This window comes from Lathyrus oleraceus, chromosome 1, assembly GCF_024323335.1.
Source record: "Lathyrus oleraceus cultivar Zhongwan6 chromosome 1, CAAS_Psat_ZW6_1.0, whole genome shotgun sequence".
In the NCBI taxonomy this organism is placed as follows: domain Eukaryota; kingdom Viridiplantae; phylum Streptophyta; class Magnoliopsida; order Fabales; family Fabaceae; genus Lathyrus; species Lathyrus oleraceus.
This window is the reverse complement of record NC_066579.1, coordinates 457145615-457217703: the sequence shown is the minus strand read 5'-3', so window position 1 is coordinate 457217703 and position 72089 is coordinate 457145615. Positions and strand designations below refer to the sequence as shown.

At 38.9% G+C, this 72089-nt stretch overlaps 1 protein-coding gene across 1 annotated transcript in view; it reads right to left on the bottom strand.

Moving 5' to 3' along the window:
• LOC127084799 (non-specific lipid transfer protein GPI-anchored 31) overlaps positions 1-1482 on the bottom strand; it is a 1651-nt gene extending 169 nt beyond the window's left edge. The window contains exons 1-3 of the mRNA XM_051025317.1: positions 835-1482; positions 494-520; positions 1-273 (exon numbers count right to left, since the gene is read on the bottom strand). The exon at positions 1-273 is cut by the window's left edge and continues 169 nt beyond it. Of these exons, the coding sequence (XP_050881274.1) occupies positions 95-273; positions 494-520; positions 835-1180 (552 nt within the window). The 5' untranslated portion in view covers positions 1181-1482 and the 3' untranslated portion in view covers positions 1-94. The remainder of the gene's footprint in view (positions 274-493; positions 521-834) is intronic.
• Positions 1483-72089: the final 70607 nt, after the last annotated feature.

Sequence of the window (72089 nt, the reverse complement as noted above, 5' to 3'; positions counted from 1 at the left end):
TAATGGTAATAATACTCCAAAAAAAACCTTCAAAACTCAAAATAATCCCTCATGACATAACCTTCCTACTCTCAATGAAACTAAACATGGCTACTCAAATGCTTGAGAATGGAAATAAGAGACAAACAAGAATGGATCCTGCTGAAATAGGGAGCAATGCTGATGCTGCCGCACTCTTGACGCCCGGCGCGGCTGCCGGTACTCTAGATGGAAGCACAGGAGTGGCCACACCTGGTGCTTCAGTAGGAGAAGATGCTGGAGAGAGACTTACACCTAGAAATTTATTTTTACGACATGATGATTCAAATTAGAAAAACCAATCATATGAAAATATAACATGTATGAAAAAAGTAATTAAACACATAACCCTATCTTCAATTTGGAAATGAATTCAAGATAAAACTTCAAAACCAGTCTTATGTAAATTGCATAAACTATTCAGATTTCAACAGGAAACAAGAAAGATCAAAATGTGTTACATAAAGAAACATACCAGGAGCAGCAGCAGGGGTTACAGACACTGCAAAAACAACAATGTTTCATTAATATCATGTCACAAACTTGAGATTAAATTTTAAAAAAAAATTATAAAAAAAAAACTTTTTTCATCCTCACAAAAATAAAAATAAAAAACAAACTTGATGTTTACAAAAACAACCTTAATCTGAGTTATACAGAAAAGTGAATAAAAATCAATTAGTGAATCAAACACAAACCTAGGATTAAGAAAAACAGAAACTTTTCTTAAACATAAAGTTTAAAAAACCAAACTTTATGGTAAAACACAAATACCCTCATCTGGGTTATGCAGAAAATCCAAAAAGAAGAACTCACATCCACAGTTAGAGAGAGAGGGAGCAGAGACTTTGCAAGCAGAAGGAAGAGTCAGCGCCTTTGAAACATTCAAAACAACGCCAAACTGAGCACTGCTTTTGAAAGCTTCACAAAGACAAGAAGGAGCACTTTTCAAGACAGTTTTCAAGCCAGAACAGCATGTTCCTTCTGGTTTGGTTGTGGTACTGTCATTTGTAACAAATGACAAACAATCAGCCATGGTTAGAACAAGAGTTGAACAATCAACAGAGGGTGATGGAGCATGGTGTGATGATGAAGCTGCGTTGGTGAAATGAATGGCCCAGATGGTGAAAATGCAGAGAATGAGTGAAAACTTTGGTGCCATGGCGAAGAGGGAATGGATAAAGGAATGAGTAATGGGGAGTTAGTTAAATATAGGGATGTAGTGAAGATTGATGAGGGTTTTTTTTGTGTGTTATTTTGTTTTTTTAGTTTGAATGGAAAATGCAAGTTTTGAAAAGTTTTGTTTTTGAAATTTGAATGGAAATTGCAAAGTTTTGAAAAAATTTGCAAGAAAAAGAGGATTTTTATGAAGAGGATGAATCTGTGTATCTGTTTGTGTGATGACTGATGTGTAACAGTCTACGGTATTTATGTGTAATAAGAGAAAATAAGATGTCTTTATTTTTCTTTTATTGTTTATATCTACCCTATTTATTTATGTGTAACAGTCTACGGTATTTATGAGTAATTATTAATTTGTATACAAAAGGTATTTATGGGTAATTATTAATTTGTATACAAAAGGTATTCTTTTATTGTTTATAGCTACCCTATTTATTTATGTTTCTTTCAAAATTTATGCAGTTATATAATTCGGAGGTCAAAAAATTTCTTTTGATTTTAGAGATGCATCTTTGAATGCATCAAAAGACAACTTAACTTTAAAATATTTTGCAGATATATTTCTGGAATAATTTGAAAGTTAAGTTGCGTTAGACCTTTCTTCTTTCTCATTTTATAGTGTACTCAACTCAACTCAAAATAATTCTCTTAAATTTCTTCTCTACACCAAATCAAATTTCACTCAACAAGGCTCAAGGGAACATCAATCTTCATCTCTAACATCATCTAACTTTATCAAAAATATCAATTTCTGGTAAGTTTTCGATAAATATTTGAGTTTTAGTGTAAATGAGTAGAAATCAATAATTAGGGTTAGAAATGAGTAGAAATCACATTAAAGGTAGATTAGCCATAATGTATTAGTTGTTTGTTGGCTGAAATTGATTATCAAAATAATTTTTTTGAGCTTAATTATGGTACATTACATCATTGTCGCCACCTATAAGTTGTAGAAAATTTTGGAGATGCGTCTCCAGAATTTTTCAGCGTTTTAGTTTCCCATGAACAGGAGATGCATCTTCATAAATTTTCAGCGGTTTCCCAGAAATCGGAGATGCGTCTCCGAAAATTTCTCAAGTTTTTTTTCTTACTTGTGTTGTTTGCCTGCACTAATGATCTGTCTTACTATAACTTACAGGCTTAATGGCTGATAAACATGATAGATTGAGGCATGACAAGGTTGCTTAGCACGCACCCGTTCAGCGGGAGAAGAGTCAACAGGTTTTGGATGCTCCTGATCTGCACACGTTTGTTCGGCGGGAGAAGAGTCAACAAATTTCAGTAGCGTGATCCGCAGAAGTTTGTTAACCATGGGAGAAAGATTATTGTGTTGCCTCAGCTGGATGAGCATTGGTTTCAGTCGGTTTTGTCCTTATCTAACCTGAAGGACTTGTGCATGACTGGTCACACTACGGTCAACGACTGAATGCTTAACGCATTCGTGGATAGATGACACTCTGATACCTCGTCGGGCGAGTGTACCTGATTACACTGAGGATATGCTGTGTGTTACTACTTTTATCTCGTTCAGAGGGAACCAGGCGACCGAGCCTTATAGAGTTTATCTTGATAGTTTGGTTGCTAAGGACATGCACTTCAACAACTATATTGATAACCGTGAGACGCGACTATTTGACGAGATAGTTATATACTTTAAATGGTTGGCTTGCAGATCACATCTCATTGCTCATCATCTTCCCGAGCGCGTCATGCGCAAATTCGGGTACACTCAGACCATTCTCAAACACCCTGTTGTCTCTGCTCCTCCTGGCTTGACACTTATACTGATAGATGACATGTTTGATGATTATGAGACTCGTTTGATATTGGAGGAGACACGGACTACCATGGATAAGAGCGATTGGAGCTACGTCAAAGGGTACATCAGATGGTTCTTCAAGGTGTCACATTCGTACATGATGCAGGCTGCTAGATCATGCTAGAGGATGAGCAAGCACGGTTAGATCATGCTAGAGGGGGAGACCCGCCGAGACCAGCTCATTAGGAGATACTATAGGAGGAGCAGGAACAACTAGATCATGTTGAAGATGTCTTGCCTAGGTGTCGTCGCATATTAGAGATTGCGCAAGCAGGCATTGACAAAGGTATCTTCCCTGATGGGTTTGATGTGAGGCAAGTCCTAGATACCATCACGACGGAGGCATAAGGGCATTTATGTACCAGAGATAGCATCGGGGGACGAGTGGGATTGATGTCCGATGAATCAGAGCTGGCAGAGGAGGTATATGAGAGGTTGTCAGACACACACAATAGTTTCTTATCATATAGTAGTAGTAGTATTGTATGTATTTTATTTTGACCATCTTGCTAATTTATTGATCTCGATTGTAGGAATTTTTAACATTTATTGGTATTTTATTTTTGTATGGCTTTTTTGGTCCATATGGAATTATGTACGTCTATTTTTTTTAGTTTTGATTGTACGGTATATTTTAAATCTTCATTAGAATACAGATAAACAACATATAACATGAAATGCCTGTTCTGAGACGTATCATAGATGTATCTCTAGAATATTAATGGAGATGCATCTTCGGTACAATTAAAATGTAAATGGCTTCTGAGTGGGATGTATTGATTATTTTAAATTATTACGGAGATGCATCTTCGGAATATTATAACGTTCATTCAGAATTTGGTGTGTTCGGAGATGCATCTCCGAAAATTATGGGCGTTTAAATAATTTCACGTGGTGGCTAAGAAGTCTTAAGGGTGCATTAAGAAATTCTCACAATTTGTTATGAATCACCCATAAGGCGCATGCGAAGTTTTGGAATCGAAGTAAGGAAGTGCATGCAAGAAACAAATGTTCCTTTATTCTCAATTTTGTCTATGAAGCATCATCAATCGTCCAGATCAATTGGACGACTTACTACAATTTATATTGCATTCTCCGCTTTCAGTTTAAACTGCTTCCACTATGCAAGAGAATAAATGTGTTATTCTCGTGTATTCAAATTTATTCACACTCTCACATCGTTTTTCATTCTCTCACTGACTTGGGCATTAGAGTTATAACCATTCAGATCAGTCCCCTCTCCATCATATCAAAAACTCAAGTCCATCGTAGAGAAACACCCTTCATCATATCACCAAACAACTCTGGTTCCCAAACGGAACAGTGGCATCGTCTATGGGAACTGAAATTTGAGTCTCGCATATTTCCATATTCATATCTCTTCTGATCCGAATCTCATTTTCTAAAAGGTTCAAATCTTCGTTTCTTGATCTTTATCCTTGAAGTTTCTTGATCTTCTTTAACCTCTAACATATCCTTTCTTATATTCATCAACAATGGTGACATCCAATGCCACTTGATTTGTCCTTCAACGCAAGCCACAATAGCATCTACTGGAGTTGTTAAAGATCTGTCTCCTCGTCCTCCTCCTCAAATAAGGGAATATTCAGTTTTAGTAGCATTTCCTTACAATTCTTCACAACAAGATCCTACTCCACTAAGATTCACGCAATAAGCATTCCAAGTTATTATGTTCTTCGAATCTAGACAACAGTTCCACAAAAGTGAAACATCACATCGACCTCCACCACTACTGTTTGTGGTACCTGTACAGAAAATATTCTCTGGCCTTCAACTGTTACATCCCAACCTTTGAATACAGGGAGCTACTGACCTGCTGAATAGTGTTTATGATACGGTACAATGGTAGAATTCACATTTCTTGGCAAATAGGCTTTATAAGATTGAAGAGAGGATGCAGTATGTCACACTAATAAATATTATTATGCGAGAGACGGCCTCCCTTGGAAATAAATTCGTCGTTTATGAATTGGCCTCAGTTGAGTAGCAACATCACCGCGAGGAGAGATCATGAGGTCTCATACTCGCATATGTCACCAAAGAGATAAGACTTATCCCGGTTGATCCTAAAGAGAGGAGTGGTAGCCATATTTCCCCAAAGGTCAGCCATTCTTGAAGGAGTTAGAGGTATGACCAAGACGCTTCATTTCTAGAGCAAAAAAGGAACCCTTTATTTGATCTCATATTTGATAGCGGGATCCTAATGTCTTTAGAAAATCCTTTGAAATTGTAGATCTAAGACGATTCCATAGACCCAAATTAACACGTCGAATATGTAGACAACTAGCTAGACTATCATCACATCTTGGGGTAGAAAAATGTGTGTTCTTTGCACTAACTTTGACCGGATCTGCAATGACATGGTTCAAGACCTTCCTAGATGGGAGCATATATTCTTGCAAAGACCTTTGTGAAGCTTTCACAACCCAATTCACCGCTGGAAAGTGGTAACCCATGACAATGGTCGTACTCAATCGGGTCACTCAACGTAGGAAAGAAATCCTACGCAAATACATTAACTACTTCAACAATGTGGTAGTAGTCGTGGGGGGAACAAATGATAGTTTGAAATAATGGATATTTGAGAATGGATTGAGACTAGAGGCATGTTTCGAAAAAAGCTAGGACTCAAGGGAGCCTGAAGCTTAAGTGATTTGGTGAGTAGGGCACAATCCTACATCAACAATGAAGAAACAATTATGATCGAGGGAGGCGAAAAAGGTCAAAGAGCAGGGAACTCAGACCAAGTTGGGCACAAGAAAGGGACGGTGGCCATCATAGAGAAGAATGAGAATGGGGTCTCAGGTCCAGATTCAATGCTTACACCCCTACTTAACACTTTGAGAGAGAAAATTTGGAAGGCTTATGCAAATACTGAGTTCAAAGAGGTCGAGATTAGGAACCCCTGCTTGGTCAAGGAATCGTCTCGAACAGATAAGTCCAAATATTATCATTTTCATAAGAGTCACAACTATAATACAAATGATTGCATCCAGCTGAAAGATACAATAGATACAAATAATAGATATGTTGAATATTTCCCACACGTGCAACATCAAGACTTAATTTTAGCATAATACAAGCTGATGAACGTAAATTCAACATAATATTAGTTGGCAAAAACGATTTGGAGCCTAGGTGGACTTCTAGCACACAATATGTTAAGATTAACTCATGAAAATAATTGTCTTAATCATGATTCGTCATTGAAGTGACAATTACGGTGACACAAAAGGCCTTTTGATTGATTCATCTTGGGTGGTTAACAACAACAAAAAAACATCTATTTGGTGGAGGGAACTTATGCAATCTATGGGAGTTTTGGGAGAAAAATAAAGTTGGTTCGGAGATAACATTTCTTGTAAATTGGTCAACGGTTTATCCATTGATTTCTGGAGGCACAAATGGTTGGGATCAACACCTTTTATCCTATTATTTCCAAATTTGTTTGAGCCTTTTCAGGATTCAAGACTTATGGTGAAAGATGTGGGGCGTTAGACCAATGGTGTGTGGTCTTGGCACCTTTATTCCTTGTTTGTCCATGCATTAGAAAGTGAAAGAAATTCATACTGGAAAGACTTGGAAAACTTGCTTACTCACACGAGCCCTTTTCCAAAAAATTACAGACTCGATCATGTGGTGGCGTGATAACTTCAATTTTTTGGTAAAATCTGCCTATGCCTTTCTTTTATCTGAATATCTCTTAGGCCCTCCTTGTGATGCAAGTACAACCAAAGCTTTCAAGATTCTTTGGGCTCAAAATGTCCCTACTAACATACAAGTAATCGCTTAGAGATTAATTTGGAACAGGCTTCAAACAAGGGATGAACTAGCGAAGCGTGGAGTGTTATCCGAATCTCACAACTTGGTTTGCTCTCTTTGCTTGGGACCTGAGGAAACTTGTCATCATCTTTTCATTAGTTATAGTGTGGATATAGCAGTGTGGCATCATTTGAAGGACTAATTAGATTTAAGTTATGATCTTCCTGCCAACTCTATAACGAATCATTTTTTGGCAATCAAAGCTTTGTATAGATGGAGGTGTTAATATGCGTAGGTGCATTCTATTCTAGCTAGCTTCTGTCTGGTCCATTTGCTAGGAATGATGTTCTCTTCAACGGAGGACATAAGAGAGCGGTGCAAATCACAATTATGGCTAAGTCTTTTTCTTGGGAGTGGTTCGACACTAGATCCACTACAATTAACTATGTTTTGGTTAGTTTTATTGTTTGGTCCAAATCCCTTATTGTCTGTACTTTGTAATTTGTTGTTTTGAGTGTTTCTGTCTTGTGTTACTTGTAACTTTTCTCTTTTGTATCTAGGTTAAGCACCCTTGTGTTTGCTTTATTGCAATGTTGCTTATAAAAAAACATTATTATTAGAATTTCACTCCATGAATAAGTTAGATGTTAAGTATTTCATTTAGTGCCTTGCAATTCAACATTTTCCTATTATTGAGACAATATTAATGTATTATTGTGGATGTATAGTTGCATTGTTTTGACTAGTAGAACAAAAGACGGGGCATAGATTGGTATTGCGTGTAGAGTAGGGCATGAACATCTTAGCTGGTGTCTTACTTTTCTAAATTTACACCACAGCCACTCACTCATGTATCAATGTGAACGTGATTTGTTTCATGTTGCTTTCCAACTCTATTTCGGCTATGTTACTATTCACTTTTCATATATTCTCTTTATCAAAACCACAAAACTCTAATACTCCTTTTTACACTACCTACATGGACTTTCATTCAAAAGTCTTCTAAGGATACATCTTAAAGAAACTTGATATTCAAAAAAAAAAAAAATTATTCATAAACTAAAGTGCATTGAAAATCTTTAAATTTTAACCATTACATAAATAATTAAATATAATAAAATGATAGGTTATTAAATTGAGAAATTGCCTCCTTTTTAATACTACTTCCTAATTAAATGATATGTTATCTATGTAAATTAATTATATTTTAACAAGGATAAAATAAATAGATATTTTATTTAATCATAATTTAATCTGACAAACTTTTTATAAAACTATTTATTTATAATTTAATTTTGAAAATTTTAAAATTTAGTATTATCCTTCTATAAAGACGATCTTAAATAGAAGGTAGGAATCAATATAACTCGGGTTAAAATATTTTAATTAGAAGATCATATGTACAAATTCTTTGACCTTTTCTCATTAAAAAAAGATTTGAAAATGCATATGATTTGAAAAATAAAAAGGAAACCAATGTGGATATGTATGGAGAGCATGATTAGTATCTTCAATGATGGTAGCCATTGGTTCGGTCCCATTAAAGCGATGTAGATATCACGCCTCATGTTTATCCATCATGTCATGTTGTGGTTCTCATCAAAAGCAAAGCTCATCAATCTTATATTTATAACATAAAAACAAACAAAAGTTTATTAAAATCAATTTATCAAAATTTGAATGATTAAAAAACTAGTATAAAGCTTATTGTAAGAAACTGGCTCAAATATTTGAATAATAGATAACAGAATGAGATTGGGCCGAATCATGCAGTACTATTATTCTCCAAAAGGAAGGTATTCATGGTAATTATTTGCTGGCTGAGTCAACTAAAGTTCAGATTTGGAGTAATTAATGAATCTTTACATTATTGTATTGTCAACCAGCATGTTACACCAATCATCAAAGGAAAAGCATACTACCGCTTTTGTGCTTTATGAATGTTTTCAAATCATATGTCAAACAATAATATAATTTTGAATCTTACTTAATGTCTAATTAATATTAAGCATATGGTTAAAAATATAAATGTCATTAAAGATAAGCTTATTATGTAAATTCATAAATCAATATCTAATTTGATAAGGTAAATTAGAATATTAAAAACTAAGAAATAATTATACGGTTATTTATATGTATTATGATCCCCGTTTGTAGAGTAATCGAAAAACATAATTTATTAGGATTCTTTTTTCATTCTCATCAAAATAGACTCAAAAAAACCTTTAAAAACTCTACAAATTAGAATATCACATATCCGGGAACCTTCAGTGATTCCAATGACTAACTCAGATATGCTTTCGCTTTCATTCTCATATTGTATTCGAGTATGAGTTTATAGGATATGAGTTCATAGAATGTGAACTCATTGGAATTTCTGTTCTTGACTTCAATATGCATTGAGATACATAATATTATGAACAAATCTAACAAGTGGTATCAGAGTCACTCATATTTGATTCAATTTGAATTTGAGATTTTTTTTATATTAGGTTCCAAAACTGTCATCCTTTTGATCTTCCATTTTGTGTAAAGTTTATATTTTATGTTGTTAATCATTATTTCAGTTTATGTTTCATCGTTTTTCGTGTTAGATGTTAAACATATTCAGGAAAGTTTGGGGAAATAGTGGATTTGTCGTTGTATTGCGTAAAACTTAGTCTATGCTCTTTGATGGTTGTCGTCCTTTGTAACGGGTTGACTGTCACACTCCTTAACCCTAATGATGGGGGTGGCCTTGCTGGCGACCGTCAGCGTTGGCTGACGGGTACCCCTTATTTTTGTTGACGGTCGTCAACACTGTGACGGCCAAACGCCTCTTCCAAATGATGACTGTCATCGTTGGATGACGGATAGTCCCTACTAGTCAGTAAAGGATGATGATTATCACGGCCTGTGACGTCCAGACCGTAACCCAGTTTGATTTTTGAGTATTTTTATTTAAATTTGGTTACGAGTTGTATTTTATACAATAATTTAACCTTTTAAATAGGCCAATTGAAATGAAAAGTCACCAAATTGACATCTTTCATGGAGATTACTTATGAGAAATGTTAAATATTTTTTTTTATATGTATGTGTGTTTATCCATGCGAGTATCAATTGACTCAAAAGACCGTTGATGTTTGGGAGGATTTTATGTACACTTGTGATTGTAAACATGTGATAATTATAAGGTTTCACATGTGAATGATACATCAATCCAAATAGGGGTGTATTATTTGACACTATTTATTTTCAATTTTAGATTATTACAACAAGAGTACCACTAACAATTAATATTAGTGTGCAAAGACTCGATATTGATGGTGCACTAGGTATCTTATGATGGGTTATGCCACTATTTGAACATATTGATGATTTAATTTTTCTATTATATTTGCGTATATTTATAGTGTTTATTATGTTATATTTTTCAGCTACAATTTCTTCGATATCTATTAATCTGAATCTGGTTCCGGTCCTTAATGGGACAAATTTTAAGGACTAGAAAGAGAACATGTAAATTTTTCTTGACTACATGGATCTTGACATTTCATTAAGGGTGGAGCAACCACCTTCTCCTACAAAATTTGGTACCTCTGAATAGAGGAAAGATTATGAAAAGTGGGATCACTTCAATCGCATCAGTCTCATGAACATTAAATGTGATATTCCTGAGGTCTTTAAGGGTATTATCTCATAAGAGATAAGAAACACCAAAGATTTTCTTACTGAGATTGAAAAGAGATTTGCAAAAAACGATAAGGCGGAAACAAATCCTCTTCTTCAGAACTCGATTTTCATGAAGTATCAAGGCAAAGGAAATATAAGGGAATACATTATGGGCATGTCAAACATTGTTTTAAAACTTAAACGCTAAAGCTTGAGTTGTCAGAAGACTTTCTCATTCATTTAGTATTACTTTCTCCTCCTTCACAGTTCAGTCAATTTAAGATATCTTATAACTATCAAAGGGAGAAATGGTCTCTTAATAAGCTCATTTCGTTTTGTGTGCAAGAAGAGGAAAGGTTGAAGCACGATAAGAGAAAAAATGCTCATTTTATTAGCACCTCTAAGGACAATGGCAAAAGAAAGAAAACTAATGAGCCCAAGAATAAAGATGCAAATGCATTGGTTTGTTCTAAGGTCCATTTAACTCCAGTACCTAGAAACACTTGGTGGTTATACTTTGGTGCAACTACTAATATCAGTGTTTCAATGAAGAGTTACTTGAACTACCAGAAGCCAATGTTGAAAGATGCATATATGTTGGAGATGGCAAGTCGGTGGAGGTTGAAGTTGTAGAGCATTTTAGATTATTAATGCATGTTTGATTTCATTTGGACCTGAAAGAAATTTTGTGGTACCATCATTTAGATGGAATTTAATTTCGGTTTCTTATTTGGTTAAATCAGGTTATTTATGTTCATTTGGAAACAATAAATACAAGTTATCTTACAATTCATATATTGTTGGAGCCGGTTCACTTATGGGTCATAATAATATATATTTGTTGGACACATTAGCTACCTATAGAGAATCCTTGAATGTGGAATCACGAGGTACTAAGCGTAAAATTGATAATAACGATTCAGGATCATTGTGGTACAAACGCCTAGGAAAATAGAGTTAAGTGACTACTGCCAGATGGAATATTATATTCCATTGACATCATAAACTTTGATGTTTGTGTTGAGTGAGTTAAAGGTAAACAAACCAAAACAAAGAAATTTGGGGCATATAGAGTTACATATGTCTTAGAATTGATACATACAGACATTTGTGGACCATTTCCCACACCTTCTTGGAATAGTTAAAACTATTCTATATCATTCATAGATGATTACTCTAGATATGCATAAATATTTCTTATACATGAAAAGTCTCAATCATTGGATGTGTTCAAATCATTTAAAACTGAAATTGAGAATCAATTGAACAAAATAATTAAGAGTGCCAACATTCAGAGTGTTGAATATTACAACAGATATGACGGTTCAGGTGAACAACGTTCGGGGCCTTTTTCCAAATACCTAGAGGAATGTGGGTCTAATAGTACACCATGCAATGGTAACCTAGCATGAATGATGGAACTGAAAGACAAAATCGGACTCTTAAGGATATGGTGTAGCACCTCAAATTTGCACCTATCATTGTACATACATTTCCATATTAGGTCATAGCATATCATGGTCCATTGCATAGCATTTGCATAATCCTCAGTTGCCTCAAGAGCAAGCAATCAAGAAATTAGGTCAAACTGATCAGGAGATCAGTCAGTCGAGCAAGCAAGCACAATTCTCAAGGAGCCAAGGCCCTAGGGTTTGTCCAACAAGTTCACATGACTTGGAAGTCCATTTGAAGTGTTCAAGTCAAGGGTTGAAGGCTCAGAGGTCATCAGTTCATACACAGACAGTCAAAAAACCCTAGAAGGTCAACAGTCAGTCAAAGCAGTGGATGGTGGCTATTCTTGTGGAATTTGGGCACCATGATCAATGATCAAGAGTCCATACAACTTGGGACATCATTTGAAGTCAAATTCTCAAGGAATTAGGGTTTGGAAGTCATCAGTCAATGCACAATCAGACAGAAACCCTAAAAGTCAACTGTTGGTCAACTGTCCATTTAATCAGTGATTTGATGATTGGAATTGGTTTGTGAGAGTTCATTCATGTCCAAATAGTCATCATATATCATGCCAAACACCATCATGGAAGAATTTGAAGCCAGATCAAAAATTTCCAAAAATGGAAACTGGGCCTGTAACTGAAACTTACCAAAAATGGAAAGTTTTGATCCTCAAACTTACATCATGATACAAGCTTCAAATGAATTTTTGCCCAACATGAAAGTTGAAGATCTTGTTCTCCCATTTCCAAAAAGTCCAAGAACTCTTAATTCCCATGTGTGGTTGGCAAGTTATGATCGAATCGATTTTAGAAAATCTTGAACTTCAGAAGGCCATATCTCTCAAACCGTTTGGCCAATTTTGGTGGGGTTTTTTCCTACAAGTCACATTTGATCCCCTCTTTCCAAAAATATAAATTTCATGTGCCAAAACTTCACCAATCAAAATGGCATTTTTTGACTTGTCTCATTTAAATTCAAGTTTGACCAAGGGTTGACTTTTTGATATAATCATTTTTTTTACCACTTGGCCATCCAAATATGTTTAGAAACCAGATTTTGGTCATGTCACAAGGTCATTTTATGCAGTACATACAGCCCATGCTAGTTGGCTTGGAATTTGGAAAGAAAGTACACTTTTTCAACTCTATCACACATATCCATGGGCTGTGATCTGTACTTTTGATAGCAGATTTCTATCACCATTTTCTGTCATTGTAAACACTACTAGCAGCCATCAATTGGCAGCCATTTTGATAGCAAAAAGGACAGAACTTGATTCACTTTTCAAGAGGATCATCTTGCTTGCATTTTAAAAAAGGATTGCCAAGAGGACAAGGACCTTGCCTTGGACTGTACTACCACCTAGCAGGGCCTTTCATTTTTTCTTGCTGTCACTGGTAGCCAACTAGCATCCATCAAAAAGATACATTGGTATTTTGGAATTCACTTTTTGCTGCTCAGATCAAAAAAAGAAAAGGGACCCTGCTCTTGGCTTTGGATTTTTTCTGTCCAAAAGACAATGGCATAAAGTATCACATAGCAGACCAGCAAAAACTCTCACTCACCTTGCTTTGCATTCTCCATTTTTCCAAATGACATAAACCCTGCCTTGCCTTGCCTTGCACAATGCTCCTCACTATTTTTCTGCCATGAACAAACAGTAGCAGACCAACCAAAGCTTTTGCTTACTTGCAAAACCAAGCCTTGCCTTGTAACCCTGCCATGAAACCAACAGCAGGCCAGACTTGCCCTCTGATTTTTCACTCAAAACCTCACCTTGCCATTGGACCATTTTGGAAAACCCTGCAGTATCCAACAGCATAGGGTAAAAAACCTGCCATAGACCAACCTTGCCAACTTCTAACAGCAGCGACCTAGCAACCTTCATTTGCAAACATTGTCAAACCCTGCCTTGCAACACATGACCAACCATATTCCACTCATCTTTCATTCACCTTGCTATTGACAGATTTGAAGAAAACTGTCAAGGCTCAAAAACCACAAAGAACCTTCACTCATTTTTCCAACCAAAACCCCTGCTACAGCAGCCACACGACCAAAATCATCCATTTCTTTTCTCCCTTCTTGCAATTTGGCACATTTGGGATTTCTGACCAAAAGCTTCAAAACACATGAGCATCCTTTGCTTCTATCATCATTTGAACCTCGTTTGAGAGTCCTTTGAGCCACCAAAACCTTGCTGGAACTCCACCCTCGAGCTCTGTCATCTTCCAGCACCTGCCATGGCATAAAGGATCCAGAACTGAATTGCTGTGTTGCAAGCCAAAATTCCTCATTCATTCTTCATTTGAAAGCATAAAGGATAACTGTTGCAAGCATTTACAAGCAAAAGGTGGCTGCATCTTCTTCTGCTCTTCAACTTGGTATTTTTTCGAATCCTTTATTTTGCCAAACCACCTCATGTTTAGTGTAGGTCTTAACATGCTGAAGCTTATGCGCTTTGTCTCACATGAATTGGTTGATTAATTTGTAAGAAATCTGTGATTTAAGTTTTATACACATATGAGTTTTTGTTCGAATCTCACTCCATGATGTGTTATACTGAAAACTATGCTTGGTTTTGTCATCACCATGTTTGAATGAGGCTATTGGTAGGCTTGATTTCATTTTCTGGACATTTCGATTTTTCATGTTTGAATGAAGTTATGCTGTTCATGTTGAAACCTTAGTGCATTTCCCAGAATTCTCTTTTGATTATGTTTGTTTGTTGTTGGTTAATGTTGCATGGCCATGTTTGTTTCTTGATGTTGAATACGTGTTGTTCATGTTTAATGATTGATTGAGGAATGTTGGAGATGATGATTCGTATGCTGCATAGCCAAACCCTAGATGTATGAATTCTGCCCAGAAAATTTGAAGTTGATTGGCTGTTGTTGATATTGTTACTGTTCCATTGGATATGGACCAATCACAACATTTCGTGGCCACGCCCTAAGCTGTGTCGTTTTGTTAAATGAAGGGGGTATTTACCAATATGCCACGCGGTCAACCATGTTTGACCTCCCTTCCATGTCTTTTGTTCATGCTTCATCCAATATTTCACTCATCTTCCAAAATTCATATTTAATTCATTTTAACTCCAAAAATTGTGGGATTTTTTGCATCAAACTCATGAAAATGTCTAGTTTTTTATCATTATTTTTACAGATTTTTTGGATCATTGGATTTTAATTGGCTCTAGGGTTCTTGTTATGTGACCAAAAATGATACATATTGCCAAAACAATTGTGAAATACTCATGTTGCATCCATTGGTCCTGAAATTTTTTGTGGTAAAACTAGACACATTCACATTCATTTTGGTATAAAGTTTGTGCATTTATCATATGTGGTGTGTGAGCTTTGATTTTTTGAAATTAAGTGTTACATTTGGTGCTACATGAATGATATGAATTTTCTTGATTTTTGTTCACACACTTCCTGGCATCCAAATGACCCCAAATTTTGCATGATCCCTCCCTTACATGTCTAGTTCATGTGTGATTTTTCCTGGAATTGATTGAACTATTTTCCATTTGTTTGAGATTTTTCTTCCCTGCCTAGTCAAATGTTGCCCTTGTGTGACACATGTTCCCATTTCATTTGTGAAATTCTCATACTTTATTGGATGGACATGAAATTTTGCATGAGATAACTAGACATCTTCATCTTTACCATGGTTTTGGTCTTATTCATTTATCATACACCATTCTTGACTTATGATTTTTCTAAGTTGATGCATGTTTGGTTGACTTCTTTGAGCATGTTCAAATTGGCTTTGACTTTCTGATTTTCATTGACTGCCTTCCACTTGTCCAAATGGGATGAATTTTGACATGCTTACCATGCTATGCGTTAGGGTTGATCATGATTTATTTGGTGATTTTTGGAAAATGTTTAGATTGCTTTTGATGCAAGTCTTTCTGTTGACTTCTGTGAGCTTCTGTTTGCCATGCTTTGACCTAAATGGCTCATGAAACGATGATAGTGATTGATATGAATGTGAACCCAATTGGTTGTGTTTCCTGAATGTTTAAACTTGACTTTGATTGGATATCCCTTGCTGTCTTGACTTTCTCATTCACTTTTGACCCTAGGCTTGCCCTAGTGGTCCGGTTACTCACCTTTGAGCTTGTGATTTCAGGTTGACCAACAAATGACCAATGAGACCAAATCTTTTGATTGAGCTTGCCTAAGTATCATCGTATAACCTCTTTGTTTTGTAGGTGGCTTGGCTCACATGCCATAAGCCTTGTGCCTTGCACATCCTTGTGCCCATAATTGACTGATTGGTGTCTGTCTCTGTTTGCTTTGTTTGAAGTTGCATACTAACATCTGTTTGACTGTTACAGGTGCTTTAGTTGCTTAGTTCCTTGTGAACTTTTTGCTTTGCTTTGCTTGTATAAGCAATTTGCATTGAGGTATGTCTCTTCTACTTCATGTAGTCTGGAAGACCTGGCCTGTTACCTGGCCAGGCAACTGTCTGAAGTCCTCCTTAAGAGGCAATGTTTGTGGATGTTTACTTTTGTCCTTGCATGGAGTCAAAGCCCTCCTAAGTGAAGAGGCAATTGGTGGAAGGTAGGGATATGCAATCTATCCCCCACTATTCAGTGTGTCATCTGCTTTGCTCACACCACTGTGTTGATGCATTGCAGATACAAACCCAAGATCTTGTACCATTGTACAGTTGAGTCAGTTTTAAATGTGTAGAAGGGTTCCCACTTTCTGAACCCACACATTCTTGTCTTGAGCTCTCCCAGGCCAGGGATAAGAGCTGTGAGGTCTCATCCTCACTTCATCCTTTCATCTGCTTCACCTTAGCCCCTCAATGGCAAGGTTAAGAGCAACACTCACCCCATTCCAGAGGTTTGTCTGTTGAGGTTGATATGACCCCTCGACTAAAACCTAACCCTTGTTTGAGCCACTTGTTTGTGTATAGCGTGTGCTATCTGTGCTTGTAGGATTGTTTGACTTGCTTCCTGTGCAAGATAGGATTGTTTGACTTGTTTCCTGTGCAAGATAGGATTGTTTGACTTGCTTCCTGTGCAAGTTAGGATTAGTTTAGACTTGCTTCCTGTGCAAGTTAGGTTTTGCTTGGCTTGCTTCCTGTGCAAGTTAAGTGTGTGTGGCTTGCTTCCTGTGTGAGCCATGCTTAGGATAGGTTGGCCCTTGTGCCATTTAGCTAGAAACCTTAACTTAGGGATGATTTGCATGATAACATCTAGGCTCGAGTCGTAGTCTCCCTAGTTGTGTCTCCCTCTGTTATCTGGTTAGGCTAATCCTTCATCCCTCTGTAGGGGAACTACATCGCCCTGATCTTCATACCAGATGAAGTATGTAGGCAGGAGATTGAGCTGATCTCTCCGGGCGCCCTTTTTCTTTTTGTGTGTGTTGTTTGACAGTTATAGGCTCGAGTGCCTGACTCCTTAGCATTTTGTTGTCTGTTTGTTTGAGTGTGTGCTTGACAGTTATAGGCTGAGTCCCCGACTCCCTATTAACTTGTTGTGTTGTTGTGTGCTTGGAAGCCGATGTAAGTCCATCGAGTGGCATTTGGGTTCCAGTGTGCGTGTGTTTAGGTTCGGATGCTGATGTAAGTCCAGTGATTGGCAGTCAGGCTCCACGTTTGCCTTTGCCTGTGTTTGTTTGTGCGCGTGTCAGCCGAGCTACGAATGCTCTGATTCTTCTCTCGTCCGAGAAGATACGTATGCATAGGATGCGATATCCTAGCGAGCATGTGTCGTTTCCCCAGTCCGAACTACTTGGACTCTGATGTCTATGCCTGATAGACTAAGTAGGCCCAGGATGCGACATCCTGCCGAGTTCAGTTTCAGTCAGTCTCTTTCGTTTCTTTCAGCCAGTGTGTGTGAGTATTTGAGCAGTGTTTAGCAACCAATTTTCCTTTCTAGTGTGCGTGGATCCCGTCGAGTACGACGGATGCGTAGGGGTGCTAATACCTTCCCTTCGCATAACCGACTCCCGAACCCATTCTCTTTGGTCGCGAGACCATGTTCTTTCCTAGGTTTACTCTGAGCGTTTCCTTTCCCTCTTCTGGGATAAATAACGCACGGTGGCGGCTCTGTTGTTCTTCTTTTCCCGCCGGTTTTTCGCGCGATGCGACAGCTGGCGACTCTGCTGGGGAGGTTGTAGGTCTACCGTTGAAGTTTCTGTTGAGAATTGCCAGAGTTGAAGCAGATAAGGGGAATTGGGAAGTGTTTCACGCTCAGCTAGCTGCCATGATCTATGGGATCATCCTATTTCCCAGTATGCCAAATTTCATTGACTTCACTGCTATCAGCATTTTCATCAGAGGGAATCCAATCCCTACTCTTCTAGCAGATACTTACTATGCCATTCACAGCAGGCATGGTAAGGGAGGAGCCATCAGGTGCTGCCTGCCTCTTCTGTTCAAATGGTTCATGTCTCTTCTGCCAGCCAGTGGACCATTTGTGGATACCCAGAGTACTCTGAAGTGGACTCAGAGGGTCATGTCGCTCACTTCCTATGACATCAGGTGGCAGTCGTACCGGATGGATGTGAAGGATGTCATCATAAGTTGTGGTGAATTCCGGAGCGTGCCACTCATAGGGACCAAAGGTTGCATCAACTACAATCCAGTTCTTTCTCTTCGCCAGCTAGGGTTTGTTATGAGTGAAAGACCGCTCGAAGCTGAGATGGCCGAAAGTTTTTGTTTTGAGAAGAAGGATGACCCTGCTAAGTTGGAGCAGATAGGGAAAGCCTGGAGAGATGTGGGAGTGAAGGATGGATCTGTCTTAGGGAAGAAGTTTGCCATTGCAATGCCCGATTACACCGATTGGGTAAAGAAGAGAGTGGAAACTTTGCTGCTACCCTATGATAGGATGGAGCCGTTGCAAGAGCAACCACCTTTGGTCCTTGCTGATAGTGTGCCTGCAGAGCACTACAAGCAAGCCTTGATGGAGAATCGCCGTTTGAGAGAGAAGGAGCAAGATACCCAGATGGAGCTGTACAAAGCTAAAGCTGATAAGCTGCACTTGGCCCATCAACTCAGGGAAGTGCAAGGAGAGGATGCTAGCAGAGCAAGGAACAAGAAGAGATCCTACGAGGAGATGGAGAGCATGTTAGACACAGAACATCGGGAGCGCTTGAGGCTGCAGAGGGTTGAGGCCAGCTATCAGAAGAAGATCAGAGACTTGGAGAAGCAACTCAGAGATAAAGACATCCAGTTGAAGAAGGAAGTAGACTTGAGACAGGCATCAGAGAACCACCTTGGAGGAGAAGTGGTAGAGCTTAGACGGCAGTTGAAGGAGAAGATTATCCCTCTACCAGAATGTTCAGAATGCACACTGTTGATAGACCAGTGCCATTACCTGAAGACCCTCATTCCGGAAGACCGTCTGTCTTAGTTTGTGTCTCTGATTGTATTTTGTTGAGAATCACCTCCAGGCTTGTTGGATGGGATTCATTTGCGTGTAAGACATCTCTTAGATCTTTTGTTAAGAATCACCTTCAGGCTTGTTGGATGGGATTCTTTTTCTTTGTACGTTGTTTATTCAGATATTCTGTTGGCATTGGTTGTATGCCTTTTTACCCTTATGTATATATAAGGATGTCAGCATTTCCTTGTATCTGTTTGTTCTCTTGTTGCTGCAGGTTGCCATCTTTTCAGGATGGGTCAGGCTCTTTGAATGCCTGAGAAATGAGCATATCATGTGCATCATACGCATCATTAGCATCATACTCATATCATTTTGCATAACAGGTGTTCTTGGTCGTGACTTCTCACTCTTGGTTCCTGTTCAGGCAGGATAGCTGATCAACGTCCGCACCGCTACTCAACAAGACTGAATCAACAGAGAAGTATGGATCAATTTCAAGCGGAGTTGGCTGAGATGAAGGCTAGCATGGCCCAGTTTATGAATATGATGCAAGGGGTTGCGCAAGGGCAAGAAGAACTTCGAGCTATGGTTCAGAGACAAGAGGCTGCAAATCCACCGATCAACCATGCTCCGCCAGAGGGAGGTCCGGTCAATGATAACAATGTTGCTGCTGCTGTACCCGTCAACAACTATGCCGTAGGTGATGAGTTGGGGGAATTCGAATCAACGGTCAACCTATTGTTCCAGATGCCGCTAATGCCAGAGTAGTCCGTGCTCCGGCCCGTAATCCTGTTCCGATTGTTGACAGACAAGAGGATATGTTCTCTCTGCTCAGTGAAGACGAAGACGTTCTGGGAAGGGTTAACGAGAGAGACCGTAAGGTTGAAGCTCTTGCTGAGAAGATCCGTGCTATGGAATGTCAGAATTCTCTCGGTTTTGATGTTACTAATATGGGGTTGGTTGAAGGTTTGAGAATCCCTCACAAGTTCAAAGCACCGTCCTTCGACAAATACAACGGTACTTCTTGCCCTCGCACCCATGTGCAGGCTTATTATCGAAAGATCTCTGCGTATACCGATGATGAAAAGATGTGGATGTATTTTTTCCAAGATAGTCTATCTGGGGCTTCTTTGGACTGGTACATGGAATTGAAGAGAGATTCGATCCGATGCTGGAGGGATCTGGGTGAGGCCTTTTTGAGGCAATACAAACACAACATGGACATGGCACCGAGCCGGACTCAGCTGCAGAGTCTTTGTCAGAAATCCAATGAGAGCTTCAAGGAGTACGCTCAGAGGTGGCGTGAACTGGCTGCTAGAGTTCAACCCCCTATGCTGGAGAGGGAGTTGACAGATATGTTTATCGGTACTCTTCAGGGTGTGTTTATGGACCGGATGGGGAGCTGCCCATTCGGTAGTTTTTCTGATGTTGTCATTTGTGGAGAGAGGACTGAGAGCTTGATTAAAACTGGGAAGATCCAGGATGCTGGTTCCTCTTCCTCTAAGAAGCCATTTGCTGGGGCACCTCGTCGAAGAGAGGGTGAAACTAATGCTGTTCAACACCGCAGAGATCAGAACAGAAGTGAATACCGTCAAGCTGCTGCTGTAACCATTCCGGCACCTCAACCTCGTCAGCAACAACAACAAAGAGTTCAACAACCGCAACAACAACAACAACAGCAACGTCCGTATTAGCCCAGACAAAGGATGCCTGATCGACGTTTTGATTCGATACCCATGTCGTACGCCGAACTGCTGCCCGAATTACTCAGGTTGGGGATGGTTGAGTTGCGTACAATGGCTCCGCCTACAGTATTGCCTCCTGGATACGACGCCAACGTCCGTTGTGACTTTCACTCTGGAGCACCAGGACATCATACTGAGAAGTGTCGGGCTCTCCAGCATAAAGTCCAAGATTTGATCGATGCCAAGGCGATCAACTTCGCACCAGTGCCTAATGTCGTAAACAACCCTATGCCTCAGCATGGTGGGCCTAGAGTGAACAATATTGAGGGGAAGGAAGCTGAAGATCTGGTTGTTAATGTTGATGATGTTCAGACTTCTCTGCTAGTTGTGAAGGGCCGTCTGCTGAATGCGGGTGTCTACTCAGGCTGTGATGAGAGTTGTTTGGGCTGTGCAGAATCTGAGAATGGTTGCGACCAGTTAAGGGCCGGTATCCAGGGTATGATGGATGAGGGTTGTTTGCAATTCAGTAAGGCTGTAAAAGATCGTGGAACAGTGTCAACTATCACCATTTACTTTAAACCAACTGAAGAACATGGACAAAGGGTTGTCAGTGCACCTGCAGCAAATGGTACCCCAGTTACCATTCCTGTGCCTGTAACCATCAGTGTTCCAACTACTATCGTGGCGTCTGAAAGAAGGGTTGTTGAGAATAGTAGAGTCGTGCCGTGGAAGTATGATAATGCTCACCGCAGTTACAGGAGGGCAGAAAGTCAGACGAGACCAGTGAATCAAACTCCAGTAACAATTGGTTTACCGAATAGAGTTCCTGCAACTGTTGGTCCGGCTGTGGATAATGTAGGGGGTCCAGGAGGTTTTACCAGAAGTGGTCGTCTGTTCGCACCGCAGCCTTTGAGGGACAATAATGCTGAGGCTCTCGCCAAAGCAAAGGGTAAGCAAGCTGTGGTTGAGGAAGAGCCTGTCCAGAAGGAAGCGCCCGAGGGGTCATTTGAGAAGGACGTGGAGGAGTTTATGAAAATAATCAAGAAGAGTGACTACAAGATTGTAGACCAGCTGAATCAAACTCCGTCCAAGATTTCTATACTTTCACTGTTGTTGTGCTCTGAGGCACACCGTAATGCCTTGCTGAAGATGTTGAATTTGGCTTACGTGCCTCAGGAGATTTCTGTCAATCAACTGGAGGGTGTGATGGCCAATGTGAGCACCAGACATGGTGTAGGTTTCACCAACCTGGACTTACCACCTGAAGGGCGAAACCATAACAAAGCCTTGCACATCACCATGGAGTGCAAGGGGGCAGTGTTGTCTCACGTATTGGTAGACACCGGGTCGTCGCTGAACGTGTTGCCTAAGCAGATTCTGAGGAAGATTGATGCGGAGGGGTTTGTGCTTAATCCCAGTGACCTGATTGTTCGTGCTTTCGACGGCTCCAAACGTTCTGTGTGTGGAGAAGTTACTTTGCCTGTGAAGATAGGTCCGGAGGTATTCGATATCATCTTCTATGTTATGGACATCCAGCCCGCCTATAGTTGTTTGTTGGGGCGTCCATGGATTCATGCAGCAGGGGCAGTCTCGTCAACTCTCCATCAAAAGCTCAAGTATGTCTGGAATGGTCAGATTGTGACTGTGTGTGGTGAAGAAGAGATTCTGGTGAGTCATCTGTCCTCGTTCAAATATGTTGAGGTGGATGGCGAGATCCACGAAACCTTATGCCAGGCGTTTGAGACTGTGGCTCTTGAGAAAGTGGCGTACGCTGAGCAGAGGAAGCCAGGTGCTTCAATCACTTCTTACAAGCAGGCTAAAGAGGTTGTTGATTCTGGCAAAGCTGAAGGCTGGGGCAAGATGGTGGACTTGCCTGTTAAAGAAGACAAATTTGGCGTTGGTTATGAGCCTTTCCGAGCAGAGCAGAATGGTCAAGCGGGTCCGAGTACCTTTACCAGCGCTGGGCTGATGAATCATGGTGACGTCTCCGCAACCGGTATTGAAGACTGTGACAGCGATTGTGATTTGGACAGCTGGGTTCGCCCGTGTGCACCAGGGGGGTCTATCAACAACTGGACGGCTGAAGAAGTGGTTCAAGTTACTCTTCTGACAGAGTAATTTTCTGTTGTTTTGTCATTTTGCATGAAAATCCTACGTTCTGCCCAAGGCGTAGTGATTCATTTTTGTAGGGCCTCATCATGTTTTAATGATTATCATTAATGAAGGACATTTTTTGAAATCAAACTTTGTGATCCCTGTCTTTCTATTTTTGTTTTCATTTTTCTTTTTCAAAACGATAAAATGGCAATGTTTTTGTTTTTGTGACTTCTTGAACTCTTTTTCTAAAAACAAAGCATTAAACATGCAGAAGCGATCTTATGGCATTCACTATGAACAGTTCTGTTATGGCTCAGTATGATTTCGACAATCCCATCTACCAAGCTGAAGAGGAGAGTGAGGAAGACTGTGAACTCCCTGCAGAATTGGTCAGATTGCTGAAGCAGGAGGAAAGGGTCATCCAACCTCATCAGGAGGAGTTGGAGGTTGTTAATTTGGGTACTGAGGACGCCAAAAGAGAAATCAAGATTGGGGCTGCTTTAGAGGACTCTGTCAAGAGGAGGCTGATTGAGATGCTGAGAGAATATGTGGAGGTATTCGCCTGGTCATACCAAGATATGCCTGGTTTAGATACAGATATTGTGATGCACCGATTACCTCTTAGAGAAGGATGTCCTTCGGTCAAGCAGAAGCTTCGTAGAACGAGTCCTGACATGGCAACTAAGATCAAGGAAGAGGTTCAGAAGCAGTGGGATGCAGGTTTTCTGGCTGTTACAAGTTATCCACCGTGGGTGGCCAACATCGTTCCTGTGCCGAAGAAGGATGGAAAAGTCAGAATGTGTGTCGATTACCGGGATTTGAACAGAGCGAGTCCGAAAGATGATTTCCCATTACCTCACATTGATGTATTGGTTGATAATACGGCTCAATCCTCGGTATTCTCTTTCATGGATGGTTTCTCCGGATACAATCAGATCAAGATGGCGCCAGAGGACATGGAAAAGACGACATTCATTACACCTTGGGGCACGTTCTGTTATAAGGTGATGCCATTTGGGCTAAAGAATGCTGGTGCTACCTATCAGAGGGCAATGACGACTCTTTTTCACGACATGATGCACAAAGAAATTGAAGTGTACGTAGATGATATGATTGCGAAGTCGCAGACAGAAGAGGAGCACCTGGTTAATTTGCAGAAGTTGTTTGACCGGTTGAGAAAGTTCAAGCTGAGGTTGAATCCGAATAAGTGTACGTTTGGGGTGAGATCAGGGAAGCTTCTAGGCTTCATTGTCAGTGAGAAAGGGATTGAGGTTGATCCAGCGAAAGTCAAAGCTATTCAAGAGATGCCTGAACCGAAAACGGAGAAGCAAGTCCGTGGGTTTTTAGGGAGGTTGAACTACATTGCAAGGTTCATATCTCATCTAACGGCCACATGTGAACCAATTTTCAAACTGCTCAGAAAGAATCAGGCGGTCAAGTGGAATGATGATTGTCAGAAAGCTTTTGACAAGATTAAAGAGTATTTACAGGAACCTCCAATCCTTATACCTCCAGTTCCAGGGAGGCCTCTGATAATGTACCTGTCAGTGACTGAGAATTCGATGGGGTGTGTATTGGGACAGCATGACGAGTCTGGTCGAAAAGAGCATGCCATATACTACCTTAGCAAAAAGTTTACCGACTGTGAAACAAGATATTCACTGCTCGAGAAAACTTGCTGTGCTTTGGCCTGGGCTGCTCGCCGACTAAGACAGTATATGTTGAACCATACTACCTTGTTGATTTCTAAGATGGATCCAGTGAAGTACATCTTTGAGAAGCCGGCTCTTACCGGACGCGTCGCCCGTTGGCAGATGATTCTAACAGAATATGACATTCAGTACACGTCACAGAAGGCCATCAAAGGTAGTATTCTGTCAGATTACCTCGCCGAACAACCGATTGAAGATTATCAGCCTATGATGTTTGAATTCCCTGATGAAGACATCATGTATCTTAAGATGAAAGATTGCGAAGAGCCTCTTGTCGAGGAAGGACCGGACCCGGATGACAAATGGACACTGATGTTTGATGGGGCTGTGAATATGAATGGTAACGGTGTTGGTGCAGTGTTGATCAATCCTAAAGGTGCTCATATACCTTTTTCTGCCAGATTGACGTTTGACGTCACCAACAACGAAGCTGAGTATGAGGCTTGTATCATGGGGATAGAAGAAGCCATTGATCTGAGAATCAAAACACTTGACATATTTGGAGATTCAGCTCTAGTGATCAATCAAGTCAATGGAGATTGGAATACGAATCAGCCGCATTTGATTCCGTATAGAGATTACACCAGGAGAATACTGACGTTTTTCAAGAAAGTGAAGTTGTATCACGTCCCCCGGGATGAGAATCAAATGGCTGATGCCTTGGCTACTTTGTCGTCTATGATCAAAGTTCATTGGTGGAATCATGTGCCACATGTTGCGGTGAATCGACTTGAGAGGCCTGCGTATGTGTTTGCAGTCGAGTCTGTTGTGATTGATGAGAAGCCGTGGTATTATGACATCAAGAACTTCCTCAAGACTCAGGAATATCCCGAAGGTGCGTCGAAGAATGACAAGAAAACCCTGAGAAGGCTAGCTGGGAGCTTTTATTTGAATCAGGATGATGTGTTGTATAAGAGAAACTTTGACATGGTCTTGCTCAGATGCGTGGACAGACCCGAGGCGGACATGTTAATGCAGGAAGTTCATGAAGGTTCCTTTGGTACTCATGCCGGCGGACATGCAATGGCTAAGAAACTGTTGAGAGCGGGTTATTACTGGATGACTATGGAATCCGATTGTTTCAAGTATGCTCGGAAGTGCCATAAGTGTCAAATCTATGCTGATAAGGTGCATGTACCACCAAGCCCTCTGAATGTCATGAATTCGCCTTGGCCGTTTGCCATGTGGGGCATTGATATGATTGGGAAGATTGAGCCTACTGCTTCGAATGGACATCGCTTCATTTTGGTAGCGATTGACTATTTCACCAAATGGGTGGAAGCAGCTTCCTATGCTAACGTTACCAAACAAGTGGTTACCCGGTTCATCAAGAAAGAAATCATATGTCGTTATGGAGTTCCTGAGAGAATCATCACTGACAACGGTTCGAATCTCAATAACAAGATGATGAAAGAGCTTTGTAAAGATTTCAAGATTGAACATCACAATTCTTCTCCTTACAGACCGAAGATGAATGGTGCCGTAGAAGCGGCAAACAAGAATATCAAGAAGATTGTGCAGAAGATGGTCGTTACGTACAAGGATTGGCATGAGATGCTGCCTTTCGCTTTGCACGGGTACCGTACCTCAGTACGTACGTCGACCGGGGCAACCCCTTACTCCCTTGTGTATGGTATGGAAGCTGTCCTACCTGTTGAAGTGGAGATTCCTTCTCTGAGAGTTTTATTAGATGTCAAGCTGGACGAAGCCGAGTGGATTCGAACAAGGTTTAACGAGTTGAGCCTTATCGAGGAGAGACGGCTAGCAGCTGTATGCCATGGACAGTTGTATCAGCGAAGGATGAAGCGAGCCTTTGATCAGAAAGTGCGTCCTCGAAGCTATCAGATCGGTGATCTAGTTTTGAAGAGGATCCTCCCTCCCGGTACAGATAACAGGGGCAAGTGGACTCCTAATTATGAAGGTCCGTATGTTGTGAAGAAGGTCTTCTCCGGTGGAGCCTTGATGCTTACAACTATGGATGGTGAAGATTTTCCGTCTCCTGTTAACTCAGATGTAGTCAAAAAATACTTCGCATAAATTGACCCGCTGGACAAAAAGAAAAAAAAGAGTCCGGGCAAAAATGGGCATCCCGGCGAACCAAAAAAACAGAAAGAAAAGGTTCGGGCAAAAATTAGGGATAAAATGAAAAGAATTTGTACACCCGGTAAGTCGAAAACCCGCAAGGGCGGCTTAGGCAAAAATGGGTATCCCGGTGGATTGAAAACCCGAAAGGGCGATCCAGGCAAAAATTAGGGATTAAAGCGAAGACTACAGTCTGAGTTGTCTGTACTTCATCGAGCTTTGTCGTCTGCCATCTCGAAAGATGTGACCCGTCCAGTCATTCTTCTCAGAAAGCAAAGAGTTGGGAGGAAAACTGATGATCTGTGAGTTATAACAGAGTTGGGAAATAGTGGATGCCGTGTTCACATTGCCATTAGGATAGATTTTTCCTTTTTGCGCAATTACCTCTTTCTAGGAATTGCTTCCCAATGTATTTGCCTCTTCAGGCACATTTTCAATCAATAAAAGTCGTTATTCAGATAGATAGCTCTTCTGTTTTTATTTTTACTGTTTTGTTTGCAAAATGTCCGAATTTTTGATAAGCATTGCATATAAAAAACATGGAGGCTACACAATAACGTGCAGAAAGATAAAACATTTGAAAATCATTTTGAATGTTGAGGACACTTGAGCGTATCTTGTCCATGTATCCCCTGGGGGCATTTATTTGCGATGATTTTCAGATTGGCATCTGTGAGGATGTTTCCTCAGCAAATATTTTCTCCAAGCAAGTTTGGAAGCTACCAGAGCTATGTTCCCCCGCGAAGACGTCTGTGGATAGTGCCTTCTATTCCCCAACAAATCTGAGGATTGCCTATCCCCGGCAGGCCTGTATTTGCTGATTTCCTCCCCGAGCGAGGCAGGTTCATTGAAATTTATCTCCAGCATTTATCCTATCTGTGGACTGAAGGTTATCCCCAGCGAAGTTTACCTTTTCCCAGCAGCAGTGCTATGCTTCAACATGAGTGCGAAGTCGCTTTACCACTTCCCCAAGAGGAGTCTCCCCACAGAGTTGGAGTACCTGATCATTTCGGCTCCCTAGCCGGGGTTCATTTGCATTTTGCATGTAGTAATCATTGCATCCTCAAAATAGCGTAGCATTTCCATTCATAAATGGAGCATTACGCCGTGGAAAAATCAAACATATGCATTCATGTGTTAACTTCACCAGACCGTATCCCCGGCAGAGGCGGATCATTTCATTCGACATCAGCACAGCAAGTCTGCTACAGTTGCTCTTGACAGCATTCAGGATTGATATCCCCACAAAGGTTTATTACCTCACCCGTTGGTGACAGAAAGTTTGTTTCTCTCCAGAGAGACCCCCAGCAAGTGGTCAACCTTGCCTTGACATATCTAAGATGTCGTTCTTGTGATACCGGTAAGTGTCATGCCAACACCCGCGTGTGTTTTTGTTTGGTGTCGGTAAACACCATTGTTTCGGTGTCTGTAAACATCGGGTATTCTCTCCAGTCATCAGTAAATGTCTGGTCATCATTCTCGGTGTCGGTAAACACCATTGCTTCAGTGTCTGTAAACATCGAGTCTCACCCCAGTCATCGGTAAATGTCTGGTCATTTTTGATGTCGGTAAACATCATCTTTCGATGTCTGTAAACATCGAGTCTTTTCTGCAGTCATCGGTAAATGTCTGATAATCCCCAGCTGGAAATCCCCAGTAACGTCATCGGTAAATGTCCTATCTGGTTTCCAGTTGCAAATATTTGTATCTCCCCAATAAATGTCTCATCCCAGTCATCGGTAAATGTCTGGTCATTCTTTCGGATGTCGGTAAACATCATCTTTCGATGTCGGTGAACATCGAGTCTCATCCCAGTCATCGGTAAATGTCTGGTCATGCTTTGTTTCCTTGTCGATAAAATCAAAATCCCCAGAAGTCGTCGGTAAACGTCTTGTCTGGTATCACCACAAAGATTTTGTTCCTCCCCAAGTGGAGACGCCATTGGTAAATGGCCCCGTATGCTTCGATATCGGTAAATATCGGATCCCCAGTTGCAGTGGCCATCGGTAAATGGCCGAGTTGAAGTCGATATCGGTAAATGTCAGGTTTCTTTGAAGCCACCATCGGTAAATGGTCTTGCTCCCTTTCACATCAGATTTGTTTCCCAGCAGCCATCGGTAAATGGTCTTGCTGAAGTTGATATCGGTAAATATCAAGTTTCCAGTTTCTAATCATCGGTAAATGGTTTCGCCTTTCTGAAGTTGTCAATTGCAGGCGTCATCGGTAAATGACATGGTTCCTTTTGTATCATATCCAGTTGGTGCAAATTTCTACGGTTCTTTGGTATTCAATCGCTGTTTACCCTGAAAGTCTGACAGCCGTTGCTATCGTCCGTTCGGGTTCCCAGCTGATTGAATAGGGGCAGCTGTAGCACCTCAAATTTGCACCTATCATTGTACATACATTTCCATATTAGGTCATAGCATATCATGGTCCATTGCATAGCATTTGCATAATCCTCAGTTGCCTCAAGAGCAAGCAATCAAGAAATTAGGTCAAACTGATCAGGAGATCAGTCAGTCGAGCAAGCAAGCACAATTCTCAAGGAGCCAAGGCCCTAGGGTTTGTCCAACAAGTTCACATGACTTGGAAGTCCATTTGAAGTGTTCAAGTCAAGGGTTGAAGGCTCAGAGGTCATCAGTTCATACACAGACAGTCAAAAAACCCTAGAAGGTCAACAGTCAGTCAAAGCAGTGGATGGTGGCTATTCTTGTGGAATTTGGGCACCATGATCAATGATCAAGAGTCCATACAACTTGGGACATCATTTGAAGTCAAATTCTCAAGGAATTAGGGTTTGGAAGTCATCAGTCAATGCACAATCAGACAGAAACCCTAAAAGTCAACTGTTGGTCAACTGTCCATTTAATCAGTGATTTGATGATTGGAATTGGTTTGTGAGAGTTCATTCATGTCCAAATAGTCATCATATATCATGCCAAACACCATCATGGAAGAATTTGAAGCCAGATCAAAAATTTCCAAAAATGGAAACTGGGCCTGTAACTGAAACTTACCAAAAATGGAAAGTTTTGATCCTCAAACTTACATCATGATACAAGCTTCAAATGAATTTTTGCCCAACATGAAAGTTGAAGATCTTGTTCTCCCATTTCCAAAAAGTCCAAGAACTCTTAATTCCCATGTGTGGTTGGCAAGTTATGATCGAATCGATTTTAGAAAATCTTGAACTTCAGAAGGCCATATCTCTCAAACCGTTTGGCCAATTTTGGTGGGGTTTTTTCCTACAAGTCACATTTGATCCCCTCTTTCCAAAAATATAAATTTCATGTGCCAAAACTTCACCAATCAAAATGGCATTTTTTGACTTGTCTCATTTAAATTCAAGTTTGACCAAGGGTTGACTTTTTGATATAATCATTTTTTTTTACCACTTGGCCATCCAAATATGTTTAGAAACCAGATTTTGGTCATGTCACAAGGTCATTTTATGCAGTACATACAGCCCATGCTAGTTGGCTTGGAATTTGGAAAGAAAGTACACTTTTTCAACTCTATCACACATATCCATGGGCTGTGATCTGTACTTTTGATAGCAGATTTCTATCACCATTTTCTGTCATTGTAAACACTACTAGCAGCCATCAATTGGCAGCCATTTTGATAGCAAAAAGGACAGAACTTGATTCACTTTTCAAGAGGATCATCTTGCTTGCATTTTAAAAAAGGATTGCCAAGAGGACAAGGACCTTGCCTTGGACTGTACTACCACCTAGCAGGGCCTTTCATTTTTTCTTGCTGTCACTGGTAGCCAACTAGCATCCATCAAAAAGATACATTGGTATTTTGGAATTCACTTTTTGCTGCTCAGATCAAAAAAAGAAAAGGGACCCTGCTCTTGGCTTTGGATTTTTTCTGTCCAAAAGACAATGGCATAAAGTATCACATAGCAGACCAGCAAAAACTCTCACTCACCTTGCTTTGCATTCTCCATTTTTCCAAATGACATAAACCCTGCCTTGCCTTGCCTTGCACAATGCTCCTCACTATTTTTCTGCCATGAACAAACAGTAGCAGACCAACCAAAGCTTTTGCTTACTTGCAAAACCAAGCCTTGCCTTGTAACCCTGCCATGAAACCAACAGCAGGCCAGACTTGCCCTCTGATTTTTCACTCAAAACCTCACCTTGCCATTGGACCATTTTGGAAAACCCTGCAGTATCCAACAGCATAGGGTAAAAAACCTGCCATAGACCAACCTTGCCAACTTCTAACAGCAGCGACCTAGCAACCTTCATTTGCAAACATTGTCAAACCCTGCCTTGCAACACATGACCAACCATATTCCACTCATCTTTCATTCACCTTGCTATTGACAGATTTGAAGAAAACTGTCAAGGCTCAAAAACCACAAAGAACCTTCACTCATTTTTCCAACCAAAACCCCTGCTACAGCAGCCACACGACCAAAATCATCCATTTCTTTTCTCCCTTCTTGCAATTTGGCACATTTGGGATTTCTGACCAAAAGCTTCAAAACACATGAGCATCCTTTGCTTCTATCATCATTTGAACCTCGTTTGAGAGTCCTTTGAGCCACCAAAACCTTGCTGGAACTCCACCCTCGAGCTCTGTCATCTTCCAGCACCTGCCATGGCATAAAGGATCCAGAACTGAATTGCTGTGTTGCAAGCCAAAATTCCTCATTCATTCTTCATTTGAAAGCATAAAGGATAACTGTTGCAAGCATTTACAAGCAAAAGGTGGCTGCATCTTCTTCTGCTCTTCAACTTGGTATTTTTTCGAATCCTTTATTTTGCCAAACCACCTCATGTTTAGTGTAGGTCTTAACATGCTGAAGCTTATGCGCTTTGTCTCACATGAATTGGTTGATTAATTTGTAAGAAATCTGTGATTTAAGTTTTATACACATATGAGTTTTTGTTCGAATCTCACTCCATGATGTGTTATACTGAAAACTATGCTTGGTTTTGTCATCACCATGTTTGAATGAGGCTATTGGTAGGCTTGATTTCATTTTCTGGACATTTCGATTTTTCATGTTTGAATGAAGTTATGCTGTTCATGTTGAAACCTTAGTGCATTTCCCAGAATTCTCTTTTGATTATGTTTGTTTGTTGTTGGTTAATGTTGCATGGCCATGTTTGTTTCTTGATGTTGAATACGTGTTGTTCATGTTTAATGATTGATTGAGGAATGTTGGAGATGATGATTCGTATGCTGCATAGCCAAACCCTAGATGTATGAATTCTGCCCAGAAAATTTGAAGTTGATTGGCTGTTGTTGATATTGTTACTGTTCCATTGGATATGGACCAATCACAACATTTCGTGGCCACGCCCTAAGCTGTGTCGTTTTGTTAAATGAAGGGGGTATTTACCAATATGCCACGCGGTCAACCATGTTTGACCTCCCTTCCATGTCTTTTGTTCATGCTTCATCCAATATTTCACTCATCTTCCAAAATTCATATTTAATTCATTTTAACTCCAAAAATTGTGGGATTTTTTGCATCAAACTCATGAAAATGTCTAGTTTTTTATCATTATTTTTACAGATTTTTTGGATCATTGGATTTTAATTGGCTCTAGGGTTCTTGTTATGTGACCAAAAATGATACATATTGCCAAAACAATTGTGAAATACTCATGTTGCATCCATTGGTCCTGAAATTTTTTGTGGTAAAACTAGACACATTCACATTCATTTTGGTATAAAGTTTGTGCATTTATCATATGTGGTGTGTGAGCTTTGATTTTTTGAAATTAAGTGTTACATTTGGTGCTACATGAATGATATGCATTTTCTTGATTTTTGTTCACACACTTCCTGGCATCCAAATGACCCCAAATTTTGCATGATCCCTCCCTTACATGTCTAGTTCATGTGTGATTTTTCCTGGAATTGATTGAACTATTTTCCATTTGTTTGAGATTTTTCTTCCCTGCCTAGTCAAATGTTGCCCTTGTGTGACACATGTTCCCATTTCATTTGTGAAATTCTCATACTTTATTGGATGGACATGAAATTTTGCATGAGATAACTAGACATCTTCATCTTTACCATGGTTTTGGTCTTATTCATTTATCATACACCATTCTTGACTTATGATTTTTCTAAGTTGATGCATGTTTGGTTGACTTCTTTGAGCATGTTCAAATTGGCTTTGACTTTCTGATTTTCATTGACTGCCTTCCACTTGTCCAAATGGGATGAATTTTGACATGCTTACCATGCTATGTGTTAGGGTTGATCATGATTTATTTGGTGATTTTTGGAAAATGTTTAGATTGCTTTTGATGCAAGTCTTTCTGTTGACTTCTGTGAGCTTCTGTTTGCCATGCTTTGACCTAAATGGCTCATGAAACGATGATAGTGATTGATATGAATGTGAACCCAATTGGTTGTGTTTCTTGAATGTTTAAACTTGACTTTGATTGGATATCCCTTGCTGTCTTGACTTTCTCATTCACTTTTGACCCTAGGCTTGCCCTAGTGGTCCGGTTACTCACCTTTGAGCTTGTGATTTCAGGTTGACCAACAAATGACCAATGAGACCAAATCTTTTGATTGAGCTTGCCTAAGTATCATCGTATAACCTCTTTGTTTTGTAGGTGGCTTGGCTCACATGCCATAAGCCTTGTGCCTTGCACATCCTTGTGCCCATAATTGACTGATTGGTGTCTGTCTCTGTTTGCTTTGTTTGAAGTTGCATACTAACATCTGTTTGACTGTTACAGGTGCTTTAGTTGCTTAGTTCCTTGTGAACTTTTTGCTTTGCTTTGCTTGTATAAGCAATTTGCATTGAGGTATGTCTCTTCTACTTCATGTAGTCTGGAAGACCTGGCCTGTTACCTGGCCAGGCAACTGTCTGAAGTCCTCCTTAAGAGGCAATGTTTGTGGATGTTTACTTTTGTCCTTGCATGGAGTCAAAGCCCTCCTAAGTGAAGAGGCAATTGGTGGAAGGTAGGGATATGCAATCTATCCCCCACTATTCAGTGTGTCATCTGCTTTGCTCACACCACTGTGTTGATGCATTGCAGATACAAACCCAAGATCTTGTACCATTGTACAGTTGAGTCAGTTTTAAATGTGTAGAAGGGTTCCCACTTTCTGAACCCACACATTCTTGTCTTGAGCTCTCCCAGGCCAGGGATAAGAGCTGTGAGGTCTCATCCTCACTTCATCCTTTCATCTGCTTCACCTTAGCCCCTCAATGGCAAGGTTAAGAGCAACACTCACCCCATTCCAGAGGTTTGTCTGTTGAGGTTGATATGACCCCTCGACTAAAACCTAACCCTTGTTTGAGCCACTTGTTTGTGTATAGCGTGTGCTATCTGTGCTTGTAGGATTGTTTGACTTGCTTCCTGTGCAAGATAGGATTGTTTGACTTGCTTCCTGTGCAAGATAGGATTGTTTGACTTGCTTCCTGTGCAAGTTAGGATTAGTTTAGACTTGCTTCCTGTGCAAGTTAGGTTTTGCTTGGCTTGCTTCCTGTGCAAGTTAAGTGTGTGTGGCTTGCTTCCTGTGTGAGCCATGCTTAGGATAGGTTGGCCCTTGTGCCATTTAGCTAGAAACCTTAACTTAGGGATGATTTGCATGATAACATCTAGGCTCGAGTCGTAGTCTCCCTAGTTGTGTCTCCCTCTGTTATCTGGTTAGGCTAATCCTTCATCCCTCTGTAGGGGAACTACATCGCCCTGATCTTCATACCAGATGAAGTATGTAGGCAGGAGATTGAGCTGATCTCTCCGGGCGCCCTTTTTCTTTTTTGTGTGTGTTGTTTGACAGTTATAGGCTCGAGTGCCTGACTCCTTAGCATTTTGTTGTCTGTTTGTTTGAGTGTGTGCTTGACAGTTATAGGCTGAGTCCCCGACTCCCTATTAACTTGTTGTGTTGTTGTGTGCTTGGAAGCCGATGTAAGTCCATCGAGTGGCATTTGGGTTCCAGTGTGCGTGTGTTTAGGTTCGGATGCTGATGTAAGTCCAGTGATTGGCAGTCAGGCTCCACGTTTGCCTTTGCCTGTGTTTGTTTGTGCGCGTGTCAGCCGAGCTACGAATGCTCTGATTCTTCTCTCGTCCGAGAAGATACGTATGCATAGGATGCGATATCCTAGCGAGCATGTGTCGTTTCCCCAGTCCGAACTACTTGGACTCTGATGTCTATGCCTGATAGACTAAGTAGGCCCAGGATGCGACATCCTGCTGAGTTCAGTTTCAGTCAGTCTCTTTCGTTTCTTTCAGCCAGTGTGTGTGAGTATTTGAGCAGTGTTTAGCAACCAATTTTCCTTTCTAGTGTGCGTGGATCCCGTCGAGTACGACGGATGCGTAGGGGTGCTAATACCTTCCCTTCGCATAACCGACTCCCGAACCCATTCTCTTTGGTCGCGAGACCATGTTCTTTCCTAGGTTTACTCTGAGCGTTTCCTTTCCCTCTTCTGGGATAAATAACGCACGGTGGCGGCTCTGTTGTTCTTCTTTTCCCGCCGGTTTTTCGCGCGATGCGACATATGGTAAGGAGTGTGGTTTTCCATTCTACCTTGCTAGAGCTACTAAGGGGAAAGACACTAAAGACTACAACTTACATTCTAAATAGAGTGCCAACCAAGGCAGCTTCCACAATACCTTATGAGCTTTGGACTTGGTGAAAACCTAGTTTGAAACATTTTCATGTATGGGGATGGCAACACCCACATATAATACACATCTAGAATTATACTACAGATAATGTTAATTGGTATTGATACAACATAAATGCCTAGTGACTTCATTCATATATACATGTCCAAAATATAATATAAATCATATGGCACGTGATATACAAGAGTTCCTAATCAAAATGCTAAGATATATACATATGAACAATGGAAATAATTATGAAACTTCAAAAAATATTCCAACTTCTTCAAACAATCCTGCTTTTTCCTTTGTCCTTCTTTGAATTACCTAAAATTCAACAATATAATGGAGTGACATAATAATCTCAGTGGGTTATCCTATCTTATGGGTCCACTTGGCTCTAACGGGTTACTAAAAGATATTCTAACTTAAGCCATTCAAATTTGTCTTACTTGTATATATTTACACAATAGAACACAAGCTTAAGTATTTAAGGGGTTTTTCCTCTTCGTATGGAAACACATGAACATGAGTCCACATAATTCAATAAATCACAATTCGGGAATGTAAACACGAAAGTATCTTTTTCCAGTCGATCCCTCTAGGACTATGGACATGGGTCACGGGTCTTTGTACAATAACTCATCTATCACATTGTGAAATTTTCTCCTCCATGGGGCTTGAACCCACTTTAAGGACCACTCCTCCATGAGACTCTAACTCACTTTGAGTTTCACTCCTCTATGGGACTCTAACCCACTTTGAGGTTCACTCCTCTATGGGATTTTAACCCACTTTGAGGTTCACTCCTCTATGAGGCTCTAACTCATTTTGAGGTTATGAATCAATGGTCTGTCTATCCCGATCACTACTTTACATAAGATTCAGAATCTAGATAAGCATGAAATGGGGTTATTCTCGAATACATGATTAATCTTATCAGCCATTACGTGATTATTAACATCAATCACTATGTGATTATTCTTATCAATCACTACGTGATTATCATATTATGTTTCCATACGAATCCCATTAACTCACAACTAGACTATCATTGACCATTTATGCCATTCGGGAACTCTTGTTGATGGAACGATTCGTCTTAAGTGACTACTTGTTCATTGGTACATATCGAGGTACCTTTCAAATTCGAGCATCATAACCTAATTTCATTCTTACAAATCATTTTAACTATCTAAGATCCTAGGTTAAAACACATTCATTCGCATGGAATTTAATCAATTATTGTTAATTCAATTCATTTTGTTTCCATTATCTATGGAATATGGCACACATAAATAAAGGAAGAATACATTAATTTTCCTTAGATAAAACATGAAAACAAGTGTCATTAAGTATCATCATGATATATCGATTTAAACAGTATTTCCAACGCATTTGATCGCGTCTCAATCTGAGTTACGAAACTCGAGTTATGAGGAAAACAAGGAAGGAACCAAATATGTCTCTCCTTATTCGAATCAGGTGTATTCCCTGACTTAAATCAAATCTAGCATAAGGTTTTTCTACAGAATTTTACTCTGCGATTTTAATCGGGTTAATTCCCTGACTCGAACCAAATCATGCAGAGTTGAATTTCTCAATTTTCTTCCCAATTGACTGACTTTTAAACCCATCTTCTTCAACCTCTAACCATCTAAACCATATCAAATCATATTACAACATATTCAAGTATTTCATACCATGAATTCAACATCATAACACACATAATACCACGTTTAATCAACATGTAATAGCATCATTCAACAACAACCACAACATAACTTCAACATATATTCTCATAACACCAACTCAACATCAATACATAAGACCACAACATAACATACAACATCAACACAACATAACATCCAACATCAACACAACATGATATCATGTTTTAGCCACAATAACTTAAAATATACAGGAATCATGTTTCAATCATCAGTCACAAACAAGCGAGAACTCATCAAAACCCTAAACCCAATTTCATGTAAAATTTCCCCCTAAAGGTTATACTAACTAAGAACCCACCTCTTAGAAAATAAGATGATGAAGAATTAGTGATGAGATGAAGTTAATTCCCTTCCTTCTTCTTTTATTCAAACCTTCCTTCTTCTTCAAGCTTTTTCTTCCAAACTATCTTTCTCTTACACGCTTACTAACAAAATTTAAAAAAAAAAATATGGAGAATGGGAGTTTGAACGATATATAGTTAAGCATATTGTCCTTTAGTATACTTCAATAAAAATGACCATCTTTCCCTTGCCATTTTTTCATATTCTCCAAAATGTCACTCATCAAAATTACCAAATTGTCCTCTTTTACTAATTAGCAAGGATTAAGATAATTGACTAAAATTAATCTCTTATTAACTCAAAAATAGTAAATTTGTCCCACTTAATAAAGAAAAGAGCATTTAAGAGAATATGAGATATTACATTCTCGCCCCCTTAAATAACATTTGTCTTCGAATATTAAAAGATTTACTTGAAAAAGGTGAAGGTATGTTTCTCGCATTTCGCACTCTAGCTCCCATATAGCTTTGCCTGAGTGTGATTCTTCCCAAAGAAGTTTGACAAGAGGAATATCCATGTTCTTTAATACCTAAACCACGTGATTTACAATTCGACTAAGTTGAGGTTGGAAAGAAAGATTTGCTTCTACCTCAACAGTATCCGGAAGAATAGGCTGGAGAGAGTCGGGAATGAATCTCCAAATTTGAGATATGTGGAATGCATCATGTAAGTTAGATGGTGACACTACTACAGGAAACACCTCATATAACGGTTCGAAAAGGGATACAACCATATTCGACCAACCGTTGTGAGGTAAGGTGTGATTGTATATATGATTCTTTCCACCACGGTAGTGCGACCGTGATTATAAGTTAAGTAGCGTGCAACATATCACAAAGGTTACTTTAAACAATTATTGTTGTATGTCTCAACCGATCACAACAGTTACTTTAAACAACCGTTGTTGTATGTCTTTTAATACAATAAAATAAAATGTAGCAGTAGGACAACAACAACAACAACAACAAGAACTACAACAAGAACAAGAACAAGATCAACAACAAAAATAACAACAATAACAATAATAAGAAGAACAACAAAAACAACAACAACAACAACAATAACAACAACAGCAAAAACAACAACAAGAACAACAAGAACAAGAACAACAACAACAAGAATAACAAGAAAAACAACAACTAACATTGCTAACTTGAATCCATGTTTTCCTTGCTTCATTCAAGTTAGAGAAAAGGTGATGGAGTTCTGAAATTTATTAATGAAAGAAATGACATTTTTAAGTTTTGTTTAATGGAAGAAATGATGTTTTCAAGCTTGGTTTAGTGGAGAAATAGAATATCGTAAATGGGAGATGATGTTTGGACGTAGAAGATGAAGTTCGACTAATGGTAGTGTCTTGAACGTTGATACTCACAAAATGGACGACACAAATTTGTTTAAGGACTGTGAAGAAACTCAATAAACACACTTATATATTTCTATGACCCCGAGTGACTTTTCACCACAGTTTAAAGTTCCAACCGTGATAAAAAGTGGCTTTAAAATAAATAAAAACAAAATTATAGGTGTTAGGATTCAAACTCATGACCATGTGCTACTTTTCACCACGGTTGGAAGTTCCAAGCGTGATAAAAAGTGGCTTAAAAGTAAATAAAAAACAAAATTGTAGGTGCTAAGATTCGAACTAATGACCATGCGCCACTTTTCACCATAATTGGAAGTTCCAACCTTGGTAAAAAGTGGCTTAAAAATAAATAAAAAACCAAATTGTAGGTGCTAGGATTCAAACTCATGATCAGGCGCCACTTTTCACCACAGTTGGAATTTCCAACTGTGGTGAAAAGTAACTTAAAAATGAAAATAAAAGGAAATATCCAAAGTTAATAGATTCTACCACGATGGATACTTTGGCCGAGTTGAAATGGCGTTACGAAATGTACTTTTTGTAATAGTGTGAAAGTGGTAACACTAATCAGTATGCCACTTCACAGATATGGCTGATGATCTGATACGGTCCAACGTACCTTGGGCTCAACTTTCAAGACTTAAAAGGTCCTTTTAGTATCAATGTTGGGGTGACATTCAAGAACACATGGTCACCTTTTTCGAACTCCAACGGTCTCCGCCGATGATCCGCATAAGTCTTTTGACGATCTTGAGCTTTCTTCATTTTCTCTTGAGTCATCTTTATATTTTCGATGGTTTCTTGAATGATTTTTTGGTCAAAGAATTCCTTTCTCAAATAAAAACTAATGAAATGCCAGAGATTACAGGTAAGGGGGTTGGTTACACAGAGGGAAGGTGTTAGCACACAAAGTGTCCTAGGTACTACTAGGGAGCCCTTTTTGTGTGTACATGTGTTTTGGTATAAAATGGTGTTTGTAATAAATAGAGTGTGGGGATGAGACAAGAATTCATTAATTATATTTTTGTGTTTGACAAGACCTTCGGACTTGTGCCTACGTACCAACATAAAAATGAGGGATCAAAACCTCGTAGTTCGTGGTAACAATTTCAAAGTGAGTGAATTGCTTTTTAACTAAAATGTAAGATTCAAAGAGGCACAAAAGGCCTAAAAATGTTTGAATGGGTGTTATTTCTTTTCGTCTTTTGAAATTTTAAGTCAAGTATGGTTAAGTTCATTTACAATTTTGATTAAGAAAAAGAGTTTGAAAATACAATGGCATAAGGCCAAAGTTTCTAATTTGCAATAAAGTCAAAGTTTAGAAATCACAAGCAAAGAAGTTTTTGAAAAGGAGGGAGAGATTTGAAATTAAAGAAGTGGGAAGAGATGAAGAGACTAATCCTAAGCAAAAATTTAAAAGTTAAAAGTTGAAAAGATTTGACCAATGAGATGCAATCTAATAGACAAGAATGTCATATATAAACCCAATTTTTCCTTGGACTTCATAATCAAGCAATATCACTACACAAATAGAAAGAAGAGCAAGGCATCAAATAAAGATAGTCACATCCAAGCTTAGCAACTTCATAGTCTTCTTCTTAATCTTCCCCATGTATCAGATGAAATAATCCTTTGAATGGCTCAGAATAAGTCATTAGTCACAGGTTCATAATAACAATTGCATCAAGACCATGTAGCAGATGAACTCAAGTGGATTCCAATACTTGCATCAGATGAAAGTTCAATTCGCAATGACTGGCTTCAGAAAAGTTGGCATTGGCCAAGCCCTTTTTGCATAAGGAATGTTGCCTAATTCTAAGTCCAATGTCTCAGATCAAATCCAACAGTCCACACAAATCCTTTTTTAGGGTTTTTTTGTTATTATGTACATTAAGGTCAAAAGGCCATAAACACAAACAAAATACACAAACAAGTATAATACAATCACAATATATGGCTCAAGTGAGCAAAGTGAAAATGGCATTAAAATAAACAAGTTAAATGGTATGAATAATGGCAAATGATAAATGACTTGAATTTAAAGTGCATAAGGTAAATGACTTGAAATTAAGAGTTAGTCAAATGTTAGTTGATTAGAAGTTAGTATTGCTTTTGCTTTTCGATGTTTAAGTTATTCTTTGGAGAACACTCAACCCTCTATTCACAAGCATGAATCCTTGAGCCAAGTCATCTTCCAAAGGAAGGAAAAAAGGCCAAGTTTCCACAAAATACCATGAAAGGGGGGAGACTTACAATCTCACTCACTAGAATGATATGCTTTTGGGTCAAAATTTAGCGTTATGTTAAGCAATCGTAATTGGAATTATGTAGAAGTCACAACTATCTGAGGTCGGTGTAGCGGTGTATTCGTCGCTATATGATCTATTGGTTAAATCATAAGCAAAGTATACAATGAATTCGAGTCGCCACCGCACTTTTATTTATCCTAAGGACTGGTTAAAAAGCGAACAAAAACCTAAGAAGTTTTACACGTAGAAAACTAATGAAAAAGATCAGAGATCTGGATAAGGGGTAAATTACGCAATGGAAAGGTGTTAGGCACCCATCACGTCCTAGGTACTCCTAGGGAGCCCTTTTCACACTTGTTGTATATAAAAATGTTTATTTGGTTTGACATATTGTGCAAACATGAATGGGATGATGAGAAAAGAATGTACAAGTTAATTATTTTTGTGTTCGAACGGATGAACCCGTTGCCTACGTACCTTCCATCAAAGGTAAGGATCAAAACGCCGTAGTTCGGCTAAAAGATTTCCCAAAATTAGTGAGTTCAATTTTAAAACACAAGAGCACTAAGGCTTTTCATTACCAATGGGAGAAAACTCAACCAACATCAACAATCCACCATGCGAGGACGGCTTCAACATACTAGTGAGGGGTTAACCCTATAATAAGTATGGAAGACTTACAATCAACTCACTAAGGATAAGGTAAGGTTTACATCAACCACTATGGTAATTAAAACCTACGGCTAATGTATGAAAACATATTAACAATGGACAAAGCCAAAACAATTGAATGGGTGAAGTTAATTGGTTATGATTATTCACAAAATATGGTCAAGGTATGATTAAGATTGATTCAAAGAAGTGTTATGAAATGTGAAGTTTGAAAAATCAAGGACTTAAGGTCCAAGTTTCTAATTTGAAAAGAGGTGAAAATGTTTGCACAACAAGTCAAAGTTTTTTTTTGAAAGCAAAGTGTGAAAAAGTTTAGGACAAAGAGAGTATGGATGATGGAATGTAAAACTTCTTATAAAGGTTCACCTCTTGAAATTATATAGAAGATGATTCAAGTGTGTCCTTAGGAATGAGGCAACAAAGCGAGTAAAAATAAAGCAAGGTGATACCGGATGCCATCAATGGTCTTATACCAATCTCACAAAAGCAAAAAGCGAATGTCGGATACCAATAAATGGATTTACACCAACCTCCTAAAGTAAAACAATGATACCGGATGCCATCAATGGTCTTATACCAATCTCACAAAAGCAAAAGCGGATGTCGGATACCAATAAATGGGTTTACACCAACCTCCTAAGATAAAACAAAACTTGGATGTCGGATGCCAATCTATCTGGACTTATACCAACCTCCAAAGTATGGTCATAGGAATACAAATGCCACATCACAGGGACTTACAATTGCATCCTCTCATACAACAAACAAGAGCAAAGAAGATATGAGTGACCAGTGAGGTCTTACACTCTATCCTTCCATATCATGGGAACAAAAGCCAATCAACATGGACTTACAATTGTCCTCAATGGGAAAACGTTAATGTTACAAGGATATGCAATAATGATCATACAAGAATTAACAATCAATAGTGATGAATGCACAATGGCAAGTAAGCATGTACAAATGCAATAATCAATTAAGCAAACAAAATCATTTATCACCCACTATAACCAAACAAGGAGGCTCAATCAAAGGGTTTGACTTAAAAGTCCACTGGAATGGGTAAATGCGCTCTTAACCTTGCCATTGAGGGGCTAAGGTGAAGCAGATGAAAGGATGTGAGGGGTGTGCCTCATCACTCTTATCCCTGGTCAGGGAGAGTATTGAATATCAGAAGGTGTGGGAGTTCAGAAAGATGAAACTCTCTCCACAAATTAGACTCGATAGATCTTGGGTTTGGATCTCAATGCTACAACCATGTAATGGGAGCAAGGAGAAGACACACAGAATAGTGGGAGATAGGCTACATATCTCTTATATCCACCAATTGCCTTATTTAAAGGACTTTTCCTGCTTAGGACAAACATAAACAATCACAAACATCGCCTCTTAAGGAGGACTTCAGACAGTTGCCTGGCTAAATAACAAGCCAGGTCTTCCAGACTACATGGAGACAAGAGAGTCTACCTCAATGCAAATGCTATACAAGCAAAGCAATGCAAGTTCTTAAGAGAACTGAGCAACTAAAAGGGTACCTGAAATCAATCAAATATAATCAGCATCCCAGCATAACTCAAAACAACAACATAATGATCAACAAACAATGTACAATCAAACAATAATGTGCATAGCACAAAGCTCAAGTGAACCAAGCACCCTACAACACAAACAAGTTAGTTCACAATAGTCAAATGAAACAATTCAACTTGCATTAATTCCTTTTAAGCACTTTGCTTCTTAACCTGAAAAGTCAAAGTCAAACTCAAACATGAGTAACAAGACCACTAGGACAAGCCTAGGGTCCAAAGGATGGAAAAAAGTTAAAACAGCAAGTGAAACATGATCATAACCAAGATAATTCAAATAAGAAGAGATCCCAATTGGTCCCATATCCAAACTATGCACTAAATTTATTTCATGCACAAATTAAGTCAAAGTGAGCAAAGTTGAATCACATATGCACAACCAGAATGATTACATCCAAACAAATATCAAAACAGCTCAATAAATTCTACAAGAATTATATCCTAAACAGAACATATCCAATGAGCTACACATCAATTTTCATGCCATTTGGATAAAAGGAAGTAAGGGAATTAAATCAACATGTCAAGACATACAAAAACACAACCAAATTAGGTCACCAAAATGTACACCAACTTCAATCAATGGTAAAACAGTGATATCACATGGGAAATGAATGGGACCAAAGCAAAAATGGAGTTTAACATGTTAAGAAACACTACACCAATTTTCACATTCATAGGATAAGGGATGAGTATTTAACAAGACATGTAAATTTGTCACTCAAGAAGCAATCCAAAAATGCTAAACAGCAATCAAAAATCCAAATCAAATAGAAAATGGATCAATTAAATCCACAAAAAATCATGGTGAAACTAGACATATAAAAGTCACCTCATGCAAAAATCAGGGCCATAGGCCTAGTATAAGCATGGAAAAATAAATCATGAACTCAGCATAGCATAGTGTGACACATATTGTCACACTCAAAAAGAATTAATCATATCTATCAAACCAGAGATCCAAAAATCACAAATTATACATCAAAATCTCCAGGCATGAGTCAAGAATCATCATATGAAATTTCATTCAATTTGGAGCTAACATGATTATTTGGTGATTAAAATGGTAAAACATATGAATATAGCATACATGACAAGAATCAATATACAAATCCAAAATTCTACCAGGCACAACTTGCACTACTATGCCTAAAAAATTCTAGAGAAAATTTGGGATCTAACAAAAAAAATCCCATCTAATTTGGATTAAATTGAATTTTATATGATTTTTTAAGATTTGTTGTATTATTGAGATAATTATTTAAATGACTTAATGGATTAATTGATTAATTTAATACTCGGATGGCATTTCCGTAAATACCAAAACCAAGCCAAAATGCACAGTATCTCATTAATGTGCTGGCAGCGTTTCATTGGACAGTTTCTGGCGGCAAACACGTTTTCAAATTGGCACGGTACAGAAGCAGATCAAAACGCGATTTCCAGAATTTCCTGAAGCTTTTCACGTGTTCATCTTCGCTCACCATCTCCAGCTTCGGTTATGAGCTTTTCTCGACCAAAATGAACAAACTATATACCGTCGTGACCGTCTCTCCATGTAGGTTACGGATATGGCAACGCTTTTGTCTAAAGGTTAACGTGCAAAAAGATCTAATCGAAAGAAGTTTTGTCATGCAAACTTTAATCTCAAATATCTTGATAATTAGTGGATGAAATTAAACGATTCAAGCACCAAAATACTCTACATTCAACGCACTACATAAGCCATATCTTGATTTCACGAATTAAAGATTTCGAAAATTCACCTTTTTGAAGTGCAGTTGGAGATTCAGCGTGTTATTGGCCTTGATCAATGCAAACAGATCGCGATTGATGATGTATGAGGTGAATGATGAAGAATTATGAGCTCAAAGATGCACGAGGAAGTGGATTTTTGCAGCTGCCATGTGAGAACTCAAGCTTGCAACAGTATGAATTGGCCATGATTTTGCTTCAATCTCCACAAACAGTAATCCTACAAGACCTGCAGATGAAGAATTGATAGAGAAAATGCACGAACAATGGTGAATTTTTGGAGAATTGATGAAAAAGTGTATGTGAAAAATTTGAGAAAAGTGAGAGAATTTGAGAGTTTTTTGTGATGAATCTGAAAAAGTGATTATGGATTTGAGTTTCTGTTAGAATTAAGCTTATATACTTCAAGTTAATCCAGCTCATAATCATGATTAGCCAATTTTTGATGATTAGTGAAATATGCTTATTTGTGCAATTTGGCCTTTTTGCCCTTGGATGGTTAGAAGCAATGTAACGGTGATTTTTCACTTTGAACAAGTCACAAATCTCATTTGGAAGCTATTGGAATTGGTCCCATGTCAAAATTCCATGTAATTTGAGTTTTGGACCATTTTGCCCTTGGTTTTTAATTGGTACACTTGAAAAATGACCTTTTTATTTGAAGGTTTTTGGCAAAATGTGATGATGGATTATGAAAGTACATGTTAAATGGGATTTGCTCAAAGAAGAACCATCCAATTTGGCCATTCCATGTGAAAGTTATGCCACTTTGAATTTGAGCATTTTCTGAAATTGATCTGACCATATCTTGCCAACCACACATGGGAATTGAGTGTTCTTGGACTTTTTGGAATGGTGAGAACAAGATATTCAACTTTCATGTTGGACAAAATTTCATTTGAAGCTTGTATGATGAAGTAATTTTGGGGAGCATAACTTTCCATTTTTGGCAGGTGAGAATTACAGGTCATTTCCATTTTGGGAAACTTTTTGTCTGACTTCAAATATTTCAACCTTGATCTTTGAAATACCAAATGAAGCTTATATGGACATGAATGAGGCATTTCCAACCATCTCACACCTTCCAATCTCTGATTAAATGTGCAGTTGACCACAATTGACTTTTCTAGGGTTTTGGTTGACTGATGAATGTTCTGATGAATTCCAAGCCTCTTTCAATTGAGATCTTGATTCCAAATGATATCACAAGTTATATGAACTCTTTATGAATGATCATGGTGTCCAAATTCTTCAAGAATGGCCATCATCCAGCTCAATGGCTGATTTTGACTGCTTTAACTGATGATTGCTTCAGCTGCAAGTAACATGGTTAGATGACAATATTTTTGTACTTTTGGTTAGTAAACATATGAAAAGCAATGACATACAAATGCAATACATGCTTGGTGATCAAGAACCACACTCACAAGATAACCCACCCGCTAGGAGGGAAGCAAAGATGCACAAATGATCCTTGAGGCAATGATATGATATGATATGAGCCATGAGGGATCTTAGGGCAAAAATTGGGGTCTTACAGATGCCCCTATTTAAGGTCATTCTAGCCGGAGAAGCGAAGTTTAGAAATCTTCATCTCGACGCGGTAGAATGGGCTTAAATAATAGTAATGAGACAAATTTTTGGTCCCTAAGAGACCTCATGATGCAGATGTATGCATGTAAAAGACACAAACTCTGTGGGGAATATGATTCACACAAAAGAAAAGACGATCCATCGGAGTAGTACACTCACCAGGAACATAGACTCTAACAAGACTCTCATGGGGATTCCTTATTGGGGATAATAAAAGAAAAAGAATGCATGAGCAGGACACGACTTCGAGTTGAGGAAAACAAGATTGACACAACGTGCGCAAGGCACGACTCTGATTAGGGAATAACAGAGATCAGACTGGAGACCTCACTGGGGAAGTAAAGGACTCACACCGGGGAAAGAAGCAATTCCAAAGGGAAACATTTCCATTGGAAAAGACTCAAGCTGACTTAAAAAATGCAGGTACTGGGAATACCACCAATACAACAACACAAATAGAAACACAACTCCGCTGGGGAAATCTAGAAAAAGATTTTCCAGGGGAAGCCAAAGGATGAGACGTCACCGGTATAAGGGCAACAAACTCAGGAAGAATGAATATCTAAGACCGGTATAAGGGTGAGAGATATCAATCAACCAAACATCTGAGAAGGACCTGAAAAAGGTACACAAACTCAGGAAAATCTGACTCCGCAGGGGACCAAGGTCATAATAGGGAGCAGAAAGGAAGGAACACCAGAGATACCGAGGTATATAATAGGTGACCGACCGAAACGTGAATTGGTATATATGCCAAAACACTCATCATCCTGAAGAAAGTTGAAAAAAAAACAGACTTGTTTATAGGATGGATATTCAATTCCACAAGGAATATGAATCTTACTCTGCGGAGAAAACAATCAAAGGATTGACCCAAGAGTGCATGAGACATATTATTCATTACCGGCAGACCGTGAATAATGTACTCGAAAATGAAGAGACAACAGAGATACCGGAGTATATAATAGGTGACTTATCAAAGATGTGAATTGGTATATATGCCAAAACACTCATCATCTGAAAGGAGGGCTTGAAAAAGCAAATCGACTTACAGGATGGACATTCGAACCCACAACGGGAAAAACGAATCTTACTCAAATGGGGACACAAACCCAAAGAGTGCTTGAGATATAATATCCATTACCGTCAGAACGTGGATAGAATACTCGCATGAGATCTTTTATCTATTACCGGCAGACCGTAGATAGTACACTCGCATGGTAGGAAACACCAAGGATACCGAGGTATATAATAGGTGATCTACCGAAAACGTGAATTGGTATATATGCCAAGACACAAACTGGTTAAAGGATGGATATTCGATTCTACAAAGAATACGAATCTTACTCTACTGGGGAAGATCAACAAAGGATTCCAACCAAAGAGTGAAAGAGACATATTATTCATTACCGGCAGACCGTGAATAACATACTCAACAGGAAAAGACACCAGAGATACTGAAGTGTATAATAGGTGACTAGCCAAAAAAAAAAGAGACAATCGATACCAAGCATCCGGGTAAACGAAAGACAACTCAAAGGGGATAAATTTCAAGCATCCGACAATTATCCAACAAATATTCGACTCCGCAAAGGGAAATAACGAATCTTACTCGACAAGGGAAACACAAAAGGCTTCGACTGAAGAGTACATGAGATATATTATCCATTACCGTCAGAACGTGGATAACACACTCGTATGGAAGATTATCCACAACCGGTATAAGGGTTAACAAAGGATAAATCGACCGAAAAGAAAGGCATCGGGATACCAAAACTAGGTATATAATGATGACCAATCAAAAGGAGCAACAATCATTACCGAGCAAACGGGTAAATGAAAGGCGATCCGCTGGGAATGAATTGCGAGCATCCGGCAATTATCCACAGGGACTGGCTGGGGATACATTGATAAACAGTCAATGATCCGGGGAACAAATCACTAGCAAACGGTGAAAAGACCCACTGGCAACTTCAAAAGGGATAACATTGCGAGCACACGGCAATGATCCAGAAGACAACTTGCTGGGGATAAATTGCTAGCATACGGCAATTATCCACAAGCAAAAGGAATATCAACATCGAACAACGAATGAAGATAACCACAAAGAGTAACTGTCATCGGTTAGGATGAACAACCAGGTTAACTCTGCAAAGGAGAAATTAGGGTTTATAACTACCGAATACGGGGTAGAATACCAAAATATGGCTGAGGAAACAAGAGGTTAACACTACCGACTACTGGGTAGAAACCAAACTCAGCTGGGATAAAATTGCTAGCAACCGGCAATTATCCACTCGTACCATAAGGCATAAACTCCGATGGGGAGAACAATCACATGATGGGATTTATAACTACCGAATACGGGATAGAAGACCACAAACTCCACTGGGGATAAAAATCACCACAGGGAAACGCAAACTCTGTTTGGGATAAAAAACCACAACAACAGAAAATCCACCAACAACCAGAACGAACCACAAAGGTTACCTCTGCTAGGGGAAAAGAGATAGGACTTATAACTACCGAATACGGGGTAGTAGCCATATTCTGGTGGGAATAACCACAAATTAGGGTTTACATCTACCGAATACTGGGTAGAATACCAACAACTCCACGTGGGGATGGGACGAATCACAGATCCGCACGGGAAACAAAATAAGGTTTATAACAAACCGCAAACTGCTGGGGAGCAGGCAAATAGGATTTACGACTACCGACTACTGGGTAGAAGATCAACAACTCTTGCTTGAGGAATAAAAGGTATATAACCACCAATTCCGCCAAGAAGCAAGGAACATAGGACTTACAACTACCGGTATAAGGGTAGAGGCCCAAAAAAAACTCCGCTGGGGATAAATGAAATGATGCCGGTTACTGGGCAAACCATTCATTTCTTCCACAGGGAAGCACAAGAAGCAGCTGACAAAACGCCAATTCGGGAACGATCCGAAAAGACAGACTGAATCAAGACTCGTCCTAATGAGGATATAACTCAAATAGGAACATCCATCCCAATATATATGTTGGGAGGAAACGGAAGAAACCGTCATCCACGAGGAAATATCTCAGTGGGGAACTGCAGAAGGAAAGACAGACACTTTCTGCTTATAGGGTTGACTCTACATGGAGAGATTAAACACCCGACATCTGCTTAGGAAGATCCATAAAGATCTATATCACCATAGCAGGGAATAACAAACAAAGGATATATGGCGAAAATGCAACATGAATATCTGAATGTTTATGAATATGCATGAATATGCGTGATTTATGTTTGATGAATGCTGACAAAACAGACATTTCTAACACAACAAGTTCCAGGAATCAAACACCCGGTATTATACTTCCAGGGGAAACCACCTGGAAAGCCAATCTGCTGGAGATCCTCATGCTCTAAAGCAAAGATCTATGGGTACTGCTGGGAAGCAGAGGCAAGAGAATCAGCAAAACAACCCAGACAGGGTACAGAAAGTCACAACAGGCAAAACTGCCACCAAGACCAATCTGTAGGGGATCAGGAGAATCCTGAGGGTATCTGCAGGGGATCTCAACATCAACTGAGAAACAAAAATTCATGGCTCAACCGAGAACTGTTGCAAAAGCAACTCCAAACAACTCTGGGGAACAACCCACTGAAGGAGAATCATCCAAGTAGAATCTAACTGCACAAGCAACTCTACCGGGGAAAACTGTCAGCTACTCTTTTTTGGGAACAACCCACTGAGGGAGCAAGCACCACACAAGTAGATTCTGCAACAAGCCACTCTACTCGGGGAGAGCACACATCTGATGGATCACATAAGTAGATTCTGCAATAACCACTCTACTGAGGATCAAAAATAATCAGGAAATCAATCCAATCTGGGACGCTAGAGCCACCATCCGACCTACTGGGGATTGAGATAGCTTTCAACAGGCATAAACTGCCACAACAACCATTCTGCAGACTAAGCTGGGAAATGGAAAGCAATCATGCTGAGGAGAAACACAACAACTCCGCTGGCGACTGCACTGGGAAGAGACTACTGCTGGAGAAGAAACGCGAAGTCTTCAACAACATCTCTGCTCACGCGTATACTGGGGAACAAACCCACCAATAGCTATGCTTGCGACAATGCTAAGGAAAGCGGTAAGGTACCGGAATATCAATCCACCAACTACTGAATCTACCACAAGGGGAGCAACCATGCTGGGGAGATTATTGCTGGAGAAGAAACTGAGTCTTCAACAACCACCTCTGCTTGGGGAACAACCCCAACAACAAAGCGGGAGAAAGAGGATACAACCAAATGCCAGGAATATGAACAACTGTCTTACCTGTTGGGAATCATACCACCCTCGGGAGAGCACTGAGACATCCCTGAGCATCCTTTTGTCATTGTGAATATTCACTTTGTTTAAAACAACAATTTGAAAAAAAATTATTTGTTTAAAACAATGACATTTTATCAATTAAAACATGCAAAACCTTTGTTGAATTGAAACAAATAAGAGTGCAAATAATTGGATAAAGCTCAAATTTATTTGATGGAATGGTAGTCTGCAAATGGCAAGACTCCATAGATCTGTACAAATTTGAAATCAGTGATATATATTGGAAGAGGGCTACATTGAACATAATGATCCTTTCTCTACCAATTTGAATCTCGATGTATGCGAAGCTTCAGTTGACGACGAATCGAGAATCTTCTGACGAAAAGACAGCTGGTGACCAGAAAGTCTTGTCAGGATGCAGGTACTTACCGAATCCCTAATTTTTGCCTAGATTGCCCCAGGGTGAGGTACTCAATCTAGCGGGATGCAAATATACTCTTTTTTAAGTCTCTAATTTTTGCCTGGATTACCCTTGCGGGTTCTCCACCGAGACGCTCATTTTTGCCTAAGCCGCCCTTTCGGGTTTTCAACTTAGCGAGTTATTCTGTTTTTCATTTGCATATACTTCCTTTTTTTTAGGCAAAGTATTTCTTGACTGCATCTGAATTCACAGGACGAGTGAAATCCTCCCCATCCATTGTTGTAAGCATCAAAGCTCCGCCTGAAAAGGCTCTCTTAACAACATATGGACCCTCATAGTTTGGAGTCCACTTGCCCCTGGAATCGGGCACGAAAGATAAAACTTTCTTGAGCACGAGATCACCTTCTCGGAACACACGAGGCTTGACCTTCTTATCGAATGTTTTCTTCATTCTCGGTTGATATAACTGACCATGGCACATGGCAGTTAGTTGCTTCTCTTCAATCAGATTCAACTGGTCATAACGACTCTGAATCCATTCAGCATCAGTCAACTAGGGACTTGAGGGGATACTTTTTCTTTTTTCCTTTGAAAAAATTTGAAATTTTTTTCCTGATTTTTGATTTTTCATCTTTTTCACCCTCTTTTTTTTTTGATTGCATTTGCAATGCCCCAGTTTGACTGTTGCGCTGATTCTCATGATACAGCTGAATGAGCTTCTCTTTGTGCTCTAGAAAGTCGGGTAATCTCATCAGGAATCCCCTTCAACATCATCTTCCTCGGCTTCGAATACAAAGAATTCAAGATTGGGAGATGGCGTTGGATCATTATGTTCAATGGGTTTAGAAATCCCTGCATAATGATTCTGGATAACGAAAAGCTATTGAATTTAAACAAGCAAATCATTTATGCAGATGAAAAAGCTGTTTTATTTGTTTTTCAGGGTTTTTTGTGATCACTGATTTCATGCAAAAAAAAAAGCAAAAAGTGAAAACAAATGGAAAAACAAATGTTTAACAATGCATTAATTGAATGAAAACATCATTGTATTAAATGTTGCCAACAATGTCATCACTTCTCCTTTTGGCATGGGAGAAGGGTTTTGAACAAAGTGAACAAATCACGTTGACTTATGAATGACCGTAGGAACATCCACAGCGACCCAATCGTGGGAGACACCACCAGGTATGATGAAATTGTTCAGATCTCCTGCATCCTCTTCCAAGATGGCAGCAGCTTTTTCAGGTTGGTCAGCACGGATGAATCCTCCACTCTTGAACAAACCATGCTCATTGAATGTCCAGAACAGTAGCCAATGCCAGCCCGGGATCAGTTAACCAGGAATAAATCCATCAAAAGCACTTGGTCTGGAAAATTCCCCCTCTGAGTTCACAACTCTCTTGCTCAAGATAATCCATCACTCTGGCAGAGATTGGCTCTGGTATAGTACCGGGAAGTGCGTCTTCAAAATAAATGAAGATCGCAGGGTCAGACCATAGGATGGGAGACCGGAACAAAACACCCGCTTATGCAAATGATGCATGAAGTGTTTGTGCATATGCTTGTTTTTTATTTCAAAGGAACTCGAGGGTTTTATTTGCAACTTTTGAAATATTTAAGCATTTTGATCGTATATGAGAATATCTCATCAGATATATCAGGTGAAAAAATTTCCCGGTTTTTTCCATGTTTGAAATTTTTTGCAAATAAACTCCTTTGAGTTCCTTGAAAATTTTCTTTTTTCTGATGACATGGATGTAGATGAATGCGTGAATGTATGAATGCAACAATCATACTCAAGGATCAAGCAAAGCACACCAAACAAAGGTCGTGGGAAAGCTCATTGTATCCCTAATATCAATAATCCATTTTGGTGGATTTAGGTTTTCACCTTATCGACACCCAAGTTCCATTGATATTAACGGTACATGAACCCGCTCTAACATCCTTAATATCGATCATCCATTTTGGTAGATTTAGGTTTTACACCTTATCGATACCCAAGTTCCATTGATATTAACGAGGTTTGAACGACTCAACCACGAATCACGGGTTTGCTGAGAGTCACGAGCATGGAGTCTTGGTTAAGAACCACCCAAAGGGAGTGTACTAGGGTTTAAACCTGCCAGACATGTTCTACCAGAGGTTCCCATAATCATCGTCCCATCTCTCGGATATTATCGGAGGAACGAATACTCGTATTCCAAAAACATTCTCAAGAGAGACTCTTATGAGTGTAGTATCGCGTAACAATCGCATCAGATCTTACATCTGAACGACCTCCGCACTACGTCCTAAAAATAGGCCAAGATGGGTTTGGTAAACTAAGGTCCTTGGCTTCTAAGGCACATGATTGAACGAATAATGCCTAACCACAAATAACTTGTGTGACATTATCAATCCAACATGACCTCCACCAAGTGAATGGACTCGCAAGTCAACTGGCTAAGGAATACTCCACACCAGTCAACAAGACTACGCCATTCTCCTATCCTAGAGTGCACTCGAGTTCGGGTATAGAACTCATCTCACAGAGATCACCAAAGCAAACAGCAATTGTATATCAAGCAATTCAAACATTAAAATCAATACAGTTACCCCAAATTGTACAAAAGTATGTCAAATAACACATAAACAAATGTCATACAACAAGGGTGAAAAGTAGGCAATACCACCAGGGAAGGTTTTCTATTATCCCCAGCAGAGTCGCCACTTTTCTGTAGCGGTGTATTCGTCGCTATATGATCTATTGGTTAAATCATAAGCAAAGTATACAATGAATTCGAGTCGCCACCGCACTTTTATTTATCCTAAGGACTGGTTAAAAAGCGAACAAAAACCTAAGAAGTTTTACACGTAGAAAACTAATGAAAAAGATCAGAGATCTGGATAAGGGGTAAATTACGCAATGGGAAGGTGTTAGGCACCCATCACGTCCTAGGTACTCCTAGGGAGCCCTTTTCACACTTGTTGTATATAAAAATGTTTATTTGGTTTGACATATTGTGCAAACATGAATGGGATGATGAGAAAAGAATGTACAAGTTAATTATTTTTGTGTTCGAACGGATGAACCCGTTGCCTACGTACCTTCCATCAAAGGTAAGGATCAAAACGCCGTAGTTCGGCTAAAAGATTTCCAAAAATTAGTGAGTTCAATTTTAAAACACAAGAGCATTAAGGCTTTTCATTACCAATGGGAGAAAACTCAACCAACATCAACAATCCACCATGCGAGGACGACTTCAACATACTAGTGAGGGGTTAACCCTATAATAAGTATGGAAGACTTACAATCAACTCACTAAGGATAAGGTAAGGTTTACATCAACCACTATGGTAATTAAAACCTACGGCTAATGTATGAAAACATATTAACAATGGACAAAGCCAAAACAATTGAATGGGTGAAGTTAATTGGTTATGATTATTCACAAAATATGGTCAAGGTATGATTAAGATTGATTCAAAGAAGTGTTATGAAATGTGAAGTTTGAAAAATCAAGGACTTAAGGTCCAAGTTTCTAATTTGAAAAGAGGTGAAAATGTTTGTACAACAAGTCAAAGTTTTTTTTTGAAAGCAAAGTGTGAAAAAGTTTAGGACAAAGAGAGTATGGATGATGGAATGTAAAACTTCTTATAAAGGTTCACCTCTTGAAATCATATAGAAGATGATTCAAGTGTGTCCTTAGGAATGAGGCAACAAAGCGAATAAAAATAAAGCAAGGTGATACCGGATGCCATCAATGGTCTTATACCAATCTCACAAAAGCAAAAAGCGGATGTCGGATACCAATAAATGGATTTACACCAACCTCCTAAAGTAAAACAATGATACCGGATGCCATCAATGGTCTTATACCAATCTCACAAAAGCAAAAGCGGATGTCGGATACCAATAAATGGGTTTACACCAACCTCCTAAGATAAAACAAAACTTGGATGTCGGATGCCAATCTATCTGGACTTATACCAACCTCCAAAGTATGGTCATAGGAATACAAATGCCACATCACAGGGACTTACAATTGCATCCTCTCATACAACAAACAAGAGCAAAGAAGATATGAGTGACCAGTGAGGTCTTACACTCTATCCTTCCATATCATGGGAACAAAAGCCAATCAACATGGACTTACAATTGTCCTCAATGGGAAAACGTTAATGTTACAAGGATATGCAATAATGATCATACAAGAATTAACAATCAATAGTGATGAATGCACAATGGCAAGTAAGCATGTACAAATGCAATAATCAATCAAGCAAACAAAATCATTTATCACCCACTATAACCAAACAAGGAGGCTCAATCAAAGGGTTTGACTTAAAAGTCCACTGGAATGGGTAAATGCGCTCTTAACCTTGCCATTGAGGGGCTAAGGTGAAGCAGATGAAAGGATGTGAGGGGTGTGCCTCATCACTCTTATCCCTGGTCAGGGAGAGTATTGAATATCAGAAGGTGTGGGAGTTCAGAAAGATGGAACTCTCTCCACAAATTAGACTCGATAGATCTTGGGTTTGGATCTCAATGCTACAACCATGTAATGGGAGCAAGGAGAAGACACACAGAATAGTGGGAGATATATCTCTTATATCCACCAATTGCCTTATTTAAAGGACTTTTCCTGCTTAGGACAAACATAAACAATCACAAACATCGCCTCTTAAGGAGGACTTCAGACAGTTGCCTGGCTAAATAACAAGCCAGGTCTTCCAGACTACATGGAGACAAGAGAGTCTACCTCAATGCAAATGCTATACAAGCAAAGCAATGCAAGTTCTTAAGAGAACTGAGCAACTAAAAGGGTACCTGAAATCAATCAAATATAATCAGCATCCCAGCATAACTCAAAACAACAACATAATGATCAACAAACAATGTACAATCAAACAATAATGTGCATAGCACAAAGCTCAAGTGAACCAAGCACCCTACAACACAAATAAGTTAGTTCACAATAGTCAAATGAAACAATTCAACTTGCATTAATTCCTTTTAAGCACTTTGCTTCTTAACCTGAAAAGTCAAAGTCAAACTTAAACATGAGTAACAAGACCACTAGGACAAGCCTAGGGTCCAAAGGATGGAAAAAAGTTAAAACAGCAAGTGAAACATGATCATAACCAAGATAATTCAAATAAGAAGAGATCCCAATTGGTCCCATATCCAAACTATGCACTAAATTTATTTCATGCACAAATTAAGTCAAAGTGAGCAAAGTTGAATCACATATGCACAACTAGAATGATTACATCCAAACAAATATCAAAACAGCTCAATAAATTCTACAAGAATTATATCCTAAACAGAACATATTCAATGAGCTACACATCAATTTTCATGCCATTTGGATAAAAGGAAGTAAGGGAATTAAATCAACATGTCAAGACATACAAAAACACAACCAAATTAGGTCACCAAAATGTACACCAACTTCAATCAATGGTAAAACAGTGATATCACATGGGAAATGAATGGGACCAAAGCAAAAATGGAGTTTAACATGTTAAGAAACACTACACCAATTTTCACATTCATAGGATAAGGGATGAGTATTTAACAAGACATGTAAATTTGTCACTCAAGAAGCAATCCAAAAATGCTAAACAGCAATCAAAAATCCAAATCAAATAGAAAATGGATCAATTAAATCCACAAAAAATCATGGTGAAACTAGACATATAAAAGTCACCTCATGCAAAAAATCAGGGCCATAGGCCTAGTATAAGCATGGAAAAATAAATCATGAACTCAGCATAGCATAGTGTGACACATATTGTCACACTCAAAAAGAATTAATCATATCTATCAAACCAGAGATCCAAAAATCACAAATTATACATCAAAATCTCCAGGCATGAGTCAAGAATCATCATATGAAATTTCATTCAATTTGGAGCTAACATGATTATTTGGTGATTAAAATGGTAAAACATATGAATATAGCATACATGACAAGAATCAATATACAAATCCAAAATTCTACCAGGCACAACTTGCACTACTATGCCTAAAAAATTCTAGAGAAAATTTGGGATCTAACAAAAAAAAATCCCATCTAATTTGGATTAAATTGAATTTTATATGATTTTTTAAGATTTGTTGTATTATTGAGATAATTATTTAAATGACTTAATGGATTAATTGATTAATTTAATACTCGGATGGCATTTCCGTAAATACCAAAACCAAGCCAAAATGCACAGTATCTCATTAATGTGCTGGCAGCGTTTCATTGGACAGTTTCTGGCGGCAAACACGTTTTCAAATTGGCACGGTACAGAAGCAGATCAAAACGCGATTTCCAGAATTTCCTGAAGCTTTTCACGTGTTCATCTTCGCTCACCATCTCCAGCTTCGGTTATGAGCTTTTCTCGACCAAAATGAACAAACTATATACCGTCGTGACCGTCTCTCCATGTAGGTTACGGATATGGCAACGCTTTTGTCTAAAGGTTAACGTGCAAAAAGATCTAATCGAAAGAAGTTTTGTCATGCAAACTTTAATCTCAAATATCTTGATAATTAGTGGATGAAATTAAACGATTCAAGCACCAAAATACTCTACATTCAACGCACTACATAAGCCATATCTTGATTTCACGAATTAAAGATTTCGAAAATTCACCTTCTTGAAGTGCAGTTGGAGATTCAGCGTGTTATTTGCCTTGATCAATGCAAACAGATCGCGATTGATGATGTATGAGGTGAATGATGAAGAATTATGAGCTCAAAGATGCACGAGGAAGTGGATTTTTGCAGCTGCCATGTGAGAACTCAAGCTTGCAACAGTATGAATTGGCCACGATTTTGCTTCAATCTCCACAAACAGTAATCCTACAAGACCTGCAGATGAAGAATTGATAGAGAAAATGCACGAACAATGGTGAATTTTTGGAGAATTGATGAAAAAGTGTATGTGAAAAATTTGAGAAAAGTGAGAGAATTTGAGAGTTTTTTGTGATGAATCTGAAAAAGTGATTATGGATTTGAGTTTCTGTTAGAATTAAGCTTATATACTTCAAGTTAATCCAGCTCATAATCATGATTAGCCAATTTTTGATGATTAGTGAAATATGCTTATTTGTGCAATTTGGCCTTTTTGCCCTTGGATGGTTAGAAGCAATGTAACATTGATTTTTCACTTTGAACAAGTCACAAATCTCATTTGGAAGCTATTGGAATTGGTCCCATGTCAAAATTCCATGTAATTTGAGTTTTGGACCATTTTGCCCTTGGTTTTTAATTGGTACACTTGAAAAATGACCTTTTTATGTGAAGGTTTTTGGCAAAATGTGATGATGGATTATGAAAGTACATGTTAAATGGGATTTGCTCAAAGAAGAACCATCCAATTTGGCCATTCCATGTGAAAGTTATGCCACTTTGAATTTGGGCATTTTCTGAAATTGATCTGACCATATCTTGCCAACCACACATGGGAATTGAGTGTTCTTGGACTTTTTGGAATGGTGAGAACAAGATCTTCAACTTTCATGTTGGACAAAATTTCATTTGAAGCTTTTATGATGAAGTAATTTTGGGGAGCATAACTTTCCATTTTTGGCAGGTGAGAATTACAGGTCATTTCCATTTTGGGAAACTTTTTGTCTGACTTCAAATCTTTCAACCTTGATCTTTGAAATACCAAATGAAGCTTATATGGACATGAATGAGGCATTTCCAACCATCTCACACCTTCCAATCTCTGATTAAATGTGCAGTTGACCACAGTTGACTTTTCTAGGGTTTTGGTTGACTGATGAATGTTCTGATGAATTCCAAGCCTCTTTCAATTGAGATCTTGATTCCAAATGATATCACAAGTTATATGAACTCTTTATGAATGATCATGGTGTCCAAATTCTTCAAGAATGGCCACCATCCAACTCAATGGCTGATTTTGACTGCTTTAACTGATGATTGCTTCAGCTGCAAGTAACATGGTTAGATGATAATATTTTTGTACTTTTGGTTAGTAAACATATGAAAAGCAATGACATACAAATGCAATACATGCTTGGTGATCAAGAACCACACTCACAAGATAACTCACCCACTAGGAGGGAAGCAAAGATGCACAAATGATCCTTGAGGCAATGATATGATATGATATGAGCCATGAGGGATCTTAGGGCAAAAATTGGGGTCTTACAGTCGGGAAATAGAAATTTTAGTGTTAATGCATGTTAGAGATATGGTATTATGAATCATACTCCTAAAACATATCACACTTAAAAGAAAATGGAAAAAGGGTGGACATAATCTCATCCATACTTATATTGGTTTATGAACCAATTAACCTTAGGATATAGAGATATCATAGGTTAATGAAATGGATGGGATAGAAAGGGATTGAAGATGAAGAGGGAGGGGAAATGAGACAAACACAAATTGGTCATGGGAGGATTTTTTACCAAATTAAAATCATTCATCATTTTGGGAGATGAAATGTACATTTCATCAACCCCCTAAATCCAATGATTTTAATCCAACAAAGTCAAATCAACCTTGACCAAGGCCCAAGCAGCATAGTCAAACTCAACAAGTCAATGGAAATAGCTCAACACAAATTATTCATAATTAAACAATTAAAAATCAATTAAAAATGCATTAAATCAAATTATGGTTTATCAAAAAACATAAAACCTCTTCAAAACACTAAATAAATGGCCAAGAGATTTATCATAGGTCAAACAAGGTCAAAGGACCTTGGAGAAAAAAATTCATAATTTTTGGAAACTTAAAAGTATTTTTAAACAATTAAAAATATGCACAAAAACAATTAAATCATGAAAAATATTAATATTGATCCAAAAAATAATTTTAATTCATAAAATGAAAGAGAAAAATATTTGAGAATTTTTTGTGAAAGTCCCGTATTTTTTGGATCAATATTAAAATTAATATGAATTAATGAAAATAAGTCAATTAAAATGAAATTCAGAAATTACAAAAAAACGTGGACCACTTTATCTCCCTCATTAATTGAGGTGGCAGATCAAGTTGCTTCAAGCGCGCATTCCGCAAGGTCATTAGTGAACAACGCAACATGGATGGTAATCAAAACCAACGCATGAGATTAAAACAAATTAAATAGATCATGTGGTTAGAAGCATGCCAACGCACTGCCGGAGCCAGAGCTCCGATCTTCTTCTCCGGTGGACCTCACCGGACTTGTCCACCTTCAACCATCACCAAAATAAAAATGGAGGACATGAATTTAAAGTAGAAATGCTCAGGAGCTTGAATCTGGCCTCAATTTCACCTAAATCCAAGTATATAGAAAGATACAGGGAGTTGAATTTTGAGGATCATGATTTGAGTTGCTTCGATTTGACCTCTAAGCAACTCAATCTTGTTGCCTACATTGGTAGGACTTCAGACAATCAAAAATCAACAAGAATAGTGGAGAATTGAGTGAGAATTGAAGAGATGAAAAATTTAGAAATTCACCTTCAATGCAGGTTCAAATTGGCACGATCTTGCTCCTAATTGTGCTTGGCCTTGCTTCAGATGCTTGATGGAGTGGAAATGGATCAAGGAAAGTGGTGGACTCTTGGAGTTTCAATCTAAAAACAGTTGAGAGATTCAAACTCGATTTTTCAAAGAAAATCACCAAGCTTATCCTTTGAATGTGAGGGTTTAGGGTTGCTGATTCAAGGCTTGCGCACCAGGGTCCATAATTCTGAGCATGAAGGGTCTCATTTATAGGCAATGCAATTGGTTTCACACCCTCTTTCAAAATTCCAAAAATAGTAATTTACCTTTGCATCGATGCATGGGTGTGTGATAGGCTCATGTAATGATGCATTTAGGTCCAAATATGAGGTTAAGAAATGCTGAAGTCGTGTGGAAAGGCCATGCACTCGTGTATGGAAAGTGGAACTTCAAATCTTCCAAATGGTCCTTCAACTTTATGCCATACGCAAGTCACTCATACTTTGTCCAAATGGGATGAATTTAGACTTTTTAGAAAGGTTAGATTAAGAGGAACAACTTTAATGTTGAACCCGTTTTTATTTGAATCTTGGATCATGATTAATTTTGAGGTGGAAGTTTGGAAAATCAAACATATCAAAACATTTTCTAAGTACCAAGCCATATGTTCACTTATTCCACCTTGGATAACTTTTTCTATGGGCTTCAAATGAGAAAAGTTCCTTCATAAAAGTTGTAGAGTTTCCAAATAACTTGAATATAGTCACAAATTTGACCTCATTTGGATTTAGCATGAAGGAGTTATGTATTTTAGAAGTTGAGGAAAATCACTTGTTCAATGGTATTGGCCTAATATGACCTATAATGTTTCCCTTTATCACATGCATTTAAAAGTTGAATTTGCACTTCCTACAAACATCATAGTTGAAGTAGATATCTTTAATTTAATCATGTAACTTGAATGGATTTCATATCATAAAAATTGAGCAAGTTATAGTCTTGGGAAGTTGACCTCTAAATTAGGGTTTAGACAAAATGACATATAATCTTTCACCATAAAAAATGACTTTCCAAGCAAAAATAGCTCTATACCTCAGCATGAAAGTTGTTTGTAATGTCATTTAGAGTAACTTTGATCTTGGAATCATTTATGATAAAAATTATAGGAGATAGGTTCGAAGGAACCCCAGTTTTGACCAGTTGAATTCCTCTAGTCAACCACCATGAACCAACTTGCTAGCTTGATATTCTCTTGACTTTTGGGACTCATGTAGGATCATATATGCATAATATGATGAAATGTTAAGTATCCCTTGAAATATTATATCAATTGGTAAAGAAACTTGTTGAAGAAGTCACATAAGATACCCAGATGAATTAGGGTTTCCAAGGCAAACCAACTCCAAACTCTTGATGATTTCTTGATCAAAATAACATGTGAAGATCATGGGGATTCACATATGATGCTTAGAGCCATAGTAAACCAATTCTAGATTGAGCTCCTTGTAATGAGGGTCTTAAACCCTATATATGAGCTTGATAGATCAAAGGTGAGTATGTGCACTACCTACAAAAAGAGTTACACTATACAATAACATATTTTTGGTATTTTGGTTAGTAAACAAATAAAAAATGAAGTATGATACAATCAAATGGCTTGGTGATCTCTCCCAATGCAAACCCAATGAATGATGGGTAAGGAGGATGTCAAGGTGTGATCCCATGTTAATGCATATGATGAGAATAACACGAGGGATCTTAGGGTCAAAATTGGGGTCTTATAGGGGAGTACCATTCAACCTCATTATTTCCGCAATGAACAATCTTGCAAAATGAATAGCCTTGTACGTGGTCTTCACAGCTAGAAAATGGGCTGACTTAGTTAATCCAAGTTTACCCAGATCGAGTCGTGACCACCATGAGTACGTGGTAATCCTACAACAAAGTCCATGGAAATACTATCCCATTTGCACACTTGAACTTCCAATGGTTGCAACAATCCACCTGGCCTTTGATTCTCAATCTTTACTTGTTAACACACCACACATTTCGCTGCATACTCGGCAATATTGTTCTTCATACTAACCCACTAATAGTTCTTCTTCAGGTCTTGATTAATTTTTTATGAACTCAGATGGATGGTAAACACACGTTTATGTGCCTCTTCTAAACTTGTCCTTCTTAATTTTGTACCTTCAGAACACACATTCTTTGATTAAATAGAAGAACTCCATCCATGGCTCTAGTCTATCCTAAATGAGTTGACATTCCCTACAACCCCTCATATAATAATTTACTCTATCAAATTTGTTCCCTCAATTCAGAAGTAACATTCAGATTACCCATCAAGACGCCATTCTGAGTTCATGAAAATTGAAGGTTAATATTTTGAAACTTTTCCAACAGATCATGCTCTAACATCATTAATTCTGCTTTATGCATCTCTTTTCGACTCAACACATCTGCCACTTTATTTGACTTACTCAAATAGTATTTTGATTCAAAATAAAAATCCTTCAAGTACTTCATCCATTTTCTCTGCTGCATGTTCAAATCTTTATGATCAAATGGGTATTTCAAGCCCTTATGGTCACTGGAAATTTCAAAATGTACTCCATATACATAAAGACGATACACCTTCAATGCAAATAAAATAGTTGTTAATTCAAGATCATGTGTCGAATAATTCTCTTCATGAGTTTTCAGTTGTCGAGACACATATGCTACAACTTGGCCATTTTGCATCAAAATTCCGCCTAGACCCTTCTTAGAGGTATCATAAAACACTTTACAAGGTCTACTAGGATCTAGAATTATTAAAATGGGTGTGGTAGTTAACTTTTCCTTTAACTTGATAAAACTTTGCTCCCACTCACAATCCCAACTGATCGGTATTTTCTTCCGAGTAAGTCGGGTCATTGGTAAAGCCAACTGCGAGAATCCTTGGATAAACCTCCTATAATAACTTGCCAATCCTAGGAAACTTTAACTTCATAAGCATTCTTTGGCATTTCCCAAGTAATAATTGCTTCAACTTTAGATGGATCTACAACTACTCCTCGTTGTAATATGACATGACCAATAAGTTTTACTTCGGTATCAAGAATTCACACTTGGTTCAAACCGTACAAAACTTTCTTCAATTTGTATAACTTTGACTCTTGGTTTTTCATAACAAAACCAGAGTGTTGTTCAACATACACCTCCTCTTCAAGCGGTCAGTTCAAAAATGCAGATTTGACATGCATTTGGTAGATGGGCCAATTGTTGTTATTCACAATACCGATAACTAGTCTAATGATTTCAATTCTAGCCATCGGTGTAAATACCTCTTCAAAATCTATGCCTTCTCTTTGCAAAAATCTCATTGCAACTAATCGAGCCTTATGCTTTATTATTTTGCAGTTGGGATTTGCCTTCACTTTGTACACCCATCTTACACCAATTGGTTTCTTCCCTTCTGGTACATCAACTAACTCCCAAGTCTTGTTCTTCTCAATCGATTTCAGCTCCTTCTTCTAGGGGTGTTCATGGGTGCGGGTCGACCTACGAACCCAAACCGAATCAAGTCATAACTTACCTGAATCCATTCATTTACGGGTATTCCCAACACAACCCATAATAACCCGTATAGTTTTGGTTCGGGTGTCGGATATGAGTTTTGTAACCCGCGGACCTGTTGACCCAACCCATTTATGTGGCATTAGTAATTTATTATTATTTTTATTATTATTTTAAATAAAAATATAAAACTAATATCTCACTAATAACCATTATTTTTTTTAAAAAAATCATTCTCCACCAATAGTACTACTAGACCAATGAATTTACGTAATTCTAAGATTAAATATTGTTTTTTATTTTATTTTGTATCATTCCAAATTATGTATTTTATGGAAATAACGTGTCTTGTTGAATTTTATATTATTATAAAGTGTTATGTCGTGTAGATGAATTTTATTATATATTATATGATGTGTTTAATTGAGTTTGAGTGTTATAAATGAGTATGATTGTATAGAGTTGTGTTACATTTTTTTTAAATCGACAAAAAGAATCATAAAAAAATATTTTTTATTTGAAATACAACCCGCGAACCCAACCCAATCCAACCCATTAATGAACGGGTCGGTTCGGGTCGGTTTTGACAATAAAACTACGGTTTGAACGATGGACCCAACCCATTGAAGTTTGAATGGGTTGGATAACGGGTTAGGTCAAACTCGGTCCAACCCAACCCGTGTACACCCCTACCTCCTTCATAGCATAAATCCATTTTGGATCACTCAAAGCCCCCTCCGTTTTAACGGATTCAAATTCAGCCATAAGTGAAAAATGGGAGAAATTACCATCGTCAGTGACTTTGTTATTTCGTAAAAGCTCACAATCTTAGAGCCTTTAAGGCAAACATCTTCGCCTTGTTGATATTCTCACATTCTCTTCAATTCGGGCTTCAACACGGTCTAGTTCTACACTTTCCAGCATTGCAGAAACTAATTTTTCACCAGTGTAACTGGTTACACTCTGCTGCACCTCTTTAATTTCATAAAAAATAGCATCTCGGCTTATCACAATCCTTCTGTTTGCTGCATCATATAACTTGTAACCACCACTGGAGTGATACCCTAAAAGAATCAACAAATCTCCCTTATCATTCGACTTCTTTCTATGTTGTCCTTGCACATGTCGATATGCTATCGAACCAAAAATTCTAAAGTAAATCAGATTCAGTTTAAATGTAGCATCTATTAACAAATATGCAGTTGTGAACATCGCTTCTCCCCATATCTCTTTCGGCAAGTTCTTCCCTTTCAACATGCTTCTCACCATGTTCATAATCGATCGATTCTTCCTTTCGTCAACACCTTTTTGCTCTATTTTATAAGGTGGTACTACCTCATGTACTATACTTTCTTGATCATAAATCTCCCAAAGTCATTGAGAAGTATTTGCCTTCACCATCCATTTTGAGAACTTTGAGCTTGTGATCGCTTTGCCTTTCAATCATGGACTTGAACTTCTTAAACACGTCAAATACCTCATCTTTTATCTTGATTAGGAATGTCCATAGTTTTCTACTATAATCGTCGATTAATGTGACAAAATACCTATTGTCACCAATCAAATCAACTTGTATCGGTCCACACACATCTGAATACACCACCTTAAGGTGACACTTGGTTCTACAACTTGCATCTGTAAGACCCCAATTTTGACCCTAAGATCCCTCATGGCATCATAACATTGCATTTGCATTGCCTTAAGGATCTTTAGCATCTTGGTTCCCTTTGCCTTTGGGTGGGACTCCTTGTGATTAGTTTGAGATCACCAAGCATGCTTGAATTATACATCATTGTTTATCTTACTTTTGCTTACTAACCAAAAGCACAAAAATGTGTCACTAACATCTTTTGTTTGAAGCTTGAGCATCATCCAAGACACTTTGGGGGTTCTATTTAGATGATCAGTCAACACAAGGGAATGGCTTGAGATACTTCCAACAGGTTCCACTGGGGTCTATTCGTCAGTCAAAACGTTAATCTTGAAGGAGCAAAAGTTTGTTCATGAGCTATCATGCTCGCTAGGCGAGCAGAATGGGTCGCCTAGCGAGTCCCAAGAAAAGCCACCAGAATCACCTAGGCGAAGCCCACGTGTTTAAAAATAAATAAATAAATAAATAGATAAATAAATAAATAAACTATAACAGAAAAATTTTGGACTTGGGCCTCTCTCATTTGAGCCCACAGGTCCACAAAAATCAGGTTATAAATTCAGAGTTTCAGTGAAACAAAAGGCCATTCTATTCCTATTACCCTGACAGGGAAAAAGATAGTGAGAGAAGAGCTAACAGAGTTCAGAGCAACCTCCAGAGACTGAAGGGAACTCATCTGCAAAGAACCAATTCCCTCTCATATAAACCCTAAGAGTGCTTTGCAAACCCAACCTGGCAATTCAATTTCATTCGATCTCTCTAGTCAGGTTTGCCTTATTCCCATTACTTTATGCTTTTAATATGAATGCTCTGAATGTATGAGGTATTATGGGTGAATTTGATACCCTTTTGATGCATGTGTTTGACAAGAGGTTTAGGCCTCCTACCCTTGGTTGCTTTTTGTGAGCTTTTTGTGAATTTTAATGGCATGATTCATGTGGTTACATTTTGATTTGGGGGCAACTCTTGATTACCCTATCTTGTTTTTCTAACCTGTTTGTTGAGTTTTGTTTTGTGAGGGCTCATATGACTCTTGCAGGGATAGCTTTCTTGGTGTTCCACTTTATTTGTGGGGTACCATCTGGAGGTCTATTCCGATTACCTGTACTGACTCACTTTCTTTGATGGTGCTAGCTTGAGAGATCTCTGGGTTTCTTATCTCTTTAATTGTTGTTACTTCGGATCTTTATCCGTACGGTAGATCTCTCGATCCCTTTACTTTTCCCGCATGTTACCGATTTCTTAGGTTTCGTATAGCCTCTCGTGGCATGTCATTTAAGGTAGCGCGGTTCCTTCATCTAGGACTGCCTTTTTGCATGAGCATCCCTAAACACCCCAAACTCATTGATTTTTCTTCTCCTAAGAACACGTTATCTCCTTCTACTACAGGCGAGTAAGTCTCCAAAGGTCGAGCATCCGGTAGATTGCGTAGTAATGTCGTTCACCCCAAAACACAACCCTTACCCCATAGGTGGTCGAACTACGTTTTGCTTTGATTTTCATCCCAGATGAGATACGTAGGCATAAGACGCGATGTCTTAGCGAGCACACTCCTCTTTAACCGATAGGTAGCCGAGCTACGAAGACTCTGATTCTCAGATTCAGATGAGATACGTATGCAGTGGATGCGACGTCCGTGCGAGTCATTTTCTTTTGGCCCTTCTTTTAGTAAGTAGTACATTAGATAAACATATACGCTTTTCTCATCCCTTCAATCATGTTTGCACAAATAAATTTTCAAAAAAAACAACAACCTTTGCAACAAATGTGAAAAGGGTTTCCTAGGAGTACCTAGGATGCTTTGGGTGCCTAACACCTTCCCATTGCATAACCAACCCCCTTACCCAGATCTCTGACATTTTTACTAGTTTTTGATTCGATAAAACTTTTAGGTTTTTGTTCGTTTTCTAACAATTCCTTTGGATAAATAGAAGTGCGGTGGCGACTCGACTTGTATGATTTACCTTGGATTTAGTCAATATCTCTAATGGTAACGAATACCCCGCTACAGAAAAGTGGCGACTCTGCTGGGGAGAACAATTTGCCTAGTGGGTTTTGCCTACTTTTCATATTTGTTGTATTGTATATTTTTCTTTGTGTGACATATTTTTGTGCAATTTGGGATTACTGTATTGTATGTAATGATTGAATTGTTTGAATATTAATTCCTTGTATGCTTGGCAATCTTTGTGAGATGAATTCTATACCCGGACTCGAGTGCACTTAGGATAGGAGAATGGCATAGTCTTGTCGACTTGTGTGGAGTTATTCCTTAGCAAGTTGACTTGCAAGCCCATTCACTTGGTGGAGGTCATGTTGGGATCAATAATGTCACACAAGTAAGTTGTGGTTAGACATTACTCTTTCCAATATAGACCTTAGAAGCCAAGGACCTTAGTTTACCAAGCCCATCTTGGCCTATTCTTAGGATGTAGTGCGAAAGTCGTTCAAGTGTAAGATTTGATACGATTGTTACGCGATAGTACACTCATAAGAGTCTCTCTTGAGAATATTTTTGGAATACGAGTAGTCGTTTCTCCAATAATATCCGAAAGATGGGATGATGACTATGGGAACCTCTTGTAGAACATGTTTGGCAGGTTTAAACCTTAGTACACTCCCTTTGGGTGGTTCTTAACCTAACTCCATGCTCGTGACTTACAACAAACCCTTGATTCATGGTTGATCCGTTCATGAATCCTTAATATCAATGGAACTTGGGTGTTGATAAGGTGTAAACCATAATCCACCAAAATGGATGATTGATATTAAGGATAACATGATCCATCCCATGACCTTTGTTTGGTGCGCTTTGTTTGATCCTTGAGTGTGATTGTTGCATTCATGCATTCATGCACCCATTTGCATCCATATCATCAATAAATAAGAAAATTTTCAAGGAACTTAAGGGGTTTATTTGCAAAATTTTCAGACATGGAAAGACAAAGAAGGAATACAAAGAAGTACAGCTTCAGGCAACCAGATTTGAAAGAGTTAAGGAATCTGACATTTTATGTATTAGATCCTTTGGGTTTCAAGGCTCGTTTCGGGAAGCTTCTTCCTCTTCTGACCACTCAGGTAGATGAAGGATTGATGAGTGTATTGGTGCAGTTTTACGATCCTTTGTACCGTTGCTTCACGTTTCCGAATTTTCAGCTTTTGCCTACACTTGAGGAGTATGTTTATCTTGTGGGTATACCTGTTCTGGATCAGTTGTCGTTCAGTGGCTTGGAAAGGGTTCCCACTTCTCAAGAGATAGCAGACATGTTACACATAGATGAATCTCTGGTTGATGCTCATATGACTGCCAAAGGGGGAATTCAAGGTCTCCCTTCTGAGTTCCTAATTACTCAAGCTACTATATATGGGAAGGCCATGAGTGAGGATGCCTTTGAAGCCATATTTGTACTTCTCATTTATGGATTGGTATTGTTCCCCAACATCGACAAGTTTGTGGATGTGAACGCTATTAGGATTTTCTCTACTCTTAATCCCGTTCCGACTCTGTTGGGCGATACCTACTTCTCTTTGCATATGAGGAATGCAAAGGGTGGTGGCTCCATTGTGTATTGTTTGCCTCTGTTGTATAAGTGGTTTATTTCTCACTTACCTCAGACGGTCGCTTTCAAGGAGAACAAGGAATGTCTACGGTGGTCCACGAGACTTATGTCTCTCACTAATGATGATATCTCTTGGTATAACCGTGTGTATGATGGTGTGTAGATTATTGACTCTTGTAGCGAATTCTCCAATGTACCTCTTCTTGGTACATGTGGTGGGATTAACTACAATCCTGTTTTGGCACGTCGGCAGCTTGGGTTCCCCTTAAAGGATAAACCCAATAACATTCTGTTAGAGGGTGTATTCTTTCAAGATGGTAAAGATCCCCAAGGCTGGAAAGCTAGGATGGTCCGCGCTTGGCGCAAGATTCATAGGAAAGGAAGGAAAGAGTTGGTGTCGCATTACGCGAAAAACCGGCGGGAAACAAGAACAACAGAGCCGCCACCGTGCGTTATTTATCCCAAAAGAGGGAAAGGAAACGCTCGAAGTAAACCTGGAAAAGACATGGTCTCGCGACCAGAGAGAATGGGATCGGGAGTCGGTTATGCGAAGGGAAGGTATTAGCACCCCTACGCATCCGTCGTACTCGACGGGATCCACGCACAATAGAAAGGAAAATGGTTGCTAAAACACTGCTCAAAACACACACACACACTGGCTGAAAGAGACACAAGAAAACAGACTGAAACTGACTCGGCAGGATACCGCATCCTGGGCCTACTTAGTCTATCAGGCATAGACATCAGAGTCGAAGTAGTTCGGACCGGGGAAACGACACATGCTCGCTAGGATATCGCATCCTATGCATACGTATCTTCTTGGACGAAGAAGAATCAGAGCATTCGTAGCTCGGCTGATACGCACACAAACAAACAGACAAAGGCAAACGTGAAGCCTGAATGCCAATCACTGGACTTACATCAGCATCCGAACCAAAACACACCCACACTGGAACCCGAATGCCACTCGATGGACTTACATCAGCTTCCAAGCATACAACAACACACACAGAGGGGTTGAAGACACAAAGGGTGGAAAAAGAAAAAGGGCGCCCGGAGAGATCAGCTCATCTCCTGCCTACGTACCTCATCTGGTATGAGGATCAGGGCGACGTAGTTCCCCTACGGAGGGAAAAGGACTAGCCTAACCAGATAACAGAGGGAGACACAACACTAGGGAGACTACGACTCGAGCCTAGATGTTGTCATGCAAAGTCGTCCCTAAGTTAAGGTTTCTAACTAACTGGCACAGGGAGCCAGCCTATCCTAACCATGACTTGCACAGGAAGCAAGCCACACCTAACTTGCTCAGGAAGCAAGCCTAAACTAAACCTAACTTGCACAGGAAGCAAGTCAAACAAACACACAAGCACAAGCAGCACACACTATACACAAGCAATGGGCTCATACAAGGGTTAGGCATTGAAGCCAACTGGAACTGGGTAGTGTTAGCTCTTAACCTTGCCATTGAGGGGCTAAGGTGAAGCAGATGAAAGGTGAGTGAAGATAAGACTTCACAGCTCTTATCCCTGGCCTGGGAGAGCTTAAGACAAGAATGTGTGGGTTCAGAAAGTGGGAACCCTTCTACACATTTGAAACTGACTCAACTGTACAATTGTACAAGATCTTGGGTTTGTATCTGTAATGCATCAACACAGTGGTGTGAGCAAAGCAGATGACACACAGAATAGCAGGGGATAGGTTGCATATCCCTTGGGTTCTGCCAATTGCCTCTTCACTTAGGAGGTCTTTGACTCTATACAAGGACAAATGTAAACAGTCACAAACATTGCCTCTTAAGGAGGACTTCAGACAGTTGCCTGGCCAAGTAACAGGCCAGGTCTTCCAGACTACATGAAGATAAGAAAATATACCTCAATGCAAATTGCTCTTAAGCAAAGCAAAGCAAAGTTCTTAAAGAACTATAAGCAACTAAAGGTACCTGAAACCAGTCAGACAACATCAGTATTCAATTCAAAGTTAAATCAAAATGAGATAGAAATCAACAGTCAACACAGTCAGTTAAATGTGCAATGCACAAGGCTCTAAGCATGTGAGCTAAGCAACCTACAAAACAAACAAGTTAGTCATGATAATCAAATAAGCCCATTCAATTTATATTGATCTTTTTGAAGCATTTGTTGCTTAACCTGAAACAATGAAACTCAAACATGAGCAACGAGACCACTAGGACAAGCCTAGGGTCAAAAGGGGATGAGAAAGTCAAAACAGCAAGTGGAAAGTGTCCAAAATCAAGTTCAAACAATCAAGAAACAAACCCAATTGGTTCCACAATCATATCATCCATCATCATCATTTCATAAGCAAAATAGGTCAAGGCATGGCATATGGAAGCTCATAGAAGTCAACAACAAGACTCAGTTCAAAACCAAT